At 40.0% G+C, this 72,089-nt stretch overlaps 4 protein-coding genes and 3 pseudogenes across 5 annotated transcripts; 1 reads left to right on the top strand and 6 right to left on the bottom strand.

The window, feature by feature from the left end:
- Positions 1 to 21,303: 21,303 nt before the first annotated feature.
- Positions 21,304 to 23,380, bottom strand: LOC149394102 (UDP-glycosyltransferase 73D1-like). Its single transcript, XM_089616365.1, has one exon. It carries the CDS (start codon positions 23,284 to 23,286, stop codon positions 21,820 to 21,822), a length of 1,467 nt encoding a protein of 488 aa, XP_089472491.1. The 5' UTR covers positions 23,287 to 23,380; the 3' UTR covers positions 21,304 to 21,819.
- A 4,478-nt stretch (positions 23,381 to 27,858) lies between these two features.
- On the bottom strand, positions 27,859 to 29,259 carry LOC149394101 (uncharacterized). Its single transcript, XM_089618261.1, has 2 exons — positions 28,875 to 29,259; positions 27,859 to 28,799 (listed from the first exon to the last, which is right to left on the bottom strand). The coding sequence occupies exons 1-2, from the start codon at positions 29,257 to 29,259 to the stop codon at positions 27,859 to 27,861; spliced, it is 1,326 nt and encodes a 441-aa protein (XP_089474387.1).
- A 20,535-nt stretch (positions 29,260 to 49,794) lies between these two features.
- On the bottom strand, positions 49,795 to 50,796 carry LOC149394100 (protein HYPER-SENSITIVITY-RELATED 4-like). Its single transcript, XM_089618260.1, has one exon. It carries the CDS (start codon positions 50,794 to 50,796, stop codon positions 49,795 to 49,797), a length of 1,002 nt encoding a protein of 333 aa, XP_089474386.1.
- A 2,590-nt stretch (positions 50,797 to 53,386) lies between these two features.
- LOC149394099 (uncharacterized) lies at positions 53,387 to 54,712 on the top strand (annotated as a pseudogene).
- Positions 54,713 to 58,902: 4,190 nt separating this feature from the next.
- On the bottom strand, positions 58,903 to 60,409 carry LOC149394098 (uncharacterized; annotated as a pseudogene).
- Positions 60,410 to 60,412: 3 nt separating this feature from the next.
- Positions 60,413 to 61,836, bottom strand: LOC149394097 (uncharacterized; annotated as a pseudogene).
- Positions 61,837 to 64,262: 2,426 nt separating this feature from the next.
- LOC149394096 (methionine-tRNA ligase, putative / methionyl-tRNA synthetase, putative / MetRS) lies at positions 64,263 to 71,544 on the bottom strand. Of its 2 annotated transcripts, XM_089616349.1 has the most exons (18): positions 71,156 to 71,544; positions 70,909 to 71,053; positions 70,537 to 70,690; positions 70,199 to 70,354; positions 69,636 to 69,866; positions 69,372 to 69,515; positions 68,175 to 68,265; positions 67,950 to 68,056; positions 67,748 to 67,862; positions 67,052 to 67,170; positions 66,863 to 66,928; positions 66,576 to 66,704; positions 66,341 to 66,481; positions 65,904 to 66,024; positions 65,529 to 65,758; positions 65,282 to 65,383; positions 64,629 to 64,855; positions 64,263 to 64,513 (listed from the first exon to the last, which is right to left on the bottom strand). In XM_089616349.1, exons 1-18 carry the CDS (start codon positions 71,523 to 71,525, stop codon positions 64,504 to 64,506), a joined length of 2,658 nt encoding a protein of 885 aa, XP_089472475.1. In that variant the 5' UTR covers positions 71,526 to 71,544; the 3' UTR covers positions 64,263 to 64,503. The 2 variants fall into 2 exon arrangements, with proteins under 2 accessions (XP_089472475.1, XP_089472476.1); XM_089616350.1 differs by having other exon boundaries at positions 64,263 to 64,855; positions 71,156 to 71,541.
- Between the last annotated feature and the right edge of the window lie 545 nt (positions 71,545 to 72,089).

The following is a 72,089-nucleotide window of genomic DNA, read 5'->3' as shown; positions in this document are numbered from 1 at the left end:
ACACGGCCAAGGGGGATTTGCGCAACTCCTATGCCGAAATTCCCAAATCCGATTTTCATATTTTGTGCAAGGCATAATTACTTAAAACCCAATTAATCATTTATTTACTTTGTCCAACAATAAACAAATAATTAATAATTGTTTATTTACTTGATCAAACAATAAATAAACAATTCTACCATAAATATTTGTTTAATTCTGCGAATACCCGTTTTCCAGAATTAATGCTGTCAATCACAATTACAGCAAGTGAGATTAATAATGATAAACATTATTATACGAAAGTTCTTATCCGCCTTTATCAGAGCCGAATCGGGGACTATGGACCTAGTAATAGAAGCTTAATAAATCCGATGAAAAAGACGAAATAGTCCTTTCTCTTTTTCCATCGATTCGTTTAATCTTGGTCAAATACTCCACCTTGTAAACCAAGACTGAACTCTCCTTTATACTAGAATTATATTTACTCATCGTGACGAGTGTCCAGTGATATAGTCAGTTCGTGATCAAGATCCTCTAGGTTCAACCCGTGTCAAGATAAGTCAATTTTTCCGTTATACTTCTCTTGATACATATCAGCACTAAGCATTGTTGCTTCCCCAGCGAAAGATTCTTTTGAACGTTACTTACTTCGAAAGTGCGCGCAATCTATCGGTTCTGGAATCAACCCTTAGGTGAGAGAACATTAACCTTCTTTCAGGAAGGCTGGATTCCGTATCTGTAAATCATTTCCCACTCGAATTATGCTCTGAGAAATAAGTTGTGATTAGCATGAATAGCCTTTTAGCGAATGAGTCAAAGAGCTTAGTAACATAACCCAATGTCCATGATCACTTCAGGATTTAGATCAAGTCTCACTGTGACCATCATAGTGGCCTCGGTTAGTGTGTCGTAACGGTCCTTAAACGACACATCTACACCAAGACCGCTCCGGGTCGTACACTTACCACAAGTGTAGAATGCTCCCACATAGTGATCAACCTTCACCCATGTGTTCCACATATATGACTTTAGATATAGTTTTCCAGGCGTATATCAGTCATCGACCATGTTTTAGCACACCGCCCGAACTCAGGTGCCCAGCACGTGACTCAGTTAGATACGGAGGCTATGGAATAATGAATGTTTAATAAATCTCATTAAATAAGAAATAACGCTTTCAATTCAAATAGATAATAAATGTCAAACTTTATTTTATTAATAATTTCAACGAGAATTTACATAAGTATCTTCTCGTGGGCAAGAATTCCTAACAATCTCCCACTTCGACCTAGAGAAGATATTGTCGGGGATGATATAACCATATAATTGCGGAAAAGTAATTAATTATGCTAATCATGAGCAAATTAATTCAATGATTATATGACAAGATCTAGATTTACGTTAATTAATATTACGAGAGAGCATATAAGTCAAGCAACCGAAAAAAGAGTAAACAAGTACTTACATTGATTTTCGGTTCACGAACTGAAAGCTTTCACAATCCGTCTTCGTCTTGAACGTACAAGCCTCCACACAATCAAACAAGGGACTCTACTTCAAGGGCTCGATGTGATGACACCTTAGTCTTCCGAAACGTAATCTCCGAGACGAATAAGAAAGATGAGTGGGCACAATCTTTATCTCACTAGATCACGAAACTAGGTGTTTTGAGATCTCGCTCTTATTTTACTAAGAATGGAAACGAATTTCCGAGGGGATGAGAAGTAGAAGTGCACGGCCAAGGAAGCTAGGTTGCACGAAATTTTCACTCAAAATTGCTTCAAATAATTGCTTATTTTGGCCTTCTCATGAACCCCTATTTATAGTAGTAAAATGAGATATTCATGGAATCTTCCAGAATATTTTATTTCCTTTTATTGTGTTCACACTAGAGGATTTAATCTAGGCCCGAAACAAGAGTAAACAAGTACTTACATTGATTTTCGGTTCACGAACTGAAAGCTTTCACAATCCGTCTTCGTCTTGAACGTACAAGCCTCCACACAATCAAACAAGGGACTCTACTTCAAGGGCTCGATGTGATGACACCTTAGTCTTCCGAAACGTAATCTCCGAGACGAATAAGAAAGATGAGTGGGCACAATCTTTATCTCACTAGATCACGAAACTAGGTGTTTTGAGATCTCGCTCTTATTTTACTAAGAATGGAAACGAATTTCCGAGGGGATGAGAAGTAGAAGTGCACGGCCAAGGAAGCTAGGTTGCACGAAATTTTCACTCAAAATTGCTTCAAATAATTGCTTATTTTGGCCTTCTCATGAACCCCTATTTATAGTAGTAAAAGGAGATATTCATGGAATCTTCCAGAATATTTTATTTCCTTTTATTGTGTTTACACTAGAGGATTTAATCTAGGCCATTGGATCTCAACAAGTGAATCCTACTTTTTCTCTCATCCATCAGATCAATATCTATGAGATATTATTCTTTTATTTAAATAGAGAATAATTTATTTAGTGAGATAATAAAGGAGAATATATTATTCTCCTAAATACTTTCCTTTAAATAAGGAGAAAATATAGGACAATATCTTATATTTTTCTCTCTCCTTTATTTAAACAACTAAAGAGAAAATATTGGTAAATACCAATATTATGAAAATCAAATTTGGAGGCACACGGCCAAGGGATTTGCGCAACTTCTAATGCCGAAACCCTAATTCGATTTTTCATGTGTGTAAGGCCCAATTGCTTAAAACTCAATTAATCATTTATTTACTTGGTCCAACAACAAACAAATAATTAATAATTGTTTATTTACTTGATCAAACAATAAATAAACAACTCTACCATAAATATTTATTTAATTCTGCGAATACCCGTTTTCCAGAATTAATGCTGTCAATCACAATTACAGCAAGTAAGATTTAATAATGATAAACATTATTATACGAAAGTTCTTATCCGCCTTTATCAGAGTCGAATCGGGGACTATGGACCTAGTAATAGGAGCTTAACAAATCCGATGAAAAAGACGAAATAGTCCTTTCTCTTTTGTCCATCGATTCGTCTAATCTTGGTAAAATACTCCACCATGTAAGCCAAGGCTGAACTCTCCTTTATACTAGAATTATATTTACTCATCGTGACGAGTGTCCACTGATATAGTCAGTTCGTGATCAAGATCCTCCAGGTTCAACCCGTATCGAGAGAAGTCAATTTTTCCGTTATACTTCTCTTGATACATATCAGCCCTAAGCATTGTTGCTTCCCCAGCGAAAGATTCTTTCGAACGTTACTTACTTCGAAAGTGCGTGCAATCTATCGGTTCTGGAATCAATCCTTAGGTGAGAGAACATTAACCTTCTTTCAGGAAGGCTGGATTCCGTATCTGTAAATCACTTCCCACTCGAATTATGCTCTGAGAAAACTCCCAAGACAAAAGCTGTGATTAGCATGAATAGCCTTTTAGCGAATGAGTCAAAGAGCTCAGTAACATAACCCAGTGTCCATGATCACTTCAGGATTTAGATTAAGTCTCACTGTGACCATCATAGTGGCCTTGGTTAGTGTGTCGTAACGGTCCTTAAACGACACGTCTACACCAAGACATGTCCAGGTCGTACACTTACCACAAGTGTAGAATGCTCCCACATAGTGATCAGCCTTCACCCATGTGTTCCACATATATGACTTTAGATATAGTTTTCCAGGCGTATATCAGTCATCGACCATGTTTTAGCACACCGCCCGAACTCAGGTGCCCAGCACGTGACTCAGTTAGATACGGAGGCTATGGAATAATGAATGTTTAATAAATCTCATTAAATAAGAAATAACGCTTTCAATTCAAATAGATAATAAATGTCAAACTTTATTTTATTAATAATTTCAACGAGAATTTACATAAGTATCTTCTCGTGGGCAAGAATTCCTAACAATCTCCCACTTTGACCTAGAGAAGATATGGCATGTATCTAAGACCCATTCCTTCCACGTGTTTTATGAACACATGTTCAGATAGTCCCTTTGTCATTGGATCCGCAATGTATTCAGCTTCCATAGCAGAGTCTGCGATACTAGATTGCTTAATGCTTCTCCAGACAATCGCTCCTCCATTGAGAGTGAACACTGATCCAGACGTAGACTTCAACATGTCACGGTCTGCCTGAAAGTCAGAGTCAGTGTATCCTTGTATCACCAAGTCATTACTTGTGTATACAAGCATCATGTCTCTAGTTCTCTTAAGATATTTTAGGATATGCTTAACAGCTATCCAATGTTCTTGACCAGGGTTTGACTGGTATCTAATAACAACTCCCACTGCATAGCATATGTCGGGTCTAGTACACAACATGGCATACATCAGACTCCCAACTGCTGAGGCATATGGAACTCGACTCATATCCTCCACTTCTTGCGGTGTCTTAGGACACTGCTCTTTCGACAGGAACTTTCCTGAACGAATTGGCAATAATACCCCATGGGCATTTTGCATCGAGAAGCGAGAAAGTACCTTATCTATATAAGTACCTTGAGACAGAGCTAGTAGTTTGTTCTTCCTATCACGAATGATTTGGATTCCTAGAACAAAAGCAGCATTCCCCAAATCCTTCATTTGGAATTGCTTTGCCAGCCACTCCTTTATGTCAGACGTTACTTTAATATCGCTTCCTATAAGGAGGATATCGTCTACATAAAGGACTAAGAAAACAATTGCTTTCTTCGAGTACTTGTAAACACAAGGCTCAGAAAGGTTTTGTTCGAAACCATAGGTCTTGATCACCTCATCAAACCTTTGGTTCCAGGATCTACACGCTTGCTTGAGTCCATAAATGGACTTCAATAATTTGCAAACCTTGTGCTCTTGACCCTTTTCTATGAATCCGTCTGGTTGAGCCATATAGATTTCTTCTTCCAGATAGCCATTCAAGAATGCCGTCTTTACGTCCATTTGCCAAATCTCATAATCGTAATGAGCGGCAATGGCCAGAAGAATTCTGATGGATTTAAACATGGCTACAGGAGAGAAGGTTTCGTCGTAGTCGATTCCTTCTCTTTGGGTAAAACCATTAGCCACAAGTCTAGCCTTAAAGGTTTCGACTCGTCCATCAGCTCATTTCTTCCTCTTATAGATCCACTTGCACCCAATCGGTCTAATTTGTTCGGGTGCATCTACAAGAGTCCAGACTGAGTTTGAGTGCATAGACTCTATCTCTAGATTCATGGCTTCTAGCCATTTTTCTTTGTCCAAGTCGACCATGGCGTCATTAAATGACATGGGGTCGTCGTCGTTCGCATCCAAGGCAACGACGTTTGCTTCAAAACCAAGATATCGGTCGGGCTCTCTAGAGACCCTCCCACTACGACGAGGCAGTGTAGCACTTGGACCAACGTTTGTGTTTTCTTCTTCATCTCCCACTCTCACAATAATTGTAGGTGGAGATGGATCCCTTGGACGTTAGTCTTCGGGGTTGGTCTAACAGTTTCCTCGAGTATAATTGTACTTCGAGGCTTATGATTTTTAACATAATCATCTTCAAGAAAAGTAGCATGAGTTGAAACGAATGTTTTCCTATCAATAGGATCATAAAATATACCTCCTTTTGTCCCTTCTGGATAACCAACAAAGAAACAAACGTTTGTTCTTGGTTCCAGCTTCCTCGATTTCTTTTTCAAGACATGAGCGGGACAACCCCAAATACAGAAGTGACGCAAACCTTCAGGTGCTCCATTCCATAGTACTTTGGGTGTTTCGGATACAGATTTTGAAGGAACTTGATTTAAGATATACATGGCAGTCTTTAATGCATAACCCCAGAAAGATGTTGAAAGTGAAGAGTAGCTAATCATGGATCTTACCATGTCTAATAAAGTTCTATTTCTCCTTTCAGCAACCCCATTTTGTTGAGGGTTACCAGGAGCCGATAATTGCGACTCAATCCCATGCTCAAGCAAGTAATCGGTGAACTCATTGTCTAAGAACTCGTCTCCCCGATCCGATCGAAAGGTCTTAATAGTCTTACCCAATTGGTTTTCAACACAAGCACGAAATTCTTTGAACTTACTAAAAGTTTCAGATTTTCGTTGCATTAGGTAAATGAAACCATATCTAGAATAGTCGTCAGTAAATGTGACGAAGTATTCATAACCGCCTCTCGCAGCCTCACTCATTGGTCCACAGACGTCAGAGTGAACAAGTTGCAGAGGTTCGGTGGCTCTTAATCCTTTTCCAGCAAAAGATCGCTTGGTCATTTTTCCTTCAATACAGGATTCACAAACAGGCAGAGTTCCCACTTGAAGGTGTTTCAACGGCCCAAGCCTTGAAAGCCTCTCTAGCCTCTTTATATTTATATGACCAAGTCTTAAGTGCCATAAATAGGTTTGTTCATCACTAGACAGTTTAATTTTCTTATTAGATGTGGGTTTAGCTACTTTAAACATTTCAGCATTAAATGAACATTTATTTTCAGGAGTTAATACATATAAACCATTATATAATAAGGCATCACATATTAATCTTCCATCTAAAGAAACACTCATAGTTTTCTCATTCACAGATAAAAAAAATTTTTGTTTAAGTAATTCAGAAACTGAAATTAGGTTTCTACAGAACCCATGAATAAAATAAACCGAATCTAATATCAAATATTTATTTCCAAATCGGAGTCGAACTATTCCTAAAGCTTTAGCCGTGACGGACTCTCCGTTCCACACTCTAAGCTGTAGTTCGTCTCCCCTCAGTTCCTCCCACGAGTCAAACACCTGTAAGGTTGTACAAACAAAATTAGTTGTCCCCGAATCAATTATCCAGGATGAGAGAGAATCTCCAGCATATAATGCTTCTAATCCATGTAAGTGAGTGAACGGTACATTACCTTCACACGACTCAGGGCTGATGTCATCATATCAGGAATCACTATAAGTGATGGCCTTTCCATTACGAGAACATTCTCTAATGGTAAATCTTCTGGTGAAGGTGGACAAGGCTGTGGTGCCAAACTCGGTTGCACCTGATGGTAAGCATACTCTACCAAACCATCACACCAAGAAAGAAGTTCACTTTGAAACTTCGTCATTTTATAATCTGGGCCAAAACCACGAAAGTAAATGACAAAATCGGCATATTCCTCGGCGAGTGAATTCAGAATGATTTCAACCCGAGTTGCCTCATCAATCTTTGTGCCCCGAAAGGCAGCTAGGTTCATCCAATTCGACATGTTTCTCATATAGAGAACTGCGCATTCACCAGACTTCATTTTGTTATCCATAATATACTTCAAGAGATCATAATTCGAAGTCATGCTGAAATTAATAAAATACAAGTACATAAATTACTAATGAAAAGAAAAAACATTCATCATATAAATTTAGGAAATAAAAAACATAATACATAAGCACGGGGAAAAATACTAAAGATATTAAAAGACCCAGTTTTTTATATTCCAAGGTAATTCGACTAATAGTCACAGTCCGTTTCACTCTGGTGACGTAACAAAGTGCACCTAGTGAAAATGAGAACCATCTCAGATTAGTGAACAATCATAGTACATGTACCTTCATAACTATGCTCACTAACTACCATTTTAATAGGAATCGTTGGCCACATGAGCAACAACCGGTTGGTTCATGCATGAGTCGACCCAACATTTCAGTGAAAGAAATCTAGCCCATACGCACTAGCGTAACTAGTACACGTAGGGATCAACCCTCCCACCTATCGTCAGAGACACAACCTTGGTATTGGAATCAGAAAAACCCTTCCGAATGGAACTGACCACCATGTTTAGAAAACCGCCGATCACGAGGGGATCTTTCATCCTCACGGTGTTGTGTCAATGTTGGAGGCCTAAGACTCAATATACTTTTAGTATTTTAATTTCCTAGCATTAACTTTAATCTAGGTGATACACTCGTGTTTACTAAATCATATTAAAAGCTCGAGTGATTCTAAGCTACCCTTAAAAACAATAAGTTTCGATATAGCTTAGTCATTAGGAAATTGTGACATTCTAGTCTTGATTATCCTAATAGTATTCCTTCACGGAAAAGCTCCCAGTAGAGAAGGTGAGACACTAGGTCTTCTTAAATACCTCTCAGCTTAGCCTCTTATCGGCTTGGTGACAAAGCTCTCCGATCCGTTCAACTCATTCATTAATTAACTATCCTAATCCAATTAGATAATTTTAATGAATAAAAGCCCATGACAGCCATAAACATACGATACACGATCTAAGTTATAGCATACAAGCATGGCAAAGCAATTAAATAAACAAGCATAGCAAGCATGGTTTGATTTGTGTTGATCGTATCCTAATTGACTCTTATAAAGTTAAAACGAGATGAACCCAATCACATCGGTTCATGGATATTGGTTGAGCACAATCATATGTCTCAATAGAAAAATAAACCATTATAAAAAATATTTAATTTTTCTTAGTTTTTCGAAAAAATAATTTATTTGAATCAAGGCCCAATCAAAATCATTTATTTTTCAATGTTTTAAATAATATTTACTTGGGCCCAGCCCATATAAATAATTTAAATAAAACTTCAAAAAATTAAATTTTTTTTTCGGATTTTTTTTTTAATTTTCGGTGGGCCTTAAGGCCCACCGGGCATCCGGGCCCAAGCCCGGACTATCCTCGAGCCCACCCGCCACGGTGGGACTCGACCCGAGTCATCGGCCCGTGCGCCAGGAGGGCTGCACGGCCGAGTGGTGCAGCACGGAGGCAGGGGCGGTCTTTTGGCCGTCCCTTGCGTTCTTCTTGTCCCGCCTTCACGGCGGGATTTTCCTTCCGTCGTGGTGGTTCTCCGATGGTCCCTCCATCACTCCTCGTCATGGGTCCGTCTCTCGCCGATCGTCGCGATCAAGAACGTCGCTCGTCGGATTACAACAATAATAATAATAATAAAAGATTTACAAAAAATCCTATACCCTTTGAATTTCGGGTGTACAAAAAAAAATCTAGAAAAGCGAGAATAAAAAATTCTACGATCAACCACAAATCACAATTCACATAATCATATATTGAATTGCATGAACTTCATATCAAAATATAAATTCATTCAAACCAAATTAAATTTAATCACATGAACGAATCAATTAATTAAGTAAATCGACTAGCTCTGATACCACTTGTCGGGGATGATTCCCCCATATAACCATATAATTGCGGAAAAGTAATTAATTACACTAATCATGAGCTAATTAATTCAATGATTATATGACAAGATCTAGATTTACGTTAATTAATATTATGAGAGAGCATATAACTCAAGCAACCGAAACAAGAGTAAACAAGTACTTACATTGATTTTCGGTTCACGAACTGAAAGCTTTCACAACCCGTCTTCGTCTTGAACGTACAAGCCTCCACACAATCAAACAAGGGACTCTGCTTCAAGGGCTCGATGTGATGACACCTTAGTCTTCCGAAACGTAATCTCTGAGACGAATAAGAAAGATGAGTGGGCACAATCTTTATCTCACACTAGATCACGAAACTAGGTATTTTGAGATCTCGCTCTTATTTTACTAAGAATGGAAACGAATTTCCGAGGGGATGAGAAGTAGAAGTGCACAGCCAAGGAGGCTAGGTTGCACGAAATTTTAACTCAAAATTGCTTCAAATAATTGCTTATTTTTGCCTTCTCATGAACCCCTATTTATAGTAGTAAAAGGAGATATTCATGAAATCTTCCAGAATATTTTATTTCCTTTTATTGTGTTCACACTAGAGGATTTAATCTAGGCCCTTAGATCTCAACAAGTGAATCCTACTTTTTCTCTCATCCATCGGATCAATATCTATGAGATATTATTCTTTTATTTAAATAGAGAATAATTTATTTAGTGAGATAATAAAGGAGAATATATTATTCTCCTAAATACTTTCCTTTAAATAAGGAGAAAATATAGGACAATATCTTATATTTTTCTCTCTCCTTTATTTAAACAACTAAAGAGAAAATATTGGTAAATACCAATATTTTGAAAATCGAATTTGGAGGCACACGGCCAAGGGATTTGCGCAACTTCTAATGCCGAAACCCTAATTCGATTTTTCATGTGTGTAAGGCCCAATTGCTTAAAACCCAATTAATCATTTATTTACTTGGTCCAACAACAAACAAATAATTAATAATTGTTTATTTACTTGATCAAACAATAAATAAACAACTCTACCATAAATATTTATTTAATTCTGCGAATACCCGTTTTCCAGAATTAATGCTGTCAATCACAATTACAGCAAGTGAGATTTAATAATGATAAACATTATTATACGAAAGTTCTTATCCGCCTTTATCAGAGTCGAATCGGGGACTATGGACCTAGTAATAGGAGCTTAACAAATCCGATGAAAAAGACGAAATAGTCCTTTCTCTTTTGTCCATCGATTCGTCTAATCTTGGTAAAATACTCCACCATGTAAGCCAAGACTGAACTCTCCTTTATACTAGAATTATATTTACTCATCGTGACGAGTGTCCACTGATATAGTCAGTTCGTGATCAAGATCCTCCAGGTTCAACCCGTATCGAGAGAAGTCAATTTTTCCGTTATACTTCTCTTGATACATATCAGCCCTAAGCATTGTTGCTTCCCCAGCGAAAGATTCTTTCGAACGTTACTTACTTCGAAAGTGCGTGCAATCTATCGGTTCTGGAATCAATCCTTAGGTGAGAGAACATTAACCTTCTTTCAGGAAGGCTGGATTCCGTATCTGTAAATCACTTCCCACTCGAATTATGCTCTGAGAAAACTCCCAAGACAAAAGCTGTGATTAGCATGAATAGCCTTTTAGCGAATGAGTCAAAGAGCTCAGTAACATAACCCAGTGTCCATGATCACTTCAGGATTTAGATCAAGTCTCACTGTGACCATCATAGTGGCCTTGGTTAGTGTGTCGTAACGGTCCTTAAACGACACGTCTACACCAAGACCTGTCCAGGTCGTACACTTACCACAAGTGTAGAATGCTCCCACATAGTGATCAGCCTTCACCCATGTGTTCCACATATATGACTTTAGATATAGTTTTCCAGGCGTATATCAGTCATCGACCATGTTTTAGCACACCGCCCGAACTCAGGTGCCCAGCACGTGACTCAGTTAGATACGGAGGCTATGGAATAATGAATGTTTAATAAATCTCATTAAATAAGAAATAACGCTTTCAATTCAAATAGATAATAAATGTCAAACTTTATTTTATTAATAATTTCAACGAGAATTTACATAAGTATCTTCTCGTGGGCAAGAATTCCTAACAGATATGGCATGTATCTAAGGCCCATTCCTTCCACGTGTTTCACGAACACATGTTCGGATAGTCCCTTTGTCATTGGATCCGCAATGTTATCCAACGTCGAGATCTTCATGACTGTCACGTCTCCTCTTCGAACTATTTCTCTTATAAGGTGGTATTTTCATTCTATATGCTTTCCTCTCTTATGACTGCGAGGTTCCTTCGAGTTTGCGATGGCTCCAGTGCTATCACAGTGGAGTTGCACAGGCTCGTTCATTTTAGGAATTACCTCCAGTTCGGCTAAGAATTCTTAAGCCAAACAGCCTCTTTGGCTGCCTCGGAAGCTGCAATATATTCAGCTTCCATAGTAGAGTCTGCGATACTAGATTGCTTAATGCTTCTCCAGACAATCGCTCCTCCATTGAGAGTGAACACTGATCCAGACGTAGACTTCAACATGTCACGGTCTGCCTGAAAGTCAGAGTCAGTGTATCCTTGTATCACCAAGTCATTACTTGTGTATACAAGCATCATGTCTCTAGTTCTCTTAAGATATTTTAGGATATGCTTAACAGCTATCCAATGTTCTTGACCAGGGTTTGACTGGTATCTACTAATAACTCCCACTGCATAGCATATGTCGGGTCTAGTACACAACATGGCATACATCAGACTCCCAACTGCTGAGGCATATGGAACTCGACTCATATCCTCCACTTCTTGCGGTGTCTTAAGACACTGCTCTTTCGACAGGAACTTTCCTGAACGAATTGGCAATAACACCCTATGGGCATTTTGCATCGAGAAGCGAGAAAGTACCTTATCTATATAAGTACCTTGAGACAGAGCTAGTAGTTTGTTTTTCCTATCACGAATTGCTTTGCCTGCCACTCTTTTATGTCAGACATTACTTTAATATCGCTTCCTATAAGGAGGATATCGTCTACATAAAGGACTAAGAAAACAACAACTTTCTTCGAGTACTTGTAAACACAAGTCTCAGAAAGGTTTTGTTCGAAACCATAGGTCTTGATCACCTCATCAAACCTTTGGTTCCAGGATCTAGACGCTTGCTTGAGTCCATAAATGGACTTCAATAATTTGCAAACCTTGTGCTCTTAACCCTTTTCTATGAATCCGTCTGGTTGAGCCATATAGATTTCTTCTTCCAGATAGCCATTCAAGAATGCTGTCTTTACGTCCATTTGCCAAATCTCATAATGTAATGAGCGGCAATGGCCAGAAGAATTCTGATGGATTTAAACATGGCTACACGAGAGAAGGTTTCCTCGTAGTCAATTCCTTCTCTTTGGGTAAAACCCTTAGCCACAAGTCTAGCCTTAAAGGTTTCGACTTGTCCATCAGCTCCTTTCTTCCTCTTATAGATCCACTTGCACCCAATCAGTCTAATTTGTTCGGATGCATCTACAAGAGTCCAGACTGACTTCGAGTGCATAGACTCTATCTCTAGATTCATGGCTTCTAACCATTTTTCATTGTCCAAGTCGACCATAGCGTCATTAAATGACATGGGGTCGTCGTCGTTCGCATCCAAGGCAACTACGTTTGCTTCAAAACCAAGATATCGGTCGGGCTCTCCAGAGACCCTCCCACTACGACGAGGCAGTGTAGCACTTGGACCAACGTTTGTGTTTTCTTCTTCATCTCCCACTCTCACAACAATTGTAGGTGGAGATGGATTCCCTTGGACGTTAGTCTTCGGGGTTGGTCTAACAGTTTCCTCGAGTATAATTTTACTTCGAGGCTTATGATTTTTAACATAATCATCTTCAAGAAAAGTAGCATGAGTTGAAACGAATGTTTTCCTATCAATAGGATCATAAAATATACCTCCTTTTGTCCCTTCTGGATAACCAACAAAGAAACAAACGTTTGTTCTTGGTTCCAGCTTCCTCGATTTCTTTTTCAAGACATGAGCGGGACAACCCCAAATACAGAAGTGACGCAAACCTTCAGGTGCTCCATTCCATAGTACTTTGGGTGTTTCGGATACAGATTTTGAAGGAACTTGATTTAAGATATACATGGCAGTCTTTAATGCATAACCCCAGAAAGATGTTGAAAGTGAAGAGTAGCTAATCATGGATCTTACCATGTCTAATAAAGTTCTATTTCTCCTTTCAGCAACCCCATTTTGTTGAGGGTTACCAGGAGCCGATAATTGCGACTCAATCCCATGCTCAAGCAAGTAATCGGTGAACTCATTGTCTAAGAACTCGCCTCCTCGATCCGATCGAAAGGTCTTAATAGTCTTACCCAATTGGTTTTCAACACAAGCACGAAATTCTTTGAACTTACTAAAAGTTTCAGATTTTCGTTGCATTAGGTAAATGAAACCATATCTAGAATAGTCGTCAGTAAATGTGACGAAGTATTCATAACCGCCTCTCGCATCTTCACTCATTGGTCCACAGACGTCAGAGTGAACAAGTTGCAGAGGTTCGGTGGCTCTTAATCCTTTTCCAGCAAAAGATCGCTTGGTCATTTTTCCTTCAATACAGGATTCACAAACAGGCAGAGTTCCCACTTGAAGGTGTTTCAACGGCCCAAGCCTTGAAAGCCTCTCTAGCCTCTTTATATTTATATGACCAAGTCTTAAGTGCCATAAATAGGTTTGTTCATCACTAGACAGTTTAATTTTCTTATTAGATGTGTGTTTAGCTACTTTAAACATTTCAGCATTAAATGAACATTTATTTTAAGGAGTTAATACATATAAACCATTATATAATAAGGCATAACATATTAATCTTCCATCTAAAGAAACACTCATAGTTTTCTCATTCACAGATAAAGAAAATTTTTGTTTAAGTAATTCAGAAACTGAAATTACGTTTCAACAGAACCCAGGAATAAAATAAACTGAATCTAATATCAAATATTTATTTCCAAATCGGAGTCGAACTATTCCTAAAGCTTTAGCCGTGACGGACTCTCCGTTCCCCACTCGAAGCTGTAGTTCGTCTCCCCTCAGTTCCTCCCACGAGTCAAACACCTGTAAGGTTGTACAAATATGATTAGTTGTCCCCGAATCAATTATCCAGGACGAGAGAGAATCTCCAGCATATAATGCTTCTAATACATGTAAGTGAGTGAACGGTACATTACCTTCACACGACTCAGGGCTGATGTCATCATCATCAGGAATCACTATAAGTGATGACCTTTCCATTACGAGAACATTCTCTAATGGTAAATCTTCTGGTGAAGGTGGACGAGGCTGTGGTGCCAAACTCGGTTGCACCTGATGGTAAGCATACTCTATCAAACCATCACGCTAAGAAAGAAGTTGGCTTTGAAACTTCGTCATTTTATAATCCGGGCCAAAACCACGAAAGTAAATGATAAAGTCGGCGTATTCCTCGGCGAGTGAATTCAGAATGATTTCAACCCGAGTTGCCTCATCAATCTTTGTGCCCTGAAAGATGGCTAGATTCATCAAATCCGTCATATTTCTCATATAGAGAACTACGCATTCACCAGACTTCATATTGTTATCCATAATATACTTCAAGAGATCATATAATTCGAAGTCATGTTGAAATTAATAAAATACAAGTACATAAATTACTATTGAAAAGAAAAACATTCATCATATAAATTTAGGAAATAAAAAACATAATGCATAAGCACGGGGAAAAATACTAAAGATTTAAAAGACCAAATTTTTTATATTCCAAGGTAATTCGACTAATAGTCACAGTCCGTTTCACTCGGGTGACGTAACGGAGTGCACCTAGTGAAAATGAGAACCATCTCAGATTAGTGAACAATCACAGTATATGTACTTTCATAACTATGCTCACTAACTACCATTTTAATATTAATCGTTGGTCACATGAGCAACCACCGGTTGGTTCATGCATGAGTCGACCCAACATTTCAGTGAAAGAAATCTAGCCCATACGCCCTAGCATAACTAGGACACGCAGAGATCAACCCTCCCACCTATCGTCAGAGACACAACCTTGGTATTGGAATCAGAAAAGCCCTTCCAAATGGAACTGACCACCATGTTTAGAAAACCCGCCGGTCACGAGGGGATCTTTCATCCTCACGGTGTTGTGTCAATGTTGGAGGTCTAAGACTCAATATACTTTTAGTATTTTAATTTCCTAGCATTAACTTTAATCTAGGTGATACACTTGTGTTCACTAAATCATATTAAAAACTCGAGTGATTCTAAGCTACCCTTAAAAACAATAAGTTTCGATATAGCTTAGTGATTAGGAAAATTGTGACATTCTAGTCTTGATTATCCTAATAGAATTCCTTCACGGAAAAGCTCCCAGTAAAGAAGGTGAGACACTAGGTCTTCTTAAGTATCTCTCAGCTTAGCCTCTTATCGGCTTGGTGACAAAGCTCTCCGATCCGTTCAACTCATTCATTAGTTAACTATCCTAATCTAATTAGACAATTTTAATGAATGAAAGCCCATGACAACCATAAACATACGATACATGATCTAAGTTATAGCATACAAGCATGGCAAAGCAATTAAATAAACAAGCATAGCAAGCATGGTTTGATTCGTGTTGATCGTATCCTAATTGACTCTTATAAAGTAAATCAAGATGAGCCCCATCATATTGGCCCATGGATTCAATTGGGCCCATTCTTATGTCTCTTAGAAAAATAAATCAATATCAAATTATTTAATTTTTCTAATTTTTATCGAAAAAATTAATTAAGTTAGGGCCCATTCCAATGTCCCATTTAAAATAAATCGATATCATAATCATTTATTTTGTAATGTTTTAAATAAAAATCATTAGGGCTCAGCCCATACAATTAATTAAATAAAACATTTAAAAACTTAATTCTTTTTTCGGTAATTTTTTTTTAATAAGTGGGCCCATGGGCCCACTAGGGTTTCCGGGCTGAGGCCCGGACGAATCCTCTAATATTGGCCAAGGTCAAGATTAGACTTGAGGCTGCACCGGACCGCCGCCGCCACGAGGACGCGGCCCTGCAAGAAGAGGATGGCCGAAACTTGTCACAAAATTTTGTTACAAGTTTTCTTGTGGCGTAGTCGTTGAGGCTTTCTTCGTCCGTCATGCTTCTTCGTTGTCTGTCCATCTCATCTCTCGCCGATCGTCGTGATCAAGAACATCGCTCGTCGGATTACAACAATAATAATAATAATAAAGATTTACAAAAAATCCTATACCCTTTGAATTTCGGGTGTACAAAAATCTAGAAAAGCGAGAATAAAAAATTCTACGATCAACCACAAATCAAAATTCACATAATCATATATTGAATTGCATGAACTTCGTATCAAAATATAAATTCATTCAAACCATATTAAATTTAATCACATGAACGAATCAATTAATTAAGTAAATCGACTAACTCTGATACCACTTGTCGGGGATGATTCTCCCATATAACCATATTAATGCGGAAAAGTAATTAATTACGCTAATCATGAGCTAATTAATTCAATGATTATATGACAAGATCTAGATTTACGTTAATTTAAAAATTATACGAGAGCATATATGTCAAGCAACCGAAATAAGAGTAAACGAGTACTTACATTGATTTTCGGTTCACGAACTGAAAGCTTTCACAATCCGTCTTCGTCTTGAACGTACAAGCCTCCACACGATCAAATAAGGGACTCTACTTCAAGGACTCGATGTGATGACACCTTAGTCTTCCGAAACGTAATCTCCGAGACGAATAAGAAAGATGAGTGGGCACAGTCTTTATCTCACTAGATCACGAAACTAGGTGTTTCGAGATCTCTCTCTTATTTTACTAAGAATGGAAACGAATTTCCGAGGGGAGGGAGAGGCAGATGCACGGCCAAGGAGAGGCTAGGATGCACGAAATTTTCACCAAATAATTGCTTATTTTGGCCTTCTCATGAACCCCTATTTATAATAGTAAAATGAGATATTCATGGAATCTTCCAGAATATTGGAAAATACCAATATTGAAAAGTCGAATTTTAGGCACACGGCCAAGGGGGCTTTGCGCAACTCCTATGCCGAAATTCCCAAATCCGATTTTCATATTTTGTGCAAGGCATAATTGCTTAAAACTCAATTAATCATTTATTTACTTGGTCCAACAATAAACAAATAATTAATAATTGTTTATTTACTTGATCAAACAATAAATAAACAATTCTACCATAAATATTTGTTTAAGTCTGCGAATACCCGTTTTCCAGAATTAATGCTGTCAATCACAATTACAGCAAGTGAGATTAATAATGATAAACATTATTATACGAAAGTTCTTATCCGCCTTTATCAGAGCCTAATCGGGGACTATGGACCTAGTAATAGAAGCTTAACAAATCCGATGAAAAAGACGAAATAGTCCTTTCTCTTTTTCCATCGATTCGTTTAATCTTGGTCAAATACTCCACCTTGTAAACCAAGACTGAACTCTCCTTTATACTAGAATTATATTTACTCATCGTGACGAGTGTCCAGTGATATAGTCAGTTCGTGATCAAGATCCTCCAGGTTCAACCCGTGTCAAGATAAGTCAATTTTTCCGTTATACTTCTCTTGATACATATCAGCACTAAGCATTGTTGCTTCCCCAGCGAAAGATTCTTTTGAACGTTACTTACTTCGAAAGTGCGCGCAATCTATCGGTTCTGGAATCAACCCTTAGGTGAGAGAACATTAACCTTCTTTCAGGAAGGCTGGATTCCGTATCTGTAAATCATTTCCCACTCGAATTATGCTCTGAGAAATAAGTTGTGATTAGCATGAATAGCCTTTTAGCGAATGAGTCAAAGAGCTCAGTAACATAACCCAATGTCCATGATCACTTCAGGATTTAGATCAAGTGTCACTGTGACCATCATAATACATGAAAAATAAACTACATATCCAAAAGCAAATATATACATCCAAAACATCAATGGGTAATGTTCGATGGGTAATGTACTTAATGACCCTCTGGTGATCTCGGTTCTTGTCAGGAGCAGGAACGTCCACATGATTCTAGTAGACAACAGAAGCGTTGTCGATGTTTTTTTTACAAAGAAACATTCGATAAGACGGATCTCAAGAAAGACTCACTGGCGCGGAAAATCTCTATGGATTCGGCGATTCCATCAAGCCAAAATGAACATCTAGGTCCCAATAACTTGTGAGAGAAAATCCAAGAACAAAAACTATCAACACCAAATGAGTGGTAGTTCCTGGCAAATCAGCATTCAATGCAATCATTGGGAGACCACTCTGCAAGCACTCGGAGCCATCACATCAGTGGAGTACCTAAAGATAAAGTTCACGACCGATCAAGAAGTTGCTATGCCGTCTACCTCAAGAACAAAGATGTTCACAAAGTGATGACGATCAACGCGGACTTCGATCCGTATCTTCCAAGCCGAGGAGCAATCGGCCTGACGACAAGGTGGGATAGATCATCCCCGACCCCGAGCAATCAGAAAAGAAGCTCATGATAGAAAAATACCTCGAATCAAGTACCAAAAACGATCTCACCACTTTTCTGTCTAATTATTTAGATATCTTTGCATAGTCTCAGACCGATATGATAGGGATAGATCTCGAATTAGCATGCCATAGGCTGAATATAGTTTACGTTACCAAATATTTATTAAATGTGTGTTTGGTTGGGGGTAATGTTAATCACATTACTAGAATCTTAAGAGTACTATGTTTGATATGCGTAAATGTTTATTAATGAAAATGTGATTAACTAAGTAATGAAATTACCTTAAAATAATGAGATAATTTTAATACCACCAAATAAGTGTTATTTAGATTACTTCATGGGAATCCTTGTCTGTTTATTTATTTTATCTGTTATAATTTACCTAAGTCACACTCATATATGTATAGGTGTTAAGACTAAGGCGTACATGCTTTTCTATATATAAGTATATGGTATATTATATATAATATTATTTATAGCCGTATATATGTGATATTATTTACAACTATATATATATATATATATATATATATTATCTTCTAAGTTGTATACATGTTTTAAATGTAAAAATCTACTATGTACGACGTGTTTTTTTCCGAAGTCGTATATATATTACATTAAATATGGTGTTATTTACATAACTTCAAATATGTATATTATATCAAATATGGTATTATAGATATTATATTATTTACATAAATTTAAATATGGTATTGTTTACATATAATGTGTATATATATATATATATTATATACATACATTAAATTTAAAAATCTATTATATACGTAAAAAATTATTACTATATATTTTTATAGTATATTGTTAATTAAGTTTATTATGTACATGAATAAATTAAATAATAATATTTATATCAGTACTATAGATCGATAATATATAAACAGTTAATTTTAATTTTCTCTATTTTAAATATAAAAAATTATAGCACGATCCCAATAACAAATCTCATTCACATTTTTTAGAATGTAATTACTTATTAAGATTAATGAGAATGTGATTATATTTTATTACGTCCAATAAGCCCGCCTTCTAGAATTAGGGTAAAAATATATTAGAAAAGATAAGTGAACGAGAGAGATTGGTGCTCTGAGTTTCGATAGAAGAGAGTCGATCAGGTTCAGCTTGCTGAGATTGGAAATGGGTTTGAAGATGAAAGCTTTCCAGTTCTCAACCGGTAATTATGCTTCTCTCTTTACCCATTTTCGCTATTATAGTTCACGCGCTGATCAGTTTGAGAAATTGGTCCAAACGTGATACAAATTGAGAGACTTTACTGTAGTCGAAACTCTACATCTCTTCAATACCTTCTCTGATATGAGACTCATCCCTTCTATTTAAAGTTTCAATCAATTGATTGGTTCAATGTCGAAGATGAACCAGCTCTCCACTGTGGTCTCTATGTACTCACACCTCGTTAGGTTTCGTCGGAATGATTCCCAACCTGACATCTGTACTCTGAACATTGTTGCTAAGTGTTTGCGGCGGTCAAACAGTGCAAAGTCAGACTTCTCAGTGCTCTCAGTGGCCATTAAAAGCGGGAGTCGTCCTGATTCGCTCACCATGAATACTCTTCTCGACGGGCTTTGTAAGGAAGGTACGATGGTTCCTGCAATGGAGTATTCTAAAGGATAGAATATAGGCCTTCGGGTTCGAGGTGCCATTGTAGCGCGGGAGGCGAACTTTCCCGGCGCGGGAGGCGAACGGAGTCCTTCCTGTTTCGGCGACGAGTCGGTCTATTTCAGGGGCCGAACTGGTCGCACTATGAAACTTTGAATGAACAGCCCTCAACTCGGCTGCCATAGTCTCCTTAAATTTCTCAAATTCAATCATGCTGGGTTCGCCATTTTGAGAACAGCGAAGTCCCGTGCGCAGTGGTGTGATGGTCATGACTTCGACCGGATTTGTTGTGGGTCTGATTCAGTTCGTCCGGGATTTGGGCGACGAATGTTTGCGAGGTCACCGAGGGACGAGGTCTGGAGTTCGCTGGGAAGGACCCGAAGGGTGCTCCTGCCGGCGGGGGCGGGGGCAGCCCGATCGGATCATTTCGTGCCTCAGGGGCAGCCTCATCTGAAGTCCCGCCGAGCTGGAAGCTCGGACAGGGGTTCTGGTCTAACCCTCGGGAGACCTGAATCTCAATAAAGTCCAATTGGATGCCTGGAGGAAGAGCTCAGCCCGTCTGTGCAGCTGACGCCGCATTCCGAGCCGACTCAGAGGTGGTCATTTCGCCGAATCTTGATCGTGGATCCGGAGTGTTCAGAGGGGTCGTGAAGGAGTCCAGCCGAGCGTTGAGAGCTCGGTTGGTTTCTTCCTGACTTTCAAACTTCTTATTTAGCATAACCAGGATTGCTCTAATCCCGGGAGGGATTTCCTCGCCTGATTTATAATGAGTCGGGGTGGAAGACATGATATTTCTTTTTTGGGAGAGTTGTTTCTTTCGATGTTGGTTTTTCTGAAGTTTCCCACAGACGGCGTCAAATTGTTGATGTCGATTTCGGGATTGTCAACAATCACAAATAATTATACAATATATTTGTTTTATTTAATAATAGGTCTCAGAAGACTTCATATAAGAAACTAAATAAAACTCGATTTAGTTCAAAAGAAATATTGATACAAAATATAAAAGAAATGGATCTTTATTAATATTGAATGTTTACACAGTGCGAAGTACAGCTCAATCAGGCGAACTCAACAAAAGACTAAAAGGATTCAAATAAAAATGTGAGACAAGGTGAAAGCTTGTGTGTGTGAAAATGAATACAACAGTTGTTATTTATAAGCGAAGAAAGGATCATCTCTTGGACACGTGTTGATCAGCTCGTCCTCGCCACGTTGCAGACTGGTCAAGTCTTAGATCCGATCTTCTCGGCGAGATTGCGGGTTGACCACGACTTCGTCAGCACTGGCGAACTGGATGACTTCTCTGTGAACTAGGCTTGGATCTTTTCTCTTTGAGCTGGACTGGATCATTTATTTGGCATTTATCCGAACCGAAGCCCAATACATAATAAAAATTTACTTTTATACCCCCATAGTGAGTGTATGTATAAATAATAAAAAAAAGTTCTAACCCTTAACTTGTTTAATTATGTCTTCACACTTACATATGTATGTACGTGAGTGTGTGTGTATAAATATAAAATAAAAATAATCTAACCCTTGACTTGTTTAATTATGTCTTCAATCAAATACGAAATGCTCAAGTGAGAAGACCCTCCTTCGTCAGTTGCGGCTCTAGCCATCTCACCTAGCTCTTTGGCTCTTTGCCTTCTACCTTGGCCCTCTTGATCATCAATATCTCGACCGTCCATCATGACAATATCTACAGCGCTTCTCACATCTTCTCTATTCACCAAAACCCCAACCTTTTCTTCATCGCCCCACCTAACGGGCACTTCTACCCCGACCCTGACACCGATCCTCAAAACCTCAACGACCAACTTCTCGTTCAAGAATTGCTCAGCAAAAAGTGGCCAAGTGATCAAAGGCAAGCCTGAACAAACCCCTTCGATGGTGGAGTTCCAACCGCAGTGCGTCAAGAACGCCCCAACCGCTTGGTGGGCCAGGATCAACATCTGAGGGGCCCAACCCTTGATCAAGAGCCCTTTCCCCATGATCCTCTCCTCAAACTTCTCTTTCAATAGCCAATCCTCAAACTCCTCAAAGTTCTTTTCTTTCTTGATCACCCAAATGAATGGCCTACCACATGCCTCTAGTCCCAAACCGAGCTCTATAAGTTGAGCTGCCACTAAACGACACTGGCTGCCGAGACAAGCGTACACTACCGAGTTGGGCTCCATTCGATCTAGCCACTCTTGGCATTGGCTTCGACCAATCGACGCGACGTTTCCTCTCTCCACCTTGTCTGAATCCTCCTTGTTGCATAGTGAAACCGGGCCAATGCACCAAACCCTCTTGTTTAGTGCCTTGGAGAGCAAGTCATGGGAGCTTTCCTCTATCCCATCAAAACTATTCACTACCACACCAAAAGAGTTCGACTCGGCATCTCCCATCTTGTGCCTAAAGTCGTCCAAATCGGGTTGGACCACAAACGCACCGGGAAGCTGAGCTCTTGTGATTTGGATCTCCCGAGCCAAGCCAGGAATCATAAAAGGCTCAGAGTCTGAAGCGACTGATCGATGAGAATTGTGGAGTTTGATGTTGTGAGTGGCCAAGAGAGAGAAGCAACTCATACCGTGGAAAACAATCCTCGGGATGCCAAACTTCTTGGCGATATCCGACGTCCAAAAGAGAGACTTGTCTGAGATTATGCAAGTAGGGCTAGGGGTTTGTTGTAGAAGGTATTGCTCTATGGGTTGTTGTAGCATGTTTAGGGCATTGAAGAACTTCCCAAGAAGGCTTCTCGAAGGCAAGCTGTCTAGGTTTTCGTACCCAATTGGGAGGCCAACTTCCTCACTAGGGAACTTTATCTGAACAAGCCGGATTGGGAGACCAGAATCTCTAGCCCTAGCAATGATTGATTTGAACCTCGACGCGTTATGAGGAGTTGTGACTAAGCTCACCAAAACCCCACGCTCAGCGAAAAGCCTCGCCATGTCAATCATGGGAATCATGTGGCCTTGTGCCATTAATGGGATCAGCACAAAGTGAGGAGACATTTTTTTTTCTCTCTTTTTGGGACTTGTTTTGCAGGGTTCAGATTATGAAAAAGGTATAACACTTTTTCTTTTGGAGATTTTCTGGTTTGTTTGTAGTAGTAAGCAAAAAGTTGTGATGTGGTTTTTATAGATGCGTATAGTATGATTATGATTATATAATTTTAGTTCACACCTGAGCAGTTGAGAAAGTCTACTTTTACGACTTTTGACTTTTAGCTTGGTACACCTTATGTTCAAATTACTCTATAATTTAATATTTGTTATTTTCCGTATAGAATATGTTAATAAATTGAAATTCAATGGCACATGGCTGGAAAGTAAACGGAAAATAAAAAATACTATTTTTTTTTTTATTTATGATGAAATTCTTCAGCAACTTGGAATAGTCATCAATTAATGACAGTGATATCGTAACAAGTTGAATTTTTTATTTTTTTTTTAAAATAAAAAGGGCCTCAGAAAAAATCTCACCGACCCGGATAACAAGTTGAATTGATCAAAGTATATTTCATAGACAATTATTAATGGGAAAATATAAAGAGGAATCAATTTTTTTTGTAAATGTTACTTTCCATTCTGTTAACCTAAAAATACGAAGCAAACAAAGAAATGTCATTTCAATTCCATTATATTCCTATTCCTATTCCTATTCCTATTACCATTCTCATTCTAATTTGTAACAAATTATAATTCTAAAATCGAGGCAATTCTATAACATATATATCCCTATCAAATGACTATATATTCCCAACGGTGTACAAACCTAATATTGGCTTTCCTTACACAAAAATCAAAGAGTGTGTGATACGCATATTGACAGTTTTTGTTTACAGGAAAATACAAGAAAGTTCAGCTCTTAATAAGAGACATATTAACTTATTTTAAGGTATAATGTAAGAAAGAAATGTTGAGGATACTGGTTTGATCAATTTCAAAGATTTTTTGCGTATCACATTTTCCCGTGAAAATTCGGATGACCATGAAAGTTTCCTTGGACTACTGTTGCTTTGTATATTTGATTTAATAATGGAAAATATCAATAGTATCCCTTCAGATGACCATGAAAGTTTCCTTGGACTACTGTTGCTTTGCATATTTGATTTAATAAAAGGAAAATATCAATAAGTATCCCATGTATTTAATCGAAATGCGAGATTAATTCCTTCGATTTCTAGAAATATCAGACATATCCCTTCAGTTTAATACAAATGACATATACCTCCCCTAAAAAAATGTTATATTACAAATATCACCCATTTTGTTTATTTTTTTACAAAAAAGTAATTTGAACTCCCCAAAATACCCTTAATAGAATAAATATTTATTTACAATTTTATTAAAAAAAATCTCTCTTTATAAAAAAAATCCTTAACTTTTTATAGAGAAATTTTTTATTTAATTTTTTTGTGTATAAAAAATAAAAAATTATTTCATTAAGTGTATTTTGGGGAGTTCAATTTTTTTTTTTTGTAAAAAATAAACGAAAATGGTGATATTTGTAATATAATATTTTTTAGGGGATGTATATGTCATTTATATTAAACGGAAAGAATATGTCTGATGTTTCTAGAAATTGAAATGATTAATCTCGCATTTCGATTAAATACATGGGATACAATTGATATTTTACCATTATTAAATCAAATATACAAAGCAACGGTAGTCCAAGGAAACTTTCATGGTCATTCGAATTTTCATGGGAAAATGTGATACGCAAAAAATCTTTGAAATTGATCAAACCAGTATCCTCAACATTTCTTTCTTAAATTATACCTTAAAATAAGTTAATATGTCTCTTATTAAGAGCTGAACTTTCTTGTATTTTCCTGTAAACAAAAACTGTCAATATGCGTATCACACACTCTTTGATTTTTGTGTAAGGAAAGTCAATATTAGGTTTGTACACCGTTGGGAATATATAGTCATTTGATAGGGATATATACGTTATAGAATTGCCTCGATTTTAGAATTATATAATTTGTTACAATAATTAGAATGAGAATGGTAATAGGAATAGGAATAGGAATAGGAATAGCAATAGAATGGATTTTTTTTTTTTTTTTGAAAACGTGGGCGGCACCACGCGAAAAATCTATTAAAAACCCTCGCTTATGGCGGAGGAATACCGTGGTTACATCAACAAGTTTGATCGTGAATAACATCTCGCATAGCGCAAGGTGGGACAAACCCCAACCATCGCGAATTAGAGTTAAAACTAAGAGCATATCTAGCCACATTATGAGCCGCAACATTACAAGAACGGGGAATAAAAGAAAAACCACAACTAGAAAAAGCATGACATCTAACCTTAATATCCTCCACGATAGTCCCAAGTTCCGTGGCCGGGACCGTCTCGCTATTCACCGCTCGGACCACCCCAAGACAATCCGATTGCACCTCGATCCGATTCAGCCCGAGCTCCGCTGCTAACCGCATCCCGCCAAGTACGGCATAGGCCTCCGCAAGCGAGGGGGGAACCCGACGTGTCTAACCAAGATTTCAGACGCGATAACCCATCCCCAGTGGTCTCGGATAACACATCCGGTCCCAAACTTCCCGTCCCTCGAATCGATGGCCGCGACAACATTGATAGACAACGTGCCAATGGGTGGGGGCTGCCACTTAGTAATCAGCGCCTCCCGGCCCTTAGCCACCGGCACCGAATCCCCTTCGGCAGTTCGAAACTCCTCGAGGAACCCAGCAGCCCAAGCCACGAGTTCACCCGGAGTCCATTTGTCATGACCCGCCGCCACATTGTTCCTATGGTTCCAAATCTCCCAAACCAAAATCATAAAAAAATCCAAGTTACTAACCTCGGTTGACTCCATAGTTTCGATGAAGAAAGAGGTGGTATCCTCTCCCCGGAAGTTACTAACCACGTCTTTGAAGCGCGAGAGATCCCACACTTTACGGGCCCACCGGCAGCTCCATATAGCGTGGAATACCGTCTCCGGACCTCCATGACATAGGGGGCATCAGTTGTCTTGAGTGATTTTTTTTAAAGAGAGCCAACTTCACCGGAATCCAGCCTTTACAAACTCTCCACCCGAAGGTTTCAGCTTCCAAAGATTTTTCCACCACGTAGCGGTAGCCCTCGGAGTAGAGGAGGAGGCCATTTCAGAAGAGGTCATGGCTAGGCGATATCCTCTTTTAACCGAGTACTCCCCGTCGATAGAATAGTGCCACCGAAGCTTGTCGGGGATCCCTCCTTCGCTAATCGGGATGGCAAGAATATCACTCGCTTCCTCACCGTCAAACATAGCTCGGACCAAGGCTTCATTCCACTCCCCGTTGTTGTGCTTGAGCTCCGCAACCCGCATGTCTATAGGGATAAGGGAAGGATTGGGGACAAGAGAGTTATTGGAGCGAGGAATCCAACGATCGCCCACGACACTCACCGACTCCCCATCCCCAATTTTCCATCTCGTTCCGAGGTTAATGAGTTCCTTTCCCCAAACAAGACTACGCCACAAGGAGGAACTATTCGAGGTACACTTGGCACTGAGGAGATCTCCGTCGGGGTAGTAACAAGCCCGGAAAACCCGGTCGGTGAGGCTGCATGTCTTCCTCACAAGCCTCCACACATTCTTCGCTACGAGAGCATGATTGAAGCGCTCCAAGTCATGGAAACCCAATCCCCCTCCCATTTGTGAGCCGTAAGTTCGCTCCACTTGCACCAATGTATCTTTTTCTCATTTTCTCGACTCCCCCACCAAAACTTAGCAATAATCCGATGAATATCATTCACAAGAGTCTTCGGGAGGCGAAAACAACTAGCCACATACCCGGGATGGCTTGGAGGACCGCCTTGATAAGGACTTTCCGACCCGAGTGGGAGAAACAAATCTCCCTCCAAGATTTGATCTTCTCCCAAACCCGATCTCGGATAAAAGAGTATAATTCACACTTCCTCCGCCCTGAGAAAGTCGGCAGCCCGAGGTAGCGCTTGTGACATGGCGTAATAGATACCCCGAGGCTCTCGGCCACCTCCGTTTTCAACTCGTCCGGAACATCGCTCCCAAAGCACACGTCGGATTTGGAAAAGTTGACAACTTGACCCGAAGCCACGGAGTAAGTCGAGAGGCATCTTGCAACCTTGTCACTCTCCTCCAAACACGCCCGGAAGAAGATGAGGCTATCATCGGCGAAGAGTAAATGGGAAACCTGAAGCTCATCGCGACCAAATCTTACCCCTTTAATGAGACCCATCCGTTCCTTTTCCATGAGAAGTCTAGAGAGACCTTCCGCACACAAAAGAAAGAGAAATGGGGAAAAGGGGTCACTTTGGCGGAGGCCTCTTTCCGGTTTGAGTGAGCCCCGAATGGTCCCGTTGATGTTAAACGAGAATCTCACCGATGACACACAACGCATGACTTTCTCCACCCATCTACGATCGAAGCCCAACTTCCCCATGATTTCCTCTAGGAACGTCCACTCCACACGATCGTATGCTTTAGCCATGTCAAATTTCAAGGCGGCGTGATTGTCGTTGCCAAATCGGCCCCTCTTCATCGTGTGGATTCCTTCGAAGCAAACCATAACGTTGTCGAAGATTTGACGCCCCCCCCCCCCCTACAGAGGCGCCTTGATTTTCCCCATATGACCCTTCAAACGAGAAACAAGGCACTTTGAAATAATTTTATACACCGAGACCGAATCCCCATTATTCAAGACTCCCAAGCACACCTCGGTCACACGATCCCCCACCACCCCCCAATTTTTTTGGTAGAAAAGGGCCGGAAACTCATCACTCCCGGGGGCTTTAATAGGATCCATCGAGAAGAGGGCAGCTTTCACGTCATCTTTCTCAAAGGGACTAAGAAGGTGTCGATTCATGTCCGGTGTAACTTTTGGCTCCACCCCGACAAGCGCCCTTTCGACGTTCAACAAACCGGGTCTCGACGAGAGAAATATCTCCTTGAAGTAGGAAGAGATCACCCCCTCGATATCTTTATCACCCTCCCTCCATGCGTCGGAATCATCGTAGAGTCCCAGGATACCATTCCTCCTCCTTCTCGTAGTGGCTTTCCGGTGAAAAAGTCTCGAGTTCTTGTCTCCACTTTTCATCCACGCCATCCTACTCCGTTGCCTCCAATACAATTCATCCTTCTCGAGAAGCCCGTCAAGAGTACGTTGTTCCCGAGCTAAGTCTCCCCGATCCCCTCCGAAGCTTCTATCCCCGGCCTGGTTGACAATTCTCTTTTGTCTCTCGATCTTGTTCGTAAGCTCCGCCTTCTTTCCGGAGTTCCATCGCGTGAGTTTTTCCTTGCATCTACTTAAGGATTCGATCAACGAGCAAGGATCCCCGGAGCTGCCCATACTCTCCCATTCCTTCCAAATAATTTCTCCACACTCCACTTCGTCGCACCAAGCTTCTTCGAAGAAGAACCTTTTAACTCTCCTCCGGTTGTAAAAATCAATAGTGCCCTTGCGAACCACGAGAAGTGGGCGATGGTCCGAATTCCAATATTCAAGATGACGGACCTTCGCCACCGGAAACAGCGCTCTCCAGTCTGACTTAGCAAGACAACGATCAAGTCTCTCCTAGATACTATCCGGCGACGAGCTGCGACGCCACGTAAAAGCACCACCCTCGAAGCCCAAATCCTCAAGTTCACAATCCTCCATTAAGTGCCAGAACGACTCAAGAAGGTAAGAGTCTCGAGTCCTTCCATCACTCAACTCGCAATTATCCGCCACCTCATTGAGATCTCCTCCAACGAGCCATGTCCCAAAGTGCGAGGCCATCACTCGTCGGATAAGGTCCCAAGAGTGTTTCCGGTTAGCAGCCACCGGGTCTCCGTAGATGCCCATAAATCTCCAACACCCATCGTCCTCATCGCATACGGCTCCCTCAATATGGAAACGGGAATACGACCCGAGAGTGAAACTAATCGTATCCCTCCACAAAAGCATAAGACCGCCGCTAAGACCCACTCGATCCACCACAAAGAAATTTTCAAAACCCAACATAACACGAACTCGTTCAGCCGAACTACTCGTAAGTTTTGTTTCCGACAAGAAAATCAAGTCGGGTTTAAACTTTTGAGAGTGCGACTGAAGAGCTCTCTTCGTCTCGGGGTTGCCCAAACCCCGGACGTTCCATAGCAAGGAAATCATTGCTCCCGATCGCCCTCGTCACCGCGGGGCGCCGCTTAAATCGTAGAGGATTTCTCAGCCGAATCCATGATCGCAGAAACGGTTGAAAGTGTGGATCTGTGCGGGGCAGGGACAACAAGCTCATGTGACTGCCCCCAGTGGACACAAGAGCCGCGTTTGCGTGGGTCTCGAGCTTGATGACCAACTTCTCGTCATTACCCGCAAGATAGGTGCTACCTCTCATCTTCACCACTTTGGAGAGGCTACACTCATCCTCCGAGCCCTCATGAACTTCCGTGTCATGATGGTGAGCCTTCTTTTCTTGTCCAGAACCAGCCGTCGTGCGTCTTGCTCTTTTCTTATAAGATGCGTGCATAACCTTCGGGACACGGACCAGCTCCAAATCCACACGAGCACAGGTTCCCTGGTCTAAGTCACCCTCCAACGAGCCTCTATCACCACCAGCAAGAATGGGTCCAGCCGTAGCAGGGAAAACTCCCGAAAAACCGCCACTATTTCCAGAAGTCCGCCTGGCCAACATTCTCCGACGCTGGGTCAGCTGTCCTAGCCGCTCCGCCACAAGCTCCCCCCAGAAGTGAGGTGATTGACGAACCTGGAGCAGAACGTGAGGGGATCAGTTCACGGGCCTTGCCCAATCTCGTAGAACCCAGCTCGTTTGGATGAGGAAGCCAGTCAGAGTTGGGCTTAGCGCGGAGAGGCCCTTTGTTCAGCCCAGTCTGAGAGAAGGACGAAAAGGTCTTCAATTTTTCCTTTATAGCGTTACTCAATTGTCGTTTCGACGATCCTGTCATTTTCCTTCTACCCTCGCTCTCCGACCCTTTCACCTCATCATGCGAGAAATCACTCATCTCGGGACTATGCAGACTACCCTACATCGAGGCAGCAAACACTGGAGGCGTGGGTGTGCTCCTGGGAACTGGACCATCAGCCACCGTCTTCAATTTCTTTGTTTCCCGATGCATAGGCGTCCCTCCAACGGTCAGGGGAGGAGAGGGTTTCGGATTAGCGATCGGCGTCGTCGTGGACAGGTTCACCGTCGCGGTTCCAGTGGGAAAAGGGGGCTGGGTGACCTGGGTCGTCGGCTTCGGAACACCAAACGCCTGGGGATCGTCATCAGTGGCCATGGGGTCCTTTGCCTGAGGGGCTGCGGTAGAAGGTGGGTTCGTCGCTTACTCATTCGACTGCCGAGGGGAATGACGGTTGGCTCCACTGACTCTGCCATTAAACATCGAGGACTCCTTCTTCTTGGTCTCGCTTTCTTCTTCATAGGCCCTCCTTCAAGATTCCCCTCTCCTTTTCCCATCAGCTGCGCTCGCCGGGAACCGAAGAACAGGCGAAGCAAGTCGATTTGAGGCCACTCCAGCCATAAAGCTTCCGTAGCCAAAGCCCCCCGTCAGTTTTTCCTTGGGAGCGTTACTCAGTGTACAGGAATCCCACTGGAGACCAATAATACCACAGTGAAAACATACAAGAGAGAGTCTCTCGTATTTCACTTCACACCAAATCTTATCAGCTTTGGCCCCCAGCTGGACGGGGAAACCTCTGCATAAAGGTTTAGATATGTCCAGGGCTATCCGAGCACGAATAAAACTGTCACGAATCCTCCCACGTTGATCCGTATCAACTTTGAGCACTTTCCCAATCTTCTCACCAAGCATCACACCCAGCTTTGCCGATGTCGCAATCAACGGTAGTCCATGTATTTGTGTCAAAAAACAGGTATTCGTTGAGGGTCCCGGACCCACACAGTCCCCAGTCGTCGGGTCTGGGAGACTGAGGAGAGCCTTGTCAAAGAGCCAAGGTTCGTTGTCCAACACCTTCTCTTTCTCCTCCTCACTTCCGAAGCTAAACTTCAACACCGAATCTTGAAGCTCACTAATCTCCAACCCCTTCTTGACGTTCCACAGGTTGCCCATAACAGATTTCAAGAGCCCTCATGTTATAGGATTTGTCTGTCAAGAGCTTGCCAAGGACTTGAGCTTCATCTTCATCTTCGTCAAGATAATCTTCGTCGATGGCCACCACCTCAGATTCATCTTCAGTAACGTTGAGCTTCTGCCACTTGTTACAAAGATCCTCCATACCTTACCCAGAAGGTTGCTCCACACCGGGAAACTCCAAGAATCGGAGACGAAAGCTCAATAGAGCGAAGAGAAGGAGAAGAATTGGATGCATGAGACTGAGTTCCGACGTTCGGAGGCGACGGAGAAACTTCAATCGAGAACTAGGGTTTCGGCGCTCCTCTGCTTTTCCCCAATTTCACAGACAGCAATAGAATGGAATTGAAATGACATTTCTTTGTTTGCTTCGTATTTTTAGGTTAACAGAACGGAAAGTAACATTTACAAAATACCCTTATCTTCTTCAAAGATTTGGGGAAAAAATCATCGACTGAGATTTCAAAATCAGATTATATTACTTCTACAGGAAAAATAAATCATGTGAATTCATCAACCTAATGAGATTCCTTCTACACATTTTTTTTATTGATGAAAATTTTATGTTCCTATTATACATTTTTTTTATCCTCATTCAAAATCACATGAGTTAGAAAAAAAAAATGAAGCTAGTTCATTCCCTCTGCAAGTCGCCGATGAAGTAGGCAACATGAAAGAAGCTCTGCAAATCGACGAACCACCCGACTTCATGCTTATTCATGAGACTGTCGTTCATCTCTCTGGCCGGAACAATCTGGAAGCGCTTCGAACGGCAGCGTAGGCGTTGAATGTGGTCTTTATTCCGGCAACGGACTGGACCACTCACTCTATCATCTACGGTATTTCTTTTGTCCCTTAACCCTTTGCCCCAACACTTGATGCCCCTCCGCAGCCGTCTTCTCCGACGAAACTTAGATCCACACCTCCGTCGTCTTCATTGTCGGTGTCTCATCTGTTGGAGAATTCTTCGAAATTGAAGACGTCGAGGCTTGAATCACGCATGAGAACGCTTTTCTTATAGTATTTCGAGTACCCCAAAATTTCTTAAGGTTCTGTACAAGAATACCACAGGATACGACAAGCCTAATTCGGACTTCACCAAGACAGAGTGAAAATCCGAATATAAGCAAGAACGATGTTTCTGGATTAGTGTTTCGGGAAGAGAGAAAGTTGGTTCGAAAACCTGTGTTGATTTCTGAATCCGAAGTCGGATTATATAAGCAATTGTACCCGTTCGTGAAGAGGTTCGACGAACAGATGCACTGTTTCGTTCGAACGACAGTTACAGCCGCAAACGACACGACCGTTGGCCAAACGACCGTTCGTTTCGAAGCGACGTGACTGTCTATTCGAACGGTAACCAAAAATAATCACCGAATGAGGAGGCGCGACCGTTGGCGAGAATCGCCGCAAGAATTTCGCGGACCGCGCCGTTGCGCCGGACTCGTCACGAGCCCGCGTGACCGGCGTGCCAAAGTGCGCCTACAAAGCGCCACCCGAGCCGGAGCCAGAGCCGGACGCCAGTGGCGACACCGGCGAGGGCGGGTGTGAACGTGAAATGAAGCATAGGTCCGCCACCTCATGTCCACCTCACATCCACATGGCACATTCTCTCCTCATCCACTTGTTTACTCATGGTAATTGAGTACAACATATATAAGGTGCTCTTCACCTTAGTGTTTGTTCCATGTGGGACTCTTTCCCACACACAAACACACTCTCTCAATCAACAACACACTATTTCGTCTTTTAGTGACCAAATTAAATTAAGCTTTAAATAATTAAAACACCTAATTATTTAGCTCAATTTCCAACAATCCCCCACTTGTTCAGAAAAGACAAAATAGAATCCAGAAAAGAAACAAAGAGTGTTAGTACAAATAAATATCTTTCGATTTGAACTTATCCTTAGTATAAGTAACACAAGACTTTATCGGAAATTAGGTAGCTAGGCTTTGAACCTATTTTCCGTGTGATAAAGTCGATGTTACTCAACACACACCCTTTAGTGTTCTTTGCCTATATCACTCGCTTAGCACCGTTAATGGCCATGTGCTCATCCTGTCTCGTGAATTTTTCATGAGAGAAACTCCAACTCTCACTTTGGGACGGCACCATCCCGAAATTCACATAGATAAAGTTCTTACAGCATCTCTGTTACTTATAGATACTTGTCCTCAAGACTGAACTTCATTAAGAGTTAAAAAACTCAACCTCCCGATTGTAACAGTCAACATTATTATATAATGTTACGAATATCCAAATCAATGACTTGTTTGTACCCATTGAACCTAATGTTAGTCATTTCCTAACCTTAAGATGGGTTGCCATCATTGTCAGGTCACTACTCAAGGAGTTTAAGACCCATACCTCTCGAGGTCGATTTCATCAAATCTCTTGCAAGAGGTTTAGTGAACGGATCAGCAATATTAAAGCTTGATCTCACATATGTGAGCGAAATGATTCCATCTTTGATCAATTTCCTCACATAGTCATGTCTAAGACTAATATTTATAGACTTTCCATTATACACTTCACTGTATGCTCTAGCTAAAGTTGATTGACTATCACAATGTATCGACACGGTTGATATATTGTCTTTAGCCAATGGAACTTCTAAAAGAAGATCCCTCAACCATTCAGCCTCATGACCTGCGGAAGCCAGAGCCACGAACTCTGATTCCATGGTCGAATGAGTGATACAAGTTTGTTTCTTTGATTTCCAAGAAACTGCCCCACCGACAAGTGTAAACACCCATCCCATCGTAGATTTGTTATCTCCGACACTCGATATCCAACTTGCGTCAGTATATCCTTCTAGTACGGCAGGAAACTGACCGTATTGTAGTCCAAGATTTTTGGTTTTCAAAAGAAATCCAAAAATTCTCCCAATGGCCTTCCAATGCTCGGCACTTGGATTGCTAGTAAATCTACTCATTTTACTAACGGCGAATGCTATATCTGGTCGAGTACATTGCATCAAGTACATAAGACAACCAACAGCACTAGCATATTCCAATTGAGCCACAGCCCTTCCATCATTCTTTTCAAGTTTTACACTTGGATCAAATGGGGTGTTCACCTCTTTGAACTTTAAATGTTTGAACTTATCAAGCACTTTTTCAACATAGTGTGATTGATTAAGTTCATAACCCCCACTGGTTCTACGAACCTTGAAACCCAAAATAGTATCAACTTGTCCAAGATCTTTCATTTTGAAAGTGGAAGATAGAAACCTCTTTGTTTCTAATATTCCTTTCATCTTATTGCTAATAAACAACATATCATCAACATAGAGACATAGGAAGATCACAAGGTTACCACGCACCTTTGTGTACAAACACTTGTCACAAACGTTAGGAGCAAATCCATTCGAAAGTATGACTGAGTCAAACTTTTAATGCCATTGTTTGGGTGCTTGTTTTAATCCATATAAGGATTTAACAAGTTTGCAAACCTTTTGTTCATTACCCGGAAGCGCATAACCTTCCGGCTGCTCCACGTAAATCTCCTCATCGAGATCTCCATTTAAGAATGCCGTCTTGACATCCATTTGATGAACATTGAGGTTATACAAAGAAGTCAAGGCAAACAACACTCTAATTGTTGTTGTCCTTGCTACCGGAGCATATGTGTCAAAGTAATCAATTCCTTCCCGTTGTCGAAATCCTTTGGCTACTAACCTAGCCTTGTAAGTGTTAAGAGTACCATCACTATGGTACTTCTTTCGAAACACCCACTTACACCCAATAGGTCTCGACCCTTTGGGCAGGTCGACAATCTCCCAAGTGTGGTTTGACATAATAGAATCCATTTCATCTTGGATATCATCCTTCCAAAAGGCGGAGTCTCGAGAAGCCATGGCTTCATTATAAGTCTTAGGATCATCTTCAACAAGAACAATAATGGGAATCTTTCAAGCAAAACTCTCTTTATTTCCTTCTACTAGGTACAAAGAAATAAGTCGAGAATCTATTTCGTCAGGTCCTAAATCCTTAGTCTTACGGACTCTTTTGCTTATCCGAAGTTCGGGTTGTTCTACAACTACCCTAGATGAACTTTCCTCTCGAGGTTCTTCATTAGTGGAATTTTGAGATTCTTTTTCTTTCGAGTTAAGATTCCCAAAGAATTCCACACCTCGGGATTCTACTATGACATTAGACTCTAAGTTTAGAAGTCTATATGTCTTGTTATTCGTAGCATAGCCAACAAAAGCACTCCGTATCCCTCGAGCACCCAACTTGGTCCTTTTAGGATCCATGTTTTTGTAGTAGGCTTGACATCCCCACACTTTGAAATACCCAATATTCAGCTTTCGCCCTTTCCATACCTCGTACGGAGATATTTGGGTTTTCTTTAACGAAATACGGTTTAAAATATGACATGCGGAAAGTAAAGCTGCACCCCACAAACTAAAATGTAATTCAGAATGCATTAACATGGCATTTATCATCTCTTGAAGTGTCCTATTTTTACGTTCGGCTAAACCGTTTTGTTGTGGTGTTCTAGGTGCGGAACATTCATGAACAATACCATTTTCTTCACAAAACGCATTAAAATCACTAGGAATATATTTACCACCCCTATCACTTCTAAGGACTTTAATATTAATTCCTAATTGATTTTCTACTTCAGCCTTATACACCTTAAAAGCATTAAAAGCGTCATCTTTATGTCTCAATAAATACACATATGTAAAACTAGAGCAATAATCAATAAAGGTAATAAAGTACCTATTTCCCCCACGGGTTAACATGCCATTAAATTCACATAAATCAGAGTGTATAAGATCTAACAACTTGGAATTTCTCTCTACACTATAAAACGGTTTCTTTATCATTTTAGATTTCACACATATTTCACATTTATCTAATTTATCAGATTTGCACGAAATTAAACCACATTTAATTAATCTTTTCATAGTGCTAAAACCAATATCTGCTAATCTACTACGCCATAAAGAAACGAAATTAAGCATATAAGCAGAAGGAGAAATTTCATTAATAACATTGTCAATAATACATAGTTTGACCATCCCTTCACTCGAATAGCCTTTGCCAACAAATACACCATTACGGGTCAAGATAAGCTTGCCCGACTCATACACAGATTTGATCCCCGGTTTGCCTAGGAGATCACCACTAACTTAGGTTCCTACACATTTCCGGAACATGGAGAACATTGGTCAAAGTGACCGTCTTCCCGGAGGTGAAGTTGAGATCCATGACACAACTTGACAGCGATGCTCGTTTCCCATCTAAACCGCTTGTCCATCGTTGACTTCAGAATAGGTTTTGAAGGCAGCCCTATCATAGGTGACGTGAACGGTAGTACAATTGTCGTACCACCACCCTTGAACCTTGCCGTTGACCGCCATGAGTTCGCTCAACGTAGTGACTATGTTAGCATCAGTCATAGTGGCGTCGACTTCTTTCTCATCCGTCTTGCGGTGTCGACAATCTCGAGTATAGTGACCGGGTTTGCCACACACATAGCAACCCCCTTTGGACCCCTTGGACACGGGCTTGTTACCGGACGTGGATTTGCCGGATTGCTTGAATTTCTTAGAGTCCTTTTTGGAACCCGAAGATCCTTCCTTGTCATTCCTCTTCCTCTTGCCTTTAGCGCTCACCGCATTGGCCTAGGAAGTACCGGCATCCGTCGTCTTCTCTCTCATCCTCGATTCCTCCTTGATTCGAAGATTTTCTGGATTTGCTCCAAAGAGAAGTCCTCGGTGTTGTGAAGAAGTTTCTTCCGATAGCCTTTCCACGAATTGGGCAACTTCGCAATAATTGCACCAACTTGGAAAGTCTCCAGAATGTCTATCTTCACAGTCCTCAATTTGTTGACGATAACTTGCAACTCATGAACTTGAGCATGTATAGGCTTGTCATCAAACATCTTGAAATCAAAGTAACTCGAGACAAGGAACTTTTTGGTATCTTCTTCTTCCGCCTTGAACTTGTACTCGAGAGCCTTCCATATCTCGACCGCCGATGGATTTTCGGTGTAGAGATAGTAAATTCGGTCCGACAGTGTGTTCAGAATATGTCCCCGGCACAGCAACTCGTCCTCTTGACGCTTCTTCCGGTCCGCCTCGAGTTCTTCATCATCATTGTTCGTTGGCTCCGGGATGGGCTCCAACGTCGGGTCCAGCACGTAGAAGATCTTCATGGCAGTAAGGAAGAATCGCATCTTGTCATGCCAGCGGGTGAAGTTGGTGCCGTCGAAGCGATCCAACTTGACGAAGTCCTAGCTCATCACTTTCAAACTCGAAACAGACGCCTCGGTAGCCATTGCAGAAGATACTATAAGATTGTTGGAGAATTCTTCAAAATTGAAGACGTCAAGGCTTGAATCACGTATGAGAACGCTTTTCTTATAGTATTTCGAGTACTCCAAAATTTCTTTAAGGTTCTGTACAAGAATACCACAGGATACGACAAGTCTAATTCGGACTGCACCAAGACAAAGTGAAAATCCGAATATAAGCAAGAACGATGTTTTTGGATTTGTGTTTCGGGAAGAGAGAAAGTTGGTTCGAAAACCTTTGTTGATTTCTGAATCCGAAGTCGGATTATATAAGCAATTGTACCCGTTCGTGAAGAGGTTCGACGAACAGACGCACTGTTTCGTTCGAACGACAGTTACAGCCGCAAACGACACGACCATTGGCCAAACGACCGTTTGTTTCGAAGCGACGTGACTGTCTATTCGAACAGTAACCAAAAATAACCACTGAATGAGGAGGCGAGACCGTTGGCGAGAATCGCCGCGAGAATTCCACGGACCGCGCCGTTTCGCCGGACTCACCACGAGCTCACGTGATCGGCGTGCCGAAGTGCCAAAGTGCGCCTACAAAGCGCCACCCGAGCCAGAGCCGGAGCCGGACGCCGGTGGCGACACCGGCGAGGGCGGGTGTGAACGTGAAATGAAGCATAGGTCCGTCACCTCACCTCCACCTCACATCCACATGGCACACTCTCCCCTCATCCACTTGTTTACTCATGGTAATTGAGTACAACATATATAAGGTGCTCTTCACCTTAGTGTTTATTCCATGCGGGACTCTTTCCCATACGCAAACACACTCTCTCAATCAACAACACACTATTTCGTCTTTTAGTGAACAAATTAAATTAAGCTTTAAATAATTAAAACACCTAATTATTTAGCTCAATTTCCAACAGCATCTTCTCCGGCAAGAAAACAACGGCAAAGGCAGACGATGCCGAATGTCTCGTCAAAGGTTATGCAAGAGAGAGCTTGGGCGACGAAATGGTAGAAGATTGAGCATTTTATTATTTTTTCTTTCATCTGAGAGTTTTTTCTTTTTTTTTTTGGTTTCATATTCGGATGGGTTTTGTTAGATAACAAATATAAAAATAAATTAAGTTATAGCAAAGGTTAATTTGGGAAAAATATTTCATTAACAAAGGGAATGGTTCATATTCCTCCCATTTTATAAAGAATCAAATCAATGCAATGATCATTCCATATAATGATGATTACCTCGTTTAAAAATGAACCAAACAAAGCAATGATGAATTTTAAGAACAAAAAATTGGCTACATAAGCCACCTAAACTATAGGAATTGTAAATTAGCCAACCTTTGGTAAATACTTTATAAATAGCCTACTTGCATATGTGTCAGCCTATTAACGACCTAAAATATATGTTTGACTGTGTTAAATAAGTCTTTTATTAATATGTTAATAAGTTTACTTGGCTATTTACAAGAAATTAACTAAAGGTGGGCTATATCTCAATCCCCTATATCCGTGTGGCTATATAGCTTAATAACCCTTTTAAGAATCCACTCCATTCCCTTCCCTTATAAACTCACCAACCAAACATGCCCTTAAAAGGTTTTGTTAAGGGCACACTTTCTCCCCATAAAAAGTAAAACCTTTTGGTTTCCTTTCTTCAGATCTAGATTTAGATCTACTATTTTTCTCCCCTGGGGCCGATTCCGGCGACGATTCCGGCCGCGGCTGGACGTCTCTCGGTCCCGCGGGAGGAGGTGCGAATCATTACCGGAGGTAGAAAGACGACAACGGAGCTTGACGGTGTTGCTGCAGGTTTGTCGACGATGGTTTCGTGCCGTGGCTCGTCAACTATGGCAGTTGTGCGGTGTGGGTCTTCGGTGTCGGCACCGACGATGCCGCTGCGTGACTCCTCGATGACGGCGTCGGTGCGGCGACAATCCTCGGCGGCGGAGCTGTGGCGTAGATTCCCGGAACCGGCGACGGGGACTCTGCGGTGTGGTTTCGATGATGATGTGGCGAGGCTTCTCGGTAACGGGGACGATGTTGCTAAGCTTTTCGAGGTTGTCTATCAAACTTCGGTGACATATTTAATTTTTATTTCGAGTTTTTTTGTTTTAAAAGTAGTTGTGACTCTTTTATTTTGTTGTTACGTTTTGTTTGGCTTAGTTTATTTTGGAGACGGATTAGCCGTCGTCCACTATCCCGTTGTGGATTTTGTGTTAGGTTTTGTTCTATTAGGTTGAAGAGGCATCTTCTTCATGGTCATCGGACCGAGATTGAGTGGATCTTTCCATCAACCAATTTTGGTTTTGTTGAAAGAGCCCTATGTGTGCTCGATTATTGTGCTCATCGTTCTTCCTCTTGTTGGAAGCATGCACAAAACGTGTGATTACCGGAACTTAGTATTAGTTTCACTTCGACTTAGGTTTGAGGTGTTTCATGTACTAAGGTGTTTTTCTCCTGTATTGATGTGTTTTTACCTAATTTTAATGGAAAATCCGTGACATTCAAAAAAATGTTTTGTTAAGCATAACGTGATTGACGGGTACTAATTAATTAATTCATAGACAGGTTTAAAAAGAGAAAAAAAGAAGAAATAAATAAAGTAAGAGGCACAGATGTACGTAAGTAAGAGGCACAGAAGTAAGAAATAAATAAATTACTTCTCTAATTTTGGTCGTTAAAAAAAGTCGGTATATGTCAATGTCACGATAGAAAGAAGACCCTTCACCTTCCACATGGCCATCTTGGAAGCCTGACCAAGCTTCTCCAATCTTTCATTAAGCCTTCCACAATCGTCTACCTTGAAGACGACCCATCGCTATCAAAACCACTCTTCTCTTCGCTGAGAACCACCGATTCAGAATTATTAAAATGTAGAGTTTAGCTTTTTATTTTCAAAATGTTGTGTGTACCATTTGTTTAATTAAAATGACAAAATTATACCCTAAAATAAATAACAATGTCACGAATATTCCTTTGATTGACTTTTTAAATGTTAGACCCTGATATGAAAAATTGAACCAAACCCAAATCAATACCATTACCCCGAATTTCCAATTTTGAAATAAAAATAGCTCTACATCAAAATAGACTATTAAAATTTATATCTTTCAAGAGACGAGTTCCTTATGTGTTCACATTGAAACTTTGAGTCCTGAATTTCACGCTCAAATCAATGATTTTGATAACTATTGTTATAGGGTCAAAATAGACTCCCGAAAAAGGCAAAATACGACAAACCCTAGCCCAAGTCCAACCAAACTCTAGGCGCGGCCTAGGCGGACCTTGCGAGTCACAGGCGAAGCCCAACCCGTATGAGGCAGGCTTTGTGGCCTTCCAGCTGGGGCCAGACGCCTCAGCAAAGGGACACGCGGAGCCCATCTCTCAAGGAACAGGCTCCGTGGACGGCAAGGGCAAAGCCCAGGGCTTTGCACATCTTCCAACAAGGCCCAGCCCACCTCTGAGAGGCCTCGCGGACCAATTTGGCAATCTCACGTGAGGGTCCGCCCGAAGCACCTAGGCCCTGCCTAGGAGTCCAACGCTCCGCCTACTTCATGCCACGGCCCCACGGGCCTCGCCTAGACCGACAAGGCCCCGTTCGACACCCACCACGGGCTCTCCACAGGCTTTCTCCTAATGGCCCAGTCGATGCGTTCACACTACTCCAACTCCTATAAATAGGAGTCTTCACCTCACACTCTGTAAGCCATTCATAACCTAAGCACACCCATACTCTCTGCGATTCTCACTCTAAATCATTAAATCCGCTCTAGTACGCTTCCGAGCTTAGAGGACGTTCACTCCATACACGCTTACATTACACCAATGCTAATGTTGGGTGTCGGAATGCCCGCCGAAGGGGAATCTTCCGGGTCCCTTTAGTTCACATATATTTCCTCTCACATGTGACGAACAAAATAGACCCCTGACCATCCCTTGGAGGTCAACGATCTCAGGCGTTAGGTGACACCCAACCTACGTGCAGCCTCAGGATCCGGCCTTGGGCTGAACAGCCGACGGCTCTTCACTGTTGACCCGATTTCGAGTGTTAACATGAAAACGAACTTGGAAGACTCCGCAACATTAGGTAAACGACCAGAGATGCTCGTGATATGGCGCCATCAACACCGCCAATCACCGATAGCCGAGATTTTCTAAGGCATGTTCTCTCCACCATAGAGATGCCTAGGCCGCTCCATACAACGACCACCGTTGAATCTCTCGCACGACATGATGACTCATGCACCGACGAATCACCGTGAATTCCTGGTCGGCGAGCCACCATGAAGTCCGTGCCGAAGGTCGCCGAGTCCAGACAAAGTTCGTGTAACGCCCCAAAATAGATGGTCAACATATAAATAAAATAGAAGACCCAAGACAATAAATAACACGAGACCACAAAATAAAAGACCCACGTCAGACTTCGTTTGAAATATCAACAAAATTTTCACCCATGGGATTTAAACACGTTAACAAAATAAAATTCAATGACCAGTCAACAAACCACCACAGTTTAGTGTAGCGCCATTTATATATAATAACGAAAAATATCATCGAGTCATCTCAGTCAAAGTGTTACAGTCAATAGTGAGAATAACTCACGAATAGGTGTATCTCAACGTCATTCTATGGGATGCCACAACATTTTTACAATTAGATCTTTTATCTTCAAAAAATCTGGGATGGAAAAATTAGAAGAAAATGGGCGAGCTTCAACGTGCTCAGCAGAAGAACCATTACCCAACCTAAGGTTTTGCTCATTTTAGTATATATCATACCATATTATTTGTCAAAAAAACATAATTATAAACTTTACGTAATTAACCGATTATTAACAACAATTTTTTTTAAGGAAAATAACACATATATACACTGTGTTTTAGTGAAATGTCGTGTTTAATATTTGGTTTTCCAAAATGTCGAGTTTATACACTCTGTTAAACTAAAATGATGAAATTATACCCTAAAAGGGATAACAGTGTCACAAATCTAAATTTCATTGATATTAACTCTTATATAAGAAAAACTAAATCAAATCAAAACCAGTACCCTAACTTCCAAATTCCCAATTTTGAAATAAAAATAGCCTTAAATTAAAATTAAATAATAAAATTCATATCTCCCAAGACATGACTTCATTCCGTGTTTGAAGTGCAACTCTGAATCCTGAATTCTCTGTTCGAATATGTGATTTTGATGAATGTTGTTGCCGATGAAAATCGGCAACGTGGAAAGCTTCGGGCGGTTCGACCTAAGACCGGACCAAGTGGCTGCATCCAAGCCAAGTGTGTGAACTCGAAAGTCTCGAGCTGTCGTTCATCTAGCTCGGAGGCGTTCTCTGAGGAGAAAATGGGGTGAATGTGGGATCAAGTCATGATGTATTTCTATGCGTGTGTGTATGCTATTTGGGGCGCGGAGCCTGAAGGGTGTGTTCGACAGAGGAAACAGAGCGCGAAGAAGGCCTCGGCGATGTTTCAAGACTCTAGTATTGAGTGACCCAAGAGAGAATGAATGTTTTTTCTCTTAGAGATGAGGGAGATTCTCATTGGAGAATTTTGGGTGCAGCTGTGAGCGGGAGATTAAGCGCTCGATCAGAGAAAATCGTGCGCTACAAGTCACCGGCAGAGTTTCAGAACTCTGAGAGTGAGTAATCTTCAGGAGGAATGAATGTCTCTCTTGTTGGGGAATCAAGTGGGTATCAGACACGAACAATCGCTCTGATACCACTTGTTGGTGGATCGAGCTCGCATCGGACACAAACGATCGCTCCGATGCGCCTCATTTGAGATGATTCCACCATATAACCATATTAATGCGGAAAAATAATTAATTACGCTGATCATAAGCTAATTAAATTATGGTTATAATTAACAAGATCTAGTTATGTTTAATTAATTTAATTCACGAGAGCATATAAGTCAAGCAACCGATATAGAGCGAAAAACGAATACTTACAGTTTTTGGCTCACGAACTGAAAAGCTTTCACAATCCGTCTTGGTCTTGAACATACAAGCTTTCACATGATCAAATAAGGAATTCCTCCTTCAAGGACTCGATGTGATGACACCTTAGTCTTCCGAAACGTAATCTCCGAGACGAATAAGAAAGTTGAGTGGCCACAATCTTTATCTCACTAGATCACGAAACTAGGTGTTTCGAGATCTCTCTCTTATTTTACTAAGAATGGAAACGAATTTCCGAGGGGAAGAGAAAGAGAATTTCGCACGGCCAAGAGGGATAGCCACGAAATTATTAGGTCAAAATCCTTAATTTTTGTCTTCTCATGAACCCCTATTTATAGTAGTAAAAAGGAGATATTCATGGAATCTTCCAGAATATCTTATTTCCTTTTATTGTGTTCACACTAGAGGATTTAATCTAGGCCATTGGATCTCAACAAGTGAATCCTACTTTTTCTCTCATCCATCAGATCAATATCTATGGGATATTATTCTTTTATTTAAATAGAGAATAATTTATTTAGTGAGATAATAAAGGAGAATATATTATTCTCATAAATACTTTCCTTTAAATAAGGAGAAAATATAGGACAATATCTTATATTTTTCTCTCTCCTTTATTTAAACTAAAGAGAAAATATTGGTAAATACCAATTATGTTTTTTTCGAATTTGATGGCACACGGCCAAGGAGATTTGCGCAAACCCTAGTGCCAAATAACCAAATTCGAATTTTCCATGTGTGCAAGGCCCAATTGCTTAAAACTCAATTAATCATTTATCTACATGGTCCAACAATAAACAAATAATTAATAATTGTTTATTTACTTGATCAAACAATAAATAAACAATTCTACCATAAATATTTATTTAATTCTGCGAAAACCCGTTTTCCAGAATTAATGATGTCAATCACAATTACAGCAAGTGAGATTAATAATGATAAACATTAATATACGAAAGTTCTTATCCGCCTTTATCAGAGCCGAATCGGGGACTATGGACCTAGTAATAGGAGCTTAACAAATCCGATGAAAAAAACGAAATAGTCATTTCTCTTTTGTCCATCGATTCGTCTAATCTTGGTCAAATACTCCACCTTGTAAGCCAAGACTGAACTCTCCTTTATACTAGAATTATATTTATTCATCGTGACGAGTGTCCACTGATATAGTCAGTTCGTGATCAAGATCCTCCAGGTTCAACCCGTGTCAAGAGAAGTCAATTTTTCCGTTATACTTCCCTTGATACATATCAGCCCTAAGCATTGTTGCTTCCCCAGCGAAAGATTCTTTCGAACGTTACTTACTTCGAAAGTGCTAGCAATCTATCGGTTCTGGAATCAACCCTCAGGTGAGTGAACATTAACCTTCTTTCAGGAAGGCTGGATTCCGTATCTGTAAATCACTTCCCACTCGAATTATGCTCTGAGAAAACTCCCAAGACATAAACTATGATTAGCATGAATAGCCTTTTATCGAATGAGTCAAAGAGCTCAGTAACATAACCCAGTGTCCATGATCACTTCAGGATTTAGATCAAGTCTCACTGTGACCATCATAGTGACCTCGGTTAGTGTGTCGTAACGGTCCTTAAACGACACATCTACACCAAGACTTGTTCAGGTCGTACACTTACCACAAGTGTAGAATGCTCCCACATAGTGATCAACCTTCACCCATGTGTTCCACATATATGACTTTGGATATAGTTTTCCAGGCGTATATCAGTCATCGACCTCGTTTTAGCTCACCGCCCGAACTCAGGTGCCCAGCACGTGACTCAGTTTGACACGGAGGCTATGGAAGATAGTTGTTATTGATTCTAATTGTTTAGAACTCAACCCACTAATCATATAATGCTAATAAAGTAATCTTATTATCGAATTTAGTAATCATTCATTCATTATCTTCAAGTAGGCAATATTCCCAACAATCTCCCACTTTGACCAGAGAAGATAAGTTTCCTTCAGCCAATTTAATTCTTTGCCATCATTATAGACGGTTTAGACTTTGACCCAGGATTGAGATTCTCATCATATGGATTCCCACTTTATCTATACTCTATCATTTATGTCGATCTGACATATGTCTCATTTTCATATTATTCTAGTTCATGCATTTTTGCAAGTGATCTTTGACTTACCATTTAAGGTCAAGTCAATTTGCTCACAGTAAATAAATTTACTTTAGAACAAATAACACTTCGCATACCTTTAGATTATACACCAGACTTTATATCTAAAGATAACAAGTCTCCCTATCAAGGTGTACATCCTTTTGGTGCCAAAACAGGTTGCACCATTGCATGGTTTGATCTCATCACCACTTACTATAGTGTGATTCATTGAACGTGTTTAAATAAGAACTTTATTGACCTATTTCCATTACTTGGTTATTTATAGTTCATCCTTGTTTGTCGTGTTCATATTCAATATATACACAGGACTTTAATGATTTACTATATTTAAATAACTAAGTATCTCACTATTTTCAGAAATTACAGTGTTTACAACACATGTAGTTATTCTCGGAAATACGACATTGTCTAAGGTCTAATTATTAGTCCTTTTAAAGATAATGTCAATAGCCTCAACATTGAGCTCATACCTTATATCAATAAGTATGTTTGAGACATAATGGAACGAGCATGTCGTTTCTGAATTTAATTTTAGAAACAGTTAGCTCAGTCAATTTACTTGTGTCATAATGAGGTCTAGAACTATAATAGTAATGACTTTATTCATGACACTTGTTTAGGAGCTACACTTATCGATTATTCTCAAAATATCGATTATAACAAACATCCATGTACAATCATGACTAGTTTGTTAAGTACTTAGGATCTACCTTTCATATTTCAAAATGTTTAGTAGTGTAACTACTTCGATCCATGTCTTTATGTTATTGGAACTTCATCCTTGAAGGACAGTTCATCTTCAATTTTGAAGATCCCAAATGAAGTGGTTCGTGGTATCAGAAAGAAGAGTATCATTGATGATAATGTCTCTTCTAAAGGGCCCAATCCCTTACCTTATAGCTTATAAAGCTTAAACCATTTCATTAATCCTTTTATAGATCTCTCTATTCCTTTAAACTAATAGCTTAACAGGTAGATCTATTAAATATGGGCTAATAACTTTCAGACAAGTTAGTATGATCGAGAGTGATATCTCAAGATCATGTCTTTCCATTTAAGGAAAGTTTATTGTTGATGAGAGTGACAATGATCCATTCTAGGATGCTCCCACTGGGTTATTGATTTTAACGACAAGATAATTCAAAATTATCCTTCCTTTCAATTCATTGATTTATGTGGCAAGGTAATCATTGATTACTCTTTCACTTTAATTATTGAATAATAGCATATACATTCCGGTTAAGGATGCCATCTTCAATGATGGGTTTAATAATGTGAAGGATGTTGCTATTTATTGAACAACAAGTGGCTAGATTTCATTAAAGAAAGCTCCCACTCTTTTATTGAACAATAGTGACTAGAATCCAATTAAGGATGCTCCCACTCAATAATATTGGTTATTTAGTGGCTAGGTTCCATTTATGGATGCTCCCACTATGTCAATGAATAAGAGTAGCTAGGTTCCAGCTAAGGATGCTCTTACTCGATTATTGAATTTTAGACTGGCTAGATTCCAATTAAGGATGCTCCCACTTAATCAATAAATCTAGAGTGACTAGGTTCCATTCAAGGATGCTCCCACTCAATTAATACGAATATTAGTGACTAGGTTCCAATTAAGGAAGCTCCCACTAATTTAATTCATCATCAACACTAACTCTTAGTTGTGTCTCCTTTATTACTTATTATTCGCACAAGTCATTATCGAATAATGGTAATAATTATTTATACGCTTTCAAAGCTCTAAATAGTTCTTAAACAATAAAACATATTCAACATAAGAATTTAATGAAGCAATAAAAGCTAATTAAATTCTAACAGAGATAATAACTTAGAAAATATTTATATTTATTTATTGTGCTTCTATATAGCATATGAACGGAAAAATGTGACCTTCATATTCTATATCATTTTCATAAGGACATAAGCATTCATGCATATTCAAATATCATAAAAGCAATCAAGGCATTCAATAGAAGGAAATATTTAAAGACACAACCATGTGTTCATAAATAATGTAATAAAACATAAAGAAAGAAAGATTCATCCTTTCTGGAATAGCCATAAAGGCTACAATCCAGAAAACCTCGGATTATTAAATGACACATCCCATGTTCAAAAAGAATAAATCCAAAAATGAAAGTAATAAAACTAGCGGGAAATTAGATCTTCTAACGGAGCATGAGCTTAACTACAATTCGGGCTTGAATCCGACATTGTTCAGCAAGCTCGTCTACACATGTGTGCTCCATCAGATCTGCTCTGCAACAAGCAAATAAGTATGCTCATGAATAATTATCCTCAAAACATTTTTAGGATATCTTTAATCATGAATTTTAAGGTACAATACCAGTATTCTTCTTGTTTTTCTCAAGCTCAGCCAAGTACAAAGGACAATGCATCTTCCAATGGCCTTCAGTGTTGCAGTGGTTGCATTTACCAATGCTTTCTCGCTTCTTTTCTTTTCCTTTTCCACTTCTCTTGAAGTTCTTCCTTTCCTTCTTAGCGGGACCTTCCCCATTTGAAGTATTCAGACGTGCCTTAGATGACTCAGCACCAGAAGTCAACTTCTTCTTGGTTTTAGGCGAAGAACTCTTGTCAGCATAGAGAGCTGACCCTTTGTTCTTCCCATGTCGAGTGATAGACTCGAAAGTCTGTAGTTCATTCAACAGCTGAGATAGTCCATACGTCAACTTGTTCATGATGTAGTTGGACGTAAACTGTATGAAGTCACTCGAAAGGGAATTCAGGATTATTCCCACCTGAGTAACCTCATCCATCTGTGCCCCATGGAGTTCAGCTTCGGTGAAGTAGTTAGTCATCTTCATGACATGATCCCTCACCGGAGTTCCCGCAGTCATCCTAGTGCTAGTGCACTTACGGGTGAGCTCAATGCGGGCTTGCTCGTTTTGCATCCCAAACATTTGTTGCAATGAGTCAAGGATCTCCACAGCGGTCTCCTTCCCTTCCATCTTAGTTCGCAACGCATCAGATATACTTGCGAGCATGTAGGCCACCGCCTTGTTATTGGCAGTAGTCCACTTGTCATAGTCCTCCCTCAAGTTCTTGGAGGCACCATGAGCAGGAAGAGGAGGTCTGTCTTCAGTGAGGATAAAGCGAATGCTTTCACTCACAAGCACAATGTTGAGATTCGACTTCCACTTAGGGAAGTTATCTCCAGTTAGGACGTCTTTCGACAACATGGCCATAATAGGGTTCGACATGATTACTAAAAACATAAAAGTACATTTATTAACAATATGAAAAGAAACAACTATCAATATAATTTAGGAAATAAAAACTATAATGCAAACAGCACGAGATAAAATAATAATCAAAAGAACCCAGTTTTTATATTCCAAGGTAATTCGACTAATAGCCACAGTCCGTTTCACTCTGGTGACGTAACGGAGTGCACCTAGTGAACATGAGAACCATCTCAGATTAGTGAGCAATCATAGTACATGTACCTTCATAACTATTCTCACTAACTACCAATTTTATAGGAATCTTTGGCCACATGAGCAACCACCGGTTGGTTCATGCATGAGTCAACCCAACATTTCAGTGAAAGAAATCTAGTTCATACGCACTAGCATAACTAGTACACGCAGAGATCAACCCTCCCACCTATCGTAAGAGACACAACCTTGGTATTGGAATCAGAAAAGCCCTTCCGAATGGAACTGACCACCATGTTTAGAAAACCGCCGGTCACGAGGGGATCTTTCATCCTCACGGTGTTGTGTCAATGTTGGAGACCTACGACTCAATATACTTTCAGTATTTTAATTTTCCTAGCATTAACTTTAAGGATTAATTCTGTTTTTACCCCCTGGACTCGTACCTCGATTTCATTTTACCCCCTGGACTCGGGATTGTTGCAGAACTCATCTCAGAACTTAGACACGTGTTACAACTTGGCACTTCCGTCAGTATTTGGACGTTAAGTTTAACTTTTTGATGACGTGGCATGATTTTAAAGGGTATAATAGTATTTTTGGTTATTTTAAATACTTTTAATATTTAAATATTGTTATTAGATATATTAATTATTAAAAAAACAAATATTTCATTTCTTATCTCTCTCTCTCTCTCTCTCTCTCTCTCTCTCTCTCGAAATTGACAGAGCAATCGATATCCTCGATGACGAGAATCGACCTATTGGACATGGCGATCAGAAGCTTCTTCAGGTCCGAATTTGCCCGGACCGCTGTGAGCTCCAAGTCGTAAATATCGAACCTGAGGTGGTTGGCCATGGCGGCGATGAGGCTGGACTTCCCCGTCCCCGGCGGACCGTACAGAAGATATCCCCTCTTCCACGCTTTTCCGACCTTCCTGTAGTAATCTCTCCTTCTCACGAACCGGTCCAGATCCTCAAGCACGAACGCCTTGATCTCCGCGTCCATGGCCAGAGTCTCGAACGTCGCAGGGTGATTTAGGTTCGTCGAAACCCACGCCTCGGAGATGTTGTACGACATCTGCTCCGGATCGCAGGTGAAGATCTTCAGAGTCTTCTTCTCTTGCTTCAGGATCTTCGATTGAGCAATTACATACGGAAGGTAAGAACCGAGGACCGATTTGAGGTGTTTCTTGTTAAATGTGAGCTCCAACGATCGGACTTCAGATCGGAGGGTCGAGTTCATGTCGAGAGGGTTGTAGAAGTCTCTTCTCCGAGACTCGATCTGTCTGCAAACCAGAGTCCATTTCAGATCGACACCGGAGAAGACATCGGCGACGCTCTCGTCGCGCTCGACGGCGACGGAGATTGATTCCTCTGTCTCCGGCTTGCTCACTCTCAACCGCCGCGTCGCCGGCGAGACTTTCTGACCAAGGTAAATCTCCACCGCCTCATAGATCTGGTTCACGTCCAAGCCGTTGAACTCCTCGATCACTATAGTCGTCTGATTGGAGAATCGAGAGAGGAGGTTACCGAAGCAGAGCTGTTCCTGAAGCTCGTTAGGAAGAAGATCGTTGATGACTGATCGACAGAGCACCGACGTGGCTGCGATCGACGCCGCCGTGGTGATGACCGTCTTCGCCGTCGCGAGTTTGCTGGTTTCCAACGAGGACGATGACATTGGAGCTAGTCCTTAGTGAGATGAGAGTAACAGAACGATAGTTTAGGCAATTCCTTTCCTTGCCCTTGAAGAATTGTTCATTCTTTTCTCTCTTAACCTTGATAGCTGCGAACCAGAAAGGAAAAATCTTGTAACCTTGATAGCTACGAACCAGGAAAGGAAAAAAAATGCAGAGAATAAAAGAAGAAAAAAGGAGAGAGAGAGAGAGAGAGAGAGAGAGAGAGAGAGAGAGAGAGAGAGAGGGGAGAGAGAGAATAAATGGATGTATTTAATTATTTTTAATAATTAATATATCTAATAACAATATTTAAATATTAAAAGTATTTAAAATAACAAAAAATACTATTATACCCTTTAAAATCATGCCACGTCATCAAAAAGTTAAACTTAACGTCCAAATACTGACGGAAGTGCCAAGTTGTAACACGTGTCTAAGTTCTGAGATGAGTTCTGCAACAATCCCGAGTCCAGGGGGTAAAATGAAATCGAGGTACGAGTCCAAGGGGTAAAAACGGAATTAATCCTAACTTTAATCTAGGTGATCCACTCAAGTTAACTAAGTCATATTAAAAACTCGAGTGTTTCTAAGCTACCCTTAAAAACAGATGTTTCGATATAGCTTAGTGATTAGGAATTCGTGACATCTAGTCTTGATTATCCTAAAAGTATTCCATCACGGAAAAGCTCCCAGTAGAAAAGGTGAGACACTAGGTCTTCTTAAGTACCTCTCAGCTTAGCCTCTTATCGGCTTGGTGACAAAGCTCTCCGATCCGTTCAACTCATTCATTAATTAACTATCCTAATCCAATTAGACAATTTTAATGAATGAAAGCCCATGACAACCATTAACATACGATACATGATCTAAGTTATAGCATACAAGCATGGCATAGTAATTAAATAAACAAGCAAGAGCATGCAAGAATGGTTTGATTCGGATTGATCGTTTCCTATTTGATTCTATAAAATAAATCAAGATGAGCCCAATCATATTGGCCCATGGATTCAATTGGGCCCATTCTTATGTCCCTTAGAAAAATAAATCAATATCAAATTATTTAATTTTTCTAATTTTTATCGAAAAAATTAATTAAGTAAGGGCCCATTCTAATGTCCCATTTAAAATAAATCGATATCATAATCATTTATTTTGTAATGTTTTAAATAAAAATCATTAGGGCTCAGCCCATATAATTAATTAAATAAAACATTAAAAAACTTATTTTTTTTTCGGTAATTTTTTTTTTTAATGAGTGGGCCCACGGGCCCCACTAGGGTTTCCGGGCTGAGGCCCGGACGAATCCTCTAATCTTGACCTAGGTCAAGATTAGACTTGAGGCTGCACCAGACCGCCGCCGCCACGAGGGCGCGGCCCGGCACGAAGAGGACCGCCGAGACTTGTCACAAAATTTTGTGACAAGTTTTCTTGTGGCGTAGTCGTGGAGGCTTTCTTCGTCCGTCATGCTTCTTCGTTTTGTGTCCGTCTCTCACCGATCATCGTGATCAAGAACGTCGCACCATCGGATTACAACAATAATAATAATAATTACATAAAACCTATACCCTTTGAATTTCGGGTTTACAAAAAATCTAGAAAAGCTAGAATCAAATATTCTACGATCAAACCACGAATCACAATCCGCATATCATATATTGAATTGCATGAAATTCACATCCACATATAATTTCATTCAAACCATATTTAAATTAATTACAAGAACGAATCGATTAATTAATCATAACAACTAGCTCTGATACCACTTGTTGGGGAATCAAGTGGGTATCAGACACGAACAATCGCTCTGATACCACTTGTTGGTGGATCGAGCTCGCATCGGACACGAACGATCGCTCCGATGCGCCTCGTTTGAGATGATTCCACCATATAACCATATTAATGCGGAAAAATAATTAATTACGCTGATCATAAGCTAATTAAATTATGGTTATAATTAACAAGATCTAGTTATGTTTAATTAATTTAATTCACGAGAGCATATAAGTCAAGCAACCGATATAGAGCGAAAAACGAATACTTACAGTTTTTGGCTCACGAACTGAAAAGGAGAGAGAATAAATGACAATATCTTGTTTTCTTGTAAATATTTTTCTCTCTCCTTTATTTAAACAACTAAAGATAAAATATTGGTAAGTACCAATATAGCATGGACGAATTTTGGCACACGGCCAAGGGGGGATTGGCGCAAATCCCAATGCTCGAAACCTTAAAAAAATATCGTCCACCTCATTATGTGCAAGGCTCAAATGCTTAAAACTCAATTAATTATTTATTTACTAGGTCCAACAATAAACAAATAAGTAATTGATTAATTATTTAGTTGATCAAACAATAAATAATTAATACTACCACAAATAATTATTTAATTATGCAAATACCCATATTTCAAAATTAGATGTTGTTAATCACAATTACAGCTAGTGAGATTATAATAATGAAAACATTATTATTCGAAAGTTCGTATCCGGCTTTATCAGAGCCGAATCGGGGACTATGGACCTAGTATTAGAAGCTTAACAAATCCGATGAAAAGACGAAAAAGTCCTTTCTCTTTTCTACATCGATTAGAAGATGGTCGAGCAGAAAGGTTTGTGTAATGAGGCAACATATGGAACCATCATCAATGGGTCTTCTTAAGTGAATTGTCAACTTTGAAGGGATCAAACTGGATTTATACTTCTTTAATGCGATCATTGACGGGCTCTGTAAAGAAGGACAAACTGAGGAGGCATTGAGCTTGTTTCGGGACCTGACCAACCGCGGTCTTCAGCCCAATGTTGTTAGCTATACTTCTTTGATTAATGGATTATGCAAATCTGGCCGTGTCGAAGAAGTTGACAAATTTCTAGCTGAGATGCTTGATGCTGGAGTTTCACCTGATGTTCATGCTTGCAATCTTGTAATTGATCTGCTTTGCAAGGCCAGGAAATTCCAAGAAGCAATATCACTGTTTGAATCGATGCCATCAAAAGGTGTCGAGCCCAATGTTGTCACATTCAATTCTCTAACTGATGCATTATGTAAGGCTGGCCGATTGGAAGAAGCAAATCTGTTCATCGAGAAGATGGTCGATTCTGGAATCCTCCCCAATGTCTACACCTACAACTCTTTAATCCACGGGTTGTGCAAGTCGGGCTTATGGAGCGGAGCGAAAGAGCTGTTCGACAAAATGAAGGATCAAGGTGTATCGCCGAATGTAGTAACATACAATATCTTAGTGGATGCTTTCTCCAAGGCTGGAAGGATAAAAGATGCTCTGGCTGTGTTTGGGTCGATGATTCAAAGAGGTCTAACTCCTGACGTTATCACATACAGCTCTTTGATATGTGGGCTGTGTCGTTCGAATAATATGGATGGAGTCATGAGGGTGTTTGACAAGATGGCAACGCAAAAGATCATCCCAAACATCGTGCTGTAAGTACTCTTATAGATGGCTTTGCTAGAGATTGGAAGATGGATAAGGCTCAGCAATTGTTTGAAGCAATGATTCAAAATGGTTTGGAGCCAAATGTGGTAACTTACAGCACGTTAATAAATGGGTATTGCCTACAAGGTGCAATGGAGAAGGCAAAGGAGATGTTTGAAGAGATGTAATCAAAGAATATTCTGCCGAATATCGTTTCATACCACACTCTGGTCGATGGCTACGAAAAGGTGGGACAAATAGATGTTGCTCTCAAGCTTCTCAATGAGATGATCTGTGATGGTGTGGTTCCTGATTATATAACACGGAGCATTTTGAAGAAGATCCACGCTAAAAGGCTGCCAGGCATTGCTCAAATAGGCGTCCACGATCTATCATACCGTAAATTATTTTAATCAGGAGATGTTCATCAGATTTATAATCTCTCTATATGTCTGTGATTTAAAGTACTTTCTCTGACAATTAACACAGTTAAGCAGATCTGCATTTGTTCATTGCACAAAGACTGATATGAGCTTGTAATGTGCTAATGTTTGTTTTCATCAGTTTCTGCTCCAGTGAAATATTCTGCAACCCATATTCTGGTTTATTATCATAAACATGTTAAAAACATGGTGTCAGTTAAATTATAGAAATGAAAAGCTTCCCAACACAAGTTCGAGTACGATACATTGCTTTGTAATCCTGTGTCTTGTATATTCTTTAAAGATAGATACATTGCTTTGTAATCCTGTGTCTTGTATATTCTTTAAAGATAGTGGATTGAGGAATAGGACTCTCTCGAGCGCACTGACTTAGATTTGAATTATTTTGATCTGAACCAACAATAAATTTCTGTGTTTGTTTTCTTGGGGCTTTCTTTTTGTTCTGCATAGCACTAGTTATCTCTTGTTTGATCCGGTTTTTTCGTTCTGAATTTTGTGAAATTAAGTTAATAGACTTGTCTTGGTATTGAACACATAATGTTTCTTCCTGAGATATAATGCCTTACCTTGTCTTTCAATCAACGGGCAATCAAAATGCCAAAATTATTTCAAAGCAAAACTGCTGTTCATGAAAATGTTAGTTACGTAGTACGTATGTATCGAGTTTTTTTTGCTCAAAGAAATTCCGGTTTGTACTTTACAGTATACATTTTAATTTCATGAATACGGTGTCAACAAAATCACAGAAATCACGAAACAAGACTCGTGAAACATTTGCTATTCCACGCAACTGCTGTTCAAAAGAATTACAACACTATTTCGCTGCCACTAAATCAACATCTAACAAAAAAAAAAAAAAAAAATTGAAGTCCTATTGGATAGTGTTCAAAGGGACTGCTCTCTGATCTGTGTACCTGTGTTGTCCCTCTTAAAATGAATGTATTTATTTACAAACAAAACTGTAATAATATCACCACCATGAACCCCCGCGCCTTCTGAAATACACGGCGGTGGTCATCACCGCCGGCTCGCGGCCTCGGCGACGATGACGGGCCATCTTGAATCGGCCTTTGGGTCTGCGTGCGAGCACGGACTTCAAAACGGCCCGAACGGCCCGGTCCGGCACGAACCCTCTCAACACCAATTCCTTGAGGAGCGACACGGCCTCTTTTACCCGTCCTTGCTCGCCCAAAGCCGCCGCGACCACCGTGAACATCGCCAAGTCCGGCCCCACGCCCCGCCACCTCATCCTCTCCGCCACCTCGAACCCTTCCCGCCACCTCCCCGACCCGAAGCACTCGTGGAGCAGCCGATTGTACGCCGCCACGCAGTCCCGATGGGCCTCGACGAGGCCCATCGCCTCCGCGGCCCGCCCGGCCCGACACAGGGCCCGCGAAAGCGGGCCCAGAGCCGGGACCGGGCGGGCCCGGAAGAGCTCGAGAGCCTCGTCGCACCGGCCGCAGCGCGCGAGCCCGCAGACGAGCGAGGTTAGGGTGACCTCCGTGGGCCTCACGCGGGCCCGCACCATGGCCTCGAACGCCTCCATTGCCTCCCGCGGCCTTCCCGACTTGAACAGCGAGTCCACCGCCGCGTTGTAAGCCTCCTCGCCGGCGCAGACTAAAGGTGGGTAAATTGGTTAACCGGTTAAACCTTTAATCATTTTGACCAGTAGAAATAAGTGTTAATTATAGCCGGTCAGAAAGCCCACCTTTAGCCCTTCCGGATAAAAGCCTCTTCGCGTCGTCCCAGCGGCCGAGGCGGCATAGACCGGCGACGAGCGAGGTCATGACCACGTGATTCGGAGCGACTCCCGAGTCGGACATTTGATCGAACAGTTGGAGCGCGGCTTCTGCGTCCCCATCGTTTCTGCAGAGCGAGTCGAGGACGGGGGCGAAGCAGGCGGCGTCGGGGCGGGGGATTCGACGGAGGAGCTCGAGGGCTTTGGAGGTCTCGCCGGACTTGCAGAGGCCGTGGATGACGACGGAGTACGTGAACTCGTCGGCGAGGCGGTCTTTCTCGGCCATTTCGAAGACTCGGAGGGCTTGGGGGGGATCGGAGGAGGCGAAGAGGGCTCGGATGAGGGCGGCGAGTGCTCCGGCGCGGGGGCCGAGGGCGAGCTTGAGCATGGGGGCGAGGACGGAGAGGGCGAGGTCGGGGCGGCGGAGGAGGCAGAAGCAGCGGAGGAGGACGGAGAGTGTGCCGGCGCCGGGACGGAATTCTCCGGCGGCGGAGAGGGAGTTGAAGCGGGAGACGGCGAGGGAGTGGTGGCCCATCTTGGAGAGGGAGGAGAGGAGGTGGTCGAGGCTGTGGAGGCACGACGGAGGGAATGGGCGGCGAGAGTCGGAGGCGAGGCAGTCGAGGTAGAACAGAGCTTCTTCCAGGTTGATTTTGCCGGTAAGGCATTGGGTTCGGATGGTTCTTTCTAATTCATGACCGTTTCCGGTCGCCGGAATGTAGCTCCGGACGATGTGGGTTCGGAAGAGGGTTGACAGCCGCGGTGTTTTCGGGCTTACCTGCCTCGCCATTTTTGTATTCGGATCTCTCCCTCCTTCTCCGATTCTCTTTCGGATTGAGATTGGTTGAGAGGGTTTTCTGGTAGATTTCCCTCTCTCTCTCTCTCTCTCTCTCTCTCTCTACGTATGTCGTTTCTTAACCTTTTATTGTCATGACTCATGACACGTCTGTCCGGTCAACTTTGTCTTAGTCATGTGGCCAATTTACTATTTACTATCTCAACGTTTTTTTTTTTTTTTTTTTTTATCATCCATGGATTGCGGTTTGAATCCAAGCAATCTGTGAGACATTTGTATCAAAGACAAACTCGATCTTTGTTAGGAAAAGATTGCTTTGAGCTTAAATGAAGCTAGCATGTTTCCACATAATTTTTTTTTTTTTTTGTAATTGAAATAACGATTTTAACATTTAAGAAACTATTTTTCAAATGTTACATAGCAATTTTTTGGATGCCATAATACTCCAAACAATTGGCATGAACCAATGTTTAAAATATTGTTGAATGTCATATAAGAATTTGAGAAAATGATTAATATACTATCATTTCATAATCCAATTCTCATTTTGCACCAAAATCATAATTTGGACAATTTTACTAGTAAGTCAAATATGAAAATACTCTTTTGTCCTTTCTCTTTTACCCAAACCCAAAACATATTCGGAAAAGAAAAAAAAAACGCAGCCAACTAAAATCAAATCATCAAAGCGAAAGACGACGAAAAGGAAAGTCTCCAATTATTATTCCTCGGACGTGGCTCGGTCGGTGCCCAATTTCTCGTCTTTGCTGAGGAAAGAGAATCGGAGACCTCCAATGCCGATGTTGATCGAGATGACTCCGCCACCGAAGGGAGGAGTGTCAACGGCAAAATCCGATGTCAAGTTTGAAGGGGAGAAAATCCGTCCAGCGATGGCGGCGAGGAAGAGCTACGCAAGCATCAAGGAGCTCAAGGGATTCTCCATGGCCGCCGCGAACGCCATTAACCATGGCGGAAGAACTGTTTTGGGCTCTCAAGCACTTTAATTAGTTGAATTTATTTTTTTTCTCTTTTTTTCCTTGTTAGATGCTACGAAATTTTTATTTTTTCATTTATTTTTTTACTGGGAAATGGTCTCAACTAGTAGCAATTTTGATAATGTCAAAATAGTAGCAGCTATATTTTTGGACACTTTTATTAGTAACTATATATTTCTATATCTACATTGTTGTTAATTGTAAACCTGTAAGTCTACAGTTTATAACAACTGTATACTTCCATGTTTACTTTACCAGTAAAAGTGTCCAAAAATATAGTTGCTACTATTTTGGTCTAAATTATCAAAATTGCTACCAGTTGAGACCATTTCTCTTTTTATCTTTGGATTGTGTTCTTCGGAGAGACTTAATTACAATTGATGGAGAGTTACAAAGGGTATTGGATTTATTGAAAGAGAGCAAAGATAAGCCTGGGGTCGGACAAGCTAAGCGTGAACAAGCAAAGATTGGGAAAAACATCAAAGAAGAACAGCGTGTGCGGTGTCTTGATGGTGGCGCCGTCAATTTCATGAAAATGAAAAAAAAAAAAAAAAAAAAAAAAAAAAAAAAAAAAAACACTTTCTCTGAAATGAAATGGATTTGATGACGGTGTTGTACTCGGAGACATCGTTGGTGTAATCAGTGGCGGAGCTAGAAATTCACTTGAGGAGGGGCACAAAGAAACTAACAATAAAAATCATAATTTAATTCATTACAATTGTCCTCTACTGTTACCCATACATTGAAAATATTGCATAATACTTTCATTTTCAACTTTATCAAAAATATATTTCTCTATGTATACGATCAAACTCTCATTCATCCACTTATCATTCATCCAATTGCGTAATTGACTCTTCACAATAGCCATAGCAGAAAATGCTCTCTCAACTGTAGCGGTAGCAACGGGAAGAATAAGAGCTAAGTTCAAGAGCTTATACACTAAAGGGTACACTTGATTTCTTTTTGTCTTCACCATGTTTTTAGCAAGATCACCAATACCTCCTAGTTGTGCAAAATCCATGCTAGAACGAACATCACAAATATAATTTTCAAGTTGATCGTCAAGTTTCAAAAGGTCGATTGGAGAAAAGTCTTCCGGATAGTGCTTAGCAAGACATATTAATCTTCCTTTATCAAAAGAAGAGAATAAATCACGAGGGCATAAACAAGCTATACAAAGAAGTAATTATGTGTTCACCTCGGTAAAACGGTCATTTAACTCTCGAAGTTGCATAACGATGACAGCATAAAATATATCAACTTTGAAGCGATGCAAGTTTGTAACCTCTTCCACGTTGTGCCGCGATCGACCTCGCATAACGAATCTATCATCCATCCTTGGCATATCTATATTGTACTTTTTGCAAAAAGAATAGACATTATCAAGTAACGACTCCCATTCTTCATTTCTCATCTTTTGAAGTTGTGCATGTCTTGGCTATCTTCACAAGATTCATCGCATTTACAATATCTTGATCTTTTCGTTGTAATGCCTTCGACAACTCCTTCGTACTCCCCAACATCTTTATCATCAAATGCAAACTAAAAACAAACTCAAATGACTGAATCGTATCCAAGAGGCTATTTGCTTCACATCTTTGTTCCATGCTTAATTTGTCATCTACAATCTTTTCAAGAACATCAATGATAGAGGGAAACATGTGAATCACACTTATCAAAGTGTCATAATACGAACTCCAACGTGTCTCACCCGGCCTTTTAAGAGTGGTAGATTGATTTAAGCCTTTTCCACTTAGCATATCACCACTCTTTAATGCCTCATCGTTCACCACAACTTGTTTTTCTTGAAGCATGTCACAACGCTTTGAGGAAGATCCGACGACGTTCAGTAAAATAGAAATTGTACCAAAGAAGGATGCTATATGTATTTGTTTCTTTGCCACGCCGATATGTATTTGTTTCTTTGCCACGCCAATAAGAGCTAATTGAAGTTGATGAGCAAAGCAATGAATATAAAAAGCGGATGGATTTTGCTTCAAGATTAGTGCTTTGAGGCCATTGAATTCACCTTGCATATTGCTAGCCCCGTCATATCCTTGCCCACGCAATCTTGACATACTCAAACCATATTTAGAGAACAATTTATCAATCGCTGCCTTTAACGAGAGAGCAGTGGTACTCGCAACATGTTCAACACCAACAAATCATTCGATTATATCTCCATTCTTGTTCAAATATCTCAAAACTATAGCCATTTGTTCCTTCATAGAAACGTCACGAGATTCATCTACTAACACGGCAAAGAGTGCATCACCAATATCTTTAATGATAACATCAAGAGTAACAGCAGCAGCAACAGATACAATATCTTTCTGAATATCCGGTGACGTTAGTTTATTATTTTCTGGAGCCTTGTCTAGCGAGACATTCTCTATCGCATCATTATGAGCACACAAAAATTTCAACAACTCCAAAAAGTTACCTTGATTGGCTGAATGTTCAGATTCATCATGACCACGAAACGCAAGACCTTGTCGTAGAAGAAAGCGGACACTATCAACAGATGCATTTAGGCGAGTTCGATACTCACCACGAGATACCTCTGTATGGTTGGAGAGAATTGTCTGAATATGTTGATCTTGATTCTTCAAAGCCTCGTAGTTCTTCCAAGTATTGTTATGAGCACTGCCTATCCCTCCTACATGCTTTTGAAAATTTTCCTTTTTCTTCCAATTTCAATATCCAAGCCCAACAAAAGAATCACCACCGGATTGTTCTCCACAATTTGATCTAAAAAGATAGCAACATATACAATACGCTGCATCTTTTTCAATACTATACTCTAACCAACTTTCGTACTCTAGAAACCAATCGCAGTTAAAACGTCTTGATTTTGTTCCAAATTTTGTACACGGAAAAGAATGATCTTTGGGTTGACATAGACCTTTAAGCATATAATGTCGTCGAACTCGATCGTGCAAATTGGGATTATATGTGATGATAGAAAGTCGAAGACCGGGATCAGTGGGAAGAGCTTCAACACTAAATTCATCATTGTCCACCTTTGCATTTTTTTTCAATATGCCATTTGTCTTGACATTGAGATTCTAATTTTCTCTTAAAGTATTTACCAATAACTATGCCAAAAATATTAAACAATAATCATAGTCAAACTGTAACAATTTTATAAACATTAGCTAATAAAAATCATCATCAATAGAACACTTCAATCATATAAAAAAATCATCTGCATTACTTGGGAATTGAAGTGAACAAATAAGAAAATAAATTTTTAAATTGCTAAGTGATACCTTGAGAATGAGAAGTCATGGAGTTGGAGTGAACAAGACCTATTGGTGAATTTTTTTTTTAATTGCTAAGTGAATTTTTTGCCTGCTGCGCATGAATTTTTGAAGAAGAAGAAACAAAAGATATTTGGAGTTGGAGTGGAGAAGAAGTTGTACGCTTGTTTTCTATTAATGTATATAATTTATTTTAGAGATTTGTTAGCATATAGCCGGATTATAAATGGGAGTTTAAAATACTAGCCAGACTATTATTTTATTTAAAGGAATAGCCCACGTTAATTAGAATTCCCCAAAATATCCCTTACCCACAAATTCACAGTAACGAACGTCACCAAGAACAAGATATAGATGACTTTGACGGCCTCCGAATGCATTTCTTCTCCGACGGCTTTCTCCGCCTCAGAAACTCCGAGTAAGAATCGGCGTCGGATTTCCTCTCCCCGAGCTCCTCGGCCTTCCTGATCACGCGGCTCGCTGATCGGAATCGAAATCGTCGTACCTCCTTGCGCTCTACACCGAACGTTTTGAGGGAAGGAACGCACTGCAAATGATGAGGTATGGTTGGTTCACTGTACCTCCGAATCGAGATCTCTGTTCTTCAGTTTCTTTTGTTTTCTTATTTTTTATGTTTGTTTGAATTTCCTCTAATTTGGACTCTGAGAAAGTGTACGTACCTCAAGGATTCACTGTTTTGAGAGATCGGCTCAATCAATTTTTTCTTTTCCTCTTGACCCGAGCTTTCTCATCTTCTTCTTGATTCCAAACTCGAAAGTGTGGTTGTAATTATTTCATTTTGCACGTTTTACTATGAAAAATGAAGAGAAGAGATCCCACTATAAACCGACATTGACTTTCTCGCTCAAAGATGTTGGTTTTTTCAAATGGTAAATATTATTTACTATCGAACGGCGATTTGTAAATATTATTTACTATCGAACGGCGATTTGTAAATATTATTTACTATCGAACGGCGATTTGTAAATAATATTTACTTATCATTTTTATGAATAATCTAACCCAAAATCGTTCGGAGATGACGTCTAGGGTTCAGTTAATAATATTTACTTACAATTTAATGGTTAATCTAACACAAAATTGAGCGGGGATGAGGTCTAGGGTTTCAGTTTGGGTGTTTTATGAGATCGCAAAGAATTGTCAATAATATTAACTAACCAATTTACTTCGTCGGCGCCGGAAGTGGAGAGATTGAAGGATTTGAAATTACCAGAGATTGAAGGTTGAGATACCATTTTTTCTTCGTCGGCTTCGGAAGTGGAGAGATCGTCGGTTTCGTGTTCGCGAATGAGGGTAAAAGAAATTCGTTTGGCGGAGAGGTATGTTTCGAATGAGGGAATTGTGTTTTGCGCTCTATTATTTGAACTAAGGGTAATATAGGAATATTAAATTGTTTGGTAGTAGATTGGGCTACTTACTTAAATTTTGTGATAGTTGGGCTATAATTTTAATAGAGGGGGTCAATTTGGGCTAGATACCTAGCCGCCCCTTTATTTTATTCCTTTGGACTTTAAATGGGCTGTGAAAATGAGCTGTAGTGGTCCCTTTAATTATTTATTTAAAGAAATAAAATTACTGCTATTACTGCAATTATTTATGTTGATTGTGATCGTGAGTGGTAGTACACTGATACCTGCTACGTGTGATGATCGAAATCTACTATATCAAATATATATATATATATATATATATATATATATATATATATATATATATTAAAAGTCAGGAGGGGCATGTGCCCACTCTGGCCCCCACCTCCCTCCGCCTTTGGGTGTAATTCCTCTTCGTGTACTCCTCATTGTCGTAGATGAGAGCGGCGGCCGGAGTAGGCACAGAGGAATTACGCTTTCAAATTTGCTACGCCTCCGACGTTGTTTGGTAAAAACTAAAAAGGGTGGTACGACTTACTTTGTCCATCGTTGCATGAGGAGAAACTGACTTGAAAGCTGAAGCCGGTGACGGTGGTACGACTTTGACCACCACCGGTGATTGGTTGTGGCGGTGATGTTTTGAAGTTTATGTTGCTTAAAACAAAATAAGAAAAAAAGTATTTATTTTTTAAAACATAAAACTGGGATAATTTTGTAAAAAAATGTAATTACGTCAAAGAATGGTTATTGTTCTAGTTAGTGGAGAGCTTGAACGTGAGGGACGCAGCTGGCATGCTTCTTCACCACTGCGGGGGCGAGGAAATTGACCACTCAATTACGGAGGAGACGCTATAGTAATATATCGTATTATTATTATTTATGAGTTGGTGTTTGACTTCAGGAAAACTTTTTTGTATGAGCCGAGTTTGAGCCTTTGAAGAGGTTGATGTTTACATTTTTTATTTCTCATATTTCCTCGCTTGATTTTATTGTTTGGTTTGAAATTTATTTGACGAAAGAGAGTGAAACTGTGTTTAAGCTATGATTAAAAATGGGCATGATAACCTGTTGAAATAAGAGTCTCGGATTAACCATTTTTTTTACTAGTTAAACTATCAGACAACTAATTGTATGACTTTCAGGTCAAATTTGAGTGTACCCTATAATATTTCAACAAAAATAGTAATTTCTTGTAATAACATGATCATCTTAGTTAAACGAATAAAAATATAACTTTCATAATTTTAAAAATCTCTAGATTACAGAAATCGATGAATAGCCACCACTAAAATTGTATTTTTTTTAAGTGTTTCTCGATATTTAGATGGTACTGTAAGCTAATCTGTATAACACAGCTACTCTAAAAAAGAAAACTAACACAGCTACTCTAAAAAAGAAAATTAAAGAGTTTAAACTAAACATGAAACGAAAATACTCACCGAAGGATGCAAGTCTTCTTTGTTAGAGCCAGAATGCAAAAACAAGGATGCTTTAAACTCAATTGGATAAATAAAACTAGTCGTTTACTTTTAACCCTTTAAAGATTAGCATCTCCAATGAAGAACCAATCAACCACAAGCAGACAAATAGAAAAATTAAGTCAAAATCACGGGTATTCTATTCTCACTCTCTCTTTCCCTTATCACTAGATGGATTTCATTTTCCCCTGCAAATTTGCGGAAAGATTAAACGGCTATGACAGAATTACAGGTAAAAGCACTGCGGTTAATGGAGCTATCCCCGTCAAAATTCGCTGATCTGCGAGGCAACACAGCACTTACCTAATTGATCCCTCAGAAATGGTTTTGACCGTGCAAACCCCGGCCGAGGTGGTGAGAGGGATATCCTTGTAGCAAGCGACCAGGTCTTTGTTACTAAACAAGTCAACCTGCAATAACTCCCACACTTTCTTTTTCGGGTTCAACACCTCATCAGGCTGTCCTTCAAACCCGGGGAACGAAATTCTCTCCCCAACAACTGCCGATTTGGGTGGATCAACCAATTCTACCTGAGAAAGAAGGTACAAAACCGAACAAAGGCATTACTTTTATACGAGGTGTACTAATTACAAATTCATGTGTAAAATGTGTTGCCCCGAAACTAACTTCATATATATATATATGTTAATACAAAATAAATTCCTATCCCGAACCCAATGCTAAACCAACACGCCAGCCCGAGAAAGGGAACAACCCGCCATCCAGTACAATGAATTATGCAAAGTAAAAGGTACAAGATTACAATACACAGGACCAGACCTCAAAACTAAGATTTTTTTTTTTTTTTATTTCATTCCCGAAAGTTATGTTGGTTACGTTGCGACCGCATATTTTCCTAATATGCCCTATATTCCACCTCTAGCGCAAGGAGATACAAAACAAATAAATCACACATGCAAAGATCAGATCAAGATTTAAGATATGGGATTACTTACCTCGGTGTGGTCACTGTTAGAAGCAGCAAGAACCATTGCATGAGATTTAATTCCCCGCATGGTAGCAGGCTTCAGATTGCAGAGAACACAGACCTTCCGATCCTGCAAACAAAAATGATTCAAGAAAATGCCTAACTTAATCCATGCGCTATTTTTTTTATTTTTTAAGAAACCCCCCGATACTTATTTATCTTAAAAATACTTATATCACCATTAACAGAATTTGAGGGCGAAGTCGGTATTATACCATCATTTCCTCGAGGGGTATATATTTAACGAGACCACTGACAACAGTCCTGGGCTGTCCTTCGCCAACATCAATCTCTTCTACGTACAAAGAATCGGCATCCGGATGCTTTTGAACTTTCGTAATCAGGCCAACCCGAATATCAAGTCTGGATATAGTAATCTCTGCTTCAGGTGCAGATTTTGATGATGATCCGCCTTTTGTTGACTTCTGCTTCTTCGCACCACTGTCTGTAACAGAGAAACCTCTATGGTCATATACCTAGCTTTCCAACCTATACATCTTATATAACAATTTTTTGTTTGGGTAATAGATCTTATGTATAAAAAAAAAGTAAGAAAGACGAGCTAAAGGGGAATGAAAATCAAATGTAACCTGAAACTTTCGTCTTCCTCAACTGTTCGGCCACCTTCACTGCCTCTGCTTCTGCCCGCTCAATTCTATCTGCTTGGCTTCCGGCAAATCTCTCTCTGAAAGATTCGACTTCTTCATTTTTCTGTCAACAATAGATCAAAACAAATGAGAGAAAATATAGAAATCGCCACATAACATCGGCCATCAGCCATATTAGATCAACTAGCAGCTACGTTGTTTTCAAATCTGTATATTACATGTGCCGTCACTATATAGATAGTCACTGTTTGAAAATGGTGTATATACAAAACATATTTGTTTATGCAATCTAGTATCACAAAAACCTCAATTATCAAGTTTCAAGAAGCCGGCTAAAAAACTAAGAGCTAAATGACGATATAACTTCCACTGTACCGAATGACAATAATGGACTGACTTAGAAAAAATGGATTACATACCAACTCTTTAAACAACGGTTCTGGATTCCCAATTTTATGACCGGAAGGTATAATTTCCCAAGGTCGATTCGCCCTATCAATATCTCCTTTTTCTTCGGCAAGTGAAAGTTGCTCAGCAGGCAAATTAAGCTGCTTGAATACCTTGAATTCCACTCAAAAAAAAAAATTAGATTGCAGCCATTAGCCTACAAACTATACAGCTAGTTGACACATAAATCTATTTCAGATTTATTACCTCGCGGGAAAAGGATGGCATATAAGGCTCTAATAAACATGCAAGAATGTGCACAAGCCCCACTGAAGTTTTCATGACAACAGCGCAGCGTGGCTTATCCTCCTTAAATAGCTTCCAGAATTGGCTTTCCTGCATAGCCATTCCAGTATTAGGTGCTTTTAAAGTGGCATTGAGAATTGGTTTCATCGATATAACACCAGTTTCAACTTTCGACCAATGAAAAATTTGTTGAACATCAACAAAAAAATCTACCATCATTGTAACTGTAACAAGTGTCCCTTGCTCACCTGTAGATATGCATTTCCCTCGCTGGAAATACTCATTGCAGTTTTCAGGCCTTGCTTTAGTTTGACCTAATTATATGGGGAAAAAAAAAAAAAAGAAAAAAAAAAGGTCAGTGACTAGAAATTATTCAGATGCAAAAGATACTCCGAGAAAATGACTAGCTTCAGATTATCTGATAGCAAATTAATTACCTTCTCCATGGCTTCAATGTACTGCTCCACACATTGACCCACTTTTACACCTAATTTCTCAGTCAAGGGGTCAGATACACCTTGTGGAACATCTGGTATTATGGAGTCGTATCCACTGCCTGCGCATGCATAATTATTATTATATTTTAAAAGAAGTTTAAATTATAATTTTCAGTCGATCGACATAATATCCAAACGTGCACACGTTAGGAGCAAATCAAAACAATGATTCAATAAAAACCATCCATGTTTACAGTTTTAACTGTTAAAGACCATTAGCTCTTTTTTCACATGAATTTGTGTTACAGCTCTTTAAGCTTAGAATATTTTAAAAAGGAGAATCTGAGGAGGAGTATGCACTCAACATCATTATTCTACCTTAGTCAACTCCTTTAAAAAAAAAATCTAGCTTAGTCAACTGCTTGGCAGTAAAAAATTTCAGGCCTGGCAAGATTTTTTACGATAGTGCCTAGTCCCAAATCAATTGATGTAACACAGCAAAGTACAGAAGCCAGAGATAATTGTAGTTTATTAATGGGAATATATACATCTGGATGTAAAGCCCATCAGCTGCAGTACACGAGTTACCCAACATACCCAAATTTACATCCCATGGTTTATAGATCATAATAGTCATGAAGCAAATTACCTATCAAATAAAAAAAATCTAAGAAAATATAACAAATTCCAACTAACCTGGAGGTTTGGCAATAAAACTCAAAACTCGATTTACGAAATTTCCCAAATTACTGAGTAACTCATTATTCAGTTTTGCTTGCAAATCCGCCCATGTAAATAATGTGTCTGAAACCTGGTTCAGCACGCCATTTTGAAATATCAGTAACATATTTTTATATACCCAGGACTTGAACTAATTAAATTTAGGTATTAAAATCACCTCAGGTCTATTAGTTAGCAAATAATATCTCCAAACTTCCACTGGAATGTTTGTATCTTTTGCATCATTGCCAAAAACTCCAATGCCCTTACTCTTTGAAAACTTCCCTGTAAAAGTACGATATAAGAACGGCATTGAACACACCAAGATGCCAAAATTAGAACATCCTGCTCTCATAAATAGGTGGCCTTCGTCATGTATATATAGAGTACTGCATGGACTAACCTGCTTCGTAGTTCAAGTACTCAGTGACACTAATTGTTTTCATCATGGTCCAATTTTCACCAGTACCAAGCTGAGTAGATGGAAACATAACCTGAAACGAGAATATACCATTGTTAAGAAAGTTGGATATTTCCACAAACATACAGAAGCACAGTGGAGGAGATTTGAGTGCATGGTATACAAACAGAGATACCAGAAAAGGTAATAAATATCTTTAAAACTATAGGTTTGAGGGCCAGAAAGAATTTTAAAGATTGTCTTCAGCAACTATTCCAATGTACGGAATTGATCATCATAAAAAAAAACCAGTAGTGATGAGAAATCATAATACATAGCAACAACCCATCTTATCTAGTGGATTAATCAAAATACTGGAATTTTTCCCTTCCTATATGCTCCTACAAATTTATATCCTCGACAACTCCAATGCTTTCTAATTATAGAGTAGCAGGATATTAATAATTACTCTAAAACCACCCCTGCGGGCGCTTCTAACATCTTGACATATACCCCATGATTTAAAATTTATTAAATACCCTAGAACAAGTAAATTGCTTATTGATCCAGCTACCATCAAAGATTTTGTTGATGATGACTGGATTGTGTATAATTTTTAAGCATTAATTAAACTTTAGGGTATCATGCTAAATTATCCTTACATAACTTATACTATACACACTATTAAGTCACTTACTTCACGGCTCACGCACATGTTGCACTATATAAAATACAAATAGACTTCTGTGTCTGACATTTAGAATATATTCTTCATCCAGAAGAAGTGCATTGTGTCGTTTACTGTGATATTTATTCTTACAATGTGCATGAGAGGGTTCAGTTGAGAATCAGATTCTATGAAAAAAGTGAGAAATTCAGGGGAATATTATATAATACAAATAGACTTCTGTTTCTGACATTTAGAATATATTCATCATCCAAAAGAAGTGCATTATGTAGTTTACTGTGATATTATTCTTACAATGTGCGTGAGAGGGGTCAGTTGAGAATCAGACTCCATGAAAAAAGTAAGAAATTCAGGGGAATATTATTTTGTTCCAAATGGATAAATGTAATTTATCAGCGAAAAAATATAGAAGATGGCTTGCAAATGAAAAAAATCATGACTCACCAAAACATACAGAACCATAATTTTAATCTCTCTATGTGACTACCACATTATGAAAAATGTAAAATTACCGTGTGAAACGGCACATTATCCTTGCCCATGAACTGATACAATTCAACCTCTTCGGGGTTCTTCCACCACTTCTCCCACTCGGGTGTGTAGCAAGAAGTAATTGATACATACCCGATAGGTGCATCAAACCAGACATAGAAAACCTGTCGATGGATGGTGGAATGCAGATTATATAATACTTAATAACAAAATAATAGACAATACAATTATCAGTTTGTAAGATATTCTAACACTCATTCCCTTTTGCATGAATAGATGCTAACCTTGTTCTCAAAATTCTCATGTGGAACGGGAACTCCCCATTTCAGGTCCCTTGTAATGCATCGCTGTTTAAGCCCTTCTCTAAGCCATGAATTTGTTTGTTGGATGGCATTCTGACTCCAACCCCCAGCCACGGACATTTTATTGATGTATTCTTCTAATTTATCTTTCAGCAATGGTAGTTCAAGAAACAAGTGGTTTGTGTCACGAATAAGAGGTGGTGTCCCACAAACCTGCGAACAAGAAAAACAATTAAAAGAAGAACATGTAACTGCTTACAAATATGTAGTACTAACATATAACTTAGGTAACACTTGTAGAGTTCATCATTACAGTGGACTACATAGTCACATTCAAGTCGGCCCAGAATAAGCAGAGAAAGTCAGCCATTAAAGAGCACTCGCTCAATCCCTTAACATTGGACAAGAAAAACACTCAGTTTAATCATTATATCCCTCTTGTTTCTTCCATAGCAGTCCTTTATTCCTTTTCTAAAATTTTAGTTTCTTCTAAAATTCAAATTTATAAAAATAAAAAAAAATCTGCTTGAAAATAAATCGTATACCTTGCACCTGGGATTCTTCAACTCCGTAGGATTCAAAAGTTTCCCACACTTTTCACACTGATCCCCTCGAGCAGAATCGTAGTCACACCCCTGATATGGGCACGTACCCTCCACAAGCCGGTCAGCCAAGAACTTTTGGCAATTATCGCAATATGGCTGTAATTGCAGTCAAGTGAAAATCTTGATCAATGTGATGATCAGAGCATTAAGTTCCATTAAACACGCAAAGCCATTTGGGATTGGGAAAAAAATAACCTACCAGCTTGTCAACGCAACAACTGAAACTAAAAAAAAATACCCAGCTAGCTCAAGAAAATAAATTTTAACTGTATTTATACCTGCTGCATTGTGTTCTCTGTCAACCAGTTGTTCTCCATCAACTTCTTGAAGATCGCTTGGCAAACCTCAGTCTGCTGTGGACTCGACGTACGTCCAAACTTGTCAAAGCTGATGTTGAACCACTCGTAGACATCTCTATGAATCGCATGATACCTATATCAAAACGAAAAAAAGAAAACAGATCAAAATTCCATACCCAGCAATGAAGAACCCGAAAATTCAAAGTATAAAAAAAAAATAAAAATTCTTTAGACCTCGCTCAATGAATAAAAAAAAAAATCAATAACAAAAAAACAACAGAATTCGGAATGAAATTCGATTCACAATTCAACAAGGACCACCAGAAAGGAGACCGGAATTGAGAGAATTACTTATCACAAATCTCTTTGGGGCTACACTTCTCTTCCATCGCTTTGGTCTCTGTGGCGGTGCCGTACTCGTCCGTGCCGCAGATGTAGATCGCGTTGTAGTCCCGGAGCCGGCAGTACCGAGCGAAAACGTCTGCGCTCAACACACCTGAGACACAGAGAGAGAGAGAGTCAGACAAAAACGCAAACAGTTGGAGCGCGCGAGAAGAGAGAGAGAGAGAGAGAGGAAATTCGCCGTGACTCGACTCACAGCCGATGATGTTGCCGAGGTGAGGGACGTTGTTGACGTAGGGCAAAGCGCTGGTGATGAGGACGTTGCGCTTCCCCGGAATCGGAAGCCTCGGCGGCTTCGATTCCGAGGGCTTCTTCGCGGCGTCGGACAAGTCTCCCATGGCGGCGAAATGATAATTGCGGCGGCGGCGGATAGGAGAGCTCGAGTGATGACGTGGCTGGTGTTGTTCGTAGGGTTGTTGCTGCGGCTTTGTTTGGGAAGAAAAATATAGAGAAGGCACGAATATGGCTTTTTTATTATTGTCGTAATTATTTATTAACTTCTTTCTTAAAAGTGCTGATTCGGGGATTTTAGCCACAATGGTATACAGTTTAAGTCGAAGTGTCATTTTGGTCTTGGAGGAGTGAACGAGAACTTCATTAGATTTTGTGAGGTCTCAAGTGCGAGAGAACACTTCATCATGTGTGGGGTAAATAGTTTTCATGCGACCGCAAATAAGGGAGTTCTTTTTTTAATTAATACACAAACGGATAAAAAAAATCCACAAATCTTTTACAATATCATCATTTCATTAGACATCCATTGGTAGTTTCATATTAAAGGAAAAATTGATAGAGCGGATGGAGTGAATGCGCCGCAGAATAAAGGGCACGGCCTGAGGAGTCGTGGTAGAGAAGAAAATCAAAATTTCATAGCAACAGCCACGACTTTTGTCGCGAGTGTTGCCAATTTTTGTTGTAGTGCATGTATGTTGATTTTGGAGTCGTCATTGAGAACACGGCAAGTGCTTGGTAGCTATCAACATGTCGCCAATAATCCTCAACAATCTCCTTCGTAGTTCTCTCCTGGTCATCAAAGATCCGTGTGTTTTTATCGCGCTAGCAAGCTCATGCCATAACATAATATAACCCAGAGTCAGTTTTTGAGAGAAAAAAGACACATTCGTCATATC

The sequence above is a fragment of the Urtica dioica genome, chromosome 6 (assembly GCF_054948205.1).
Source record: "Urtica dioica subsp. dioica isolate 48M chromosome 6, U.dioica_male_clone48M_v1_H2, whole genome shotgun sequence".
In the NCBI taxonomy this organism is placed as follows: Eukaryota; Viridiplantae; Streptophyta; class Magnoliopsida; order Rosales; family Urticaceae; genus Urtica; species Urtica dioica.
The sequence above is the reverse complement of the archived record's forward strand: the minus strand, read 5'-3'. Positions and strand labels throughout refer to the sequence as shown.

What these genes read in the sequence shown, in the direction of transcription:
- LOC149394100 (XM_089618260.1), bottom strand. Translation starts at nt 50,796, where the DNA reads ATGTCATCGTCCTCGTTGGAAACCAGCAAACTCGCGACGGCGAAGACG.
- LOC149394102 (XM_089616365.1), bottom strand. Translation starts at nt 23,286, where the DNA reads ATGTCTCCTCACTTTGTGCTGATCCCATTAATGGCACAAGGCCACATG.
- LOC149394101 (XM_089618261.1), bottom strand. Translation starts at nt 29,259, where the DNA reads ATGTTGGGTTTTGAAAATTTCTTTGTGGTGGATCGAGTGGGTCTTAGC. An exon ending in GGATTTGGGCTTCGAGGGTG is followed by an intron (nt 28,800 to 28,874) that starts GTGCTTTTACGT and finishes TTGCTAAGTCAG; the next exon opens with ACTGGAGAGCGCTGTTTCCG.
- LOC149394096 (XM_089616349.1), bottom strand. Translation starts at nt 71,525, where the DNA reads ATGACACTTCGACTTAAACTGTATACCATTGTGGCTAAAATCCCCGAA. An exon ending in ATGAGAATTTTGAGAACAAG is followed by an intron (nt 69,516 to 69,635) that starts GTTAGCATCTAT and finishes ATCCATCGACAG; the next exon opens with GTTTTCTATGTCTGGTTTGA. An exon ending in TGCCATCCTTTTCCCGCGAG is followed by an intron (nt 66,482 to 66,575) that starts GTAATAAATCTG and finishes GTGGAATTCAAG; the next exon opens with GTATTCAAGCAGCTTAATTT.